This window comes from Oncorhynchus masou, chromosome 29 (genome assembly GCF_036934945.1).
Source record: "Oncorhynchus masou masou isolate Uvic2021 chromosome 29, UVic_Omas_1.1, whole genome shotgun sequence".
Taxonomy (NCBI): Eukaryota; Metazoa; Chordata; class Actinopteri; order Salmoniformes; family Salmonidae; genus Oncorhynchus; species Oncorhynchus masou.
Genome location: NC_088240.1, coordinates 89,828,737 through 89,900,155, shown reverse-complemented (window position 1 = coordinate 89,900,155; position 71,419 = coordinate 89,828,737). Strand labels below are relative to the sequence as shown.

The 71,419-nt window shown below is 43.7% G+C and overlaps 3 protein-coding genes, 1 long non-coding RNA gene and 1 pseudogene across 7 annotated transcripts; 4 read left to right on the top strand and 1 right to left on the bottom strand.

Moving 5' to 3' along the window:
• Positions 1-2,407: 2,407 nt before the first annotated feature.
• On the top strand, positions 2,408-4,086 carry LOC135520961 (uncharacterized). The gene is made up of 2 exons (XR_010452468.1): positions 2,408-2,942; positions 3,255-4,086. It is a non-coding gene; the product is annotated as an uncharacterized LOC135520961 (long non-coding RNA).
• Positions 4,087-13,673: 9,587 nt separating this feature from the next.
• On the bottom strand, positions 13,674-19,582 carry LOC135520955 (lipid scramblase CLPTM1L-like). Of its 4 annotated transcripts, none has more exons than XM_064946832.1 (17): positions 19,188-19,582; positions 18,884-18,975; positions 18,485-18,665; positions 18,218-18,357; positions 17,959-18,058; positions 17,721-17,838; positions 17,527-17,621; positions 17,348-17,432; positions 16,849-16,952; positions 16,635-16,700; positions 16,397-16,447; positions 16,218-16,300; positions 16,080-16,114; positions 15,572-15,627; positions 15,418-15,462; positions 15,044-15,159; positions 13,674-14,751 (listed from the first exon to the last, which is right to left on the bottom strand). In XM_064946832.1, the coding sequence occupies exons 1-17, from the start codon at positions 19,389-19,391 to the stop codon at positions 14,673-14,675; spliced, it is 1,650 nt and encodes a 549-aa protein (XP_064802904.1). In that variant the 5' UTR covers positions 19,392-19,582; the 3' UTR covers positions 13,674-14,672. The 4 variants fall into 4 exon arrangements, with proteins under 4 accessions (XP_064802904.1, XP_064802906.1, XP_064802907.1 ...); XM_064946834.1 differs by having other exon boundaries at positions 17,959-18,037; XM_064946835.1 differs by lacking the exon at positions 15,044-15,159.
• Positions 19,583-19,877: 295 nt separating this feature from the next.
• On the top strand, positions 19,878-42,405 carry LOC135519833 (magnesium transporter MRS2 homolog, mitochondrial-like). Its single transcript, XM_064945041.1, has 12 exons — positions 19,878-20,810; positions 21,942-22,006; positions 22,299-22,335; positions 22,520-22,632; positions 22,858-23,034; positions 23,638-23,768; positions 24,222-24,338; positions 24,693-24,845; positions 25,801-25,918; positions 26,160-26,272; positions 34,684-34,702; positions 42,307-42,405. The coding sequence occupies exons 1-12, from the start codon at positions 20,621-20,623 to the stop codon at positions 42,403-42,405; spliced, it is 1,332 nt and encodes a 443-aa protein (XP_064801113.1). The 5' UTR covers positions 19,878-20,620.
• LOC135519832 (syndecan-2-like) lies at positions 31,629-44,578 on the top strand. The gene is made up of 5 exons (XM_064945040.1): positions 31,629-32,156; positions 42,307-42,410; positions 43,118-43,272; positions 43,439-43,586; positions 44,460-44,578. The coding sequence occupies exons 2-5, from the start codon at positions 42,407-42,409 to the stop codon at positions 44,576-44,578; spliced, it is 426 nt and encodes a 141-aa protein (XP_064801112.1). The 5' UTR covers positions 31,629-32,156; positions 42,307-42,406.
• A 3,619-nt stretch (positions 44,579-48,197) lies between these two features.
• Positions 48,198-49,971, top strand: LOC135519831 (carboxypeptidase Q-like; annotated as a pseudogene).
• The last annotated feature ends 21,448 nt before the right edge of the window (positions 49,972-71,419 follow it).

The following is a 71,419-nucleotide window of genomic DNA, read 5'->3' as shown; positions in this document are numbered from 1 at the left end:
CCTTTTGCTGTCTGCCCAGATGGTGTGTTGTTGCACTCCCACATACACAAGCAAGAACTTTCTGGAATGCAAGAAGCTATACAGCCTTAAAGAGATCTTGCATTATATGAGCATTAAAGTGGTTTAACTGACATTCTCTTTTCCATAACACAAGGTAGAGCTGTGTAAACTCTTCAAACATATATTTTTGACACTCAGATTCTGATGAAATGTGGGATGATTATGTTTTCAGTGGGTGTTCACTTGTCACACAGTATATCCTTAGCCAGCTAACTAAGATCGAGGGGCCAGACCACCATATTTTAGCTAGCTAACATTAGCATTGCTAGCTATTTTAGACAAACTTTGCCATCTCTCTAAAGTCAATTTTAAGACATCATATGGCAAAGTTGTTTCCTATTAATGATTTGCCTACTTTAGCAATGCATTTCCATGCCACTCTTAAGTTAGTGTAATTTAGACAAAACAGTCACATTAGCCTCTGAGGCGTAACCCATTTCTTGGGAACAAATAAATATAGGATGTTTTACTGTTATGTTAATTTAATGAAGCAAGTCAGTTAAGAACAAATTCTTATTCCCAATGATGGCCTACCAGAGTGACAGATTTGTACCTTGTCAGCTCGGGGATTTGATCCAGCAACCTTTCGGTTACTGGCCCAATGCTCTAACCACTAGGCTACCTGCCGCCCCAGAATGCAGCTATGGTGGTACTAGCTAGCTCATGTCTGACTACAGCAGTGTACTAACTAGCAGCAACAAACTCAAACCAACCCAGGGCCATAGCAATACATGTCACAGTTGGTTGCATAGTGTAACGTGTCACCAGCCTGAATCTAATCCAATCTGGAGCCAGTCAGTCTACATCTGTAAAGCATAGAATTACCTTCCGAACAGGATTAGGTTATTTCTCCATCTGTGTTTATAATTGAGGGATGATGACAAATGTTGACCCTGTTTTTCTCTTAGACAAAGTACCCAGTTGGGTGCCAGACGTATCCCCTGGTCAGGAACAGATGCCAGGGCTTACCTCCTCCCAGCTGCCCATTGCACTGAGGCAAGGTAACACTGTCACCACGATAAATCCACGATAATTGAGAATTTCAGGAAGCATTTTTCTATGGCTGGCCATGGTTTCCTCCTGGCTACCTCAAAACAACTTTTTTATAATATGTGCAAAAATGAAGCGATCAATAACCACACAGTGCATCGTTAGGAAAGCCCATGAACAGAAGTGTTACTCTCCTCTTGTAGAAAAAGTATCACCTATTTTGTCAACGTGGCAGTTTAGCAGATTAGCGGAACATGGTGTGTAAAAGCTGATTTAGCTTGTCTGTGCAGATTAAGATAACTGACGTTGCCACCATTGTCCGTTCCCTCCTGCATGTTTCCACACATCTAAGTTCTTGAAGATTGTTGAAACAGGATGTCACATACTGCAGTCGCACCCAAACGGATGTTATCTGTACACCCAGACCCATGACTAAGTCACACAAAATACTAAGTCCAAGTATACAGCATAGTATGTCCAATATAACAATATAACAACATTAAATAATTTCCTCCAGCAACCTTCATTTGTCAACAGCAACCTTCATTTGTCAACAGCAACCTTCATTTGTCAACAGCAACATCTTTGTACAAATACAGAACGTAACCTTATTATTTTTACCCCCTTTTCTCCCCAATTTCGTGGGGAACCAAACTGCTTCTTAACACAGCGCACATCCAACCCGGAAGCCAGCCGCACCAATGTGTCAGAGGAAACACGGTGCACCTGGTGACCTGGTTAGCGCACACTGCACCCAGCCCGCCACAGGAGTCGCTGGTGCGCGATGAGACAAGGATTTCCCTACCGGCCAAGCCCTCCCGAACCCAGATGACGCTAGGCCAATTGTGTCGCCCCATAGACCTCACGGTCACGGCCGGCTGCGACAGAGCCTGGGCGCGAACCCAGATGACGCTAGGCCAATTGTGTCGCCCCATAGACCTCACGGTCACGGCCGGCTGCGACAGAGCCTGGGCGCGAACCCAGATGACGCTAGGCCAATTGTGTCGCCCCATAGACCTCACGGTCACGGCCGGCTGCGACAGAGCCTGGGCGCGAACCCAGATGACGCTAGGCCAATTGTGTCGCCCCATAGACCTCACGGTCACGGCCGGCTGCGACAGAGCCTGGGCGCGAACCCAGATGACGCTAGGCCAATTGTGTCGCCCCATAGACCTCTGACATTATTTGTTGTCACGCATATAATGTCCGGCTGCGACAGAGTTCACCATTCTATTTCACTTCACATTTTATAATATCTGAAGTGGGCGATCAGGTTGGTTCACCAGGCTAATCACAACCACCATTGATCATGTAATATGTGTGTGTGTGTGTGTGTGTGAGTGACTAGTATCTTTGATGAAGGGCCAGAAGCTGATCCATAGACCTCACGGTCACGGCCGGCTGCGACAGAGCTTGGGCGCGAACCCAGAGTCTCACAGCTAGCACTGCGATGTGGTGCCCTAGACCACTGCACCACCCGGGAGGCCCCACCTCATTATGTTTATATATTTGAACAACTATTTGTGAAACGTAATTTATGGAAACTGACATTATTTGTTGCTTATTTTCTACTTCTTAGACATATAATGTCCAGAGTATTACCTAGCCTGGTGGAACCAGCCTGATCGCTGTGTTCACCATTCTATTTCACTTCACATTTTATAATATCTGAAGTGAAATAGGAAAGGTGAATTCAGCGATCAGGTTGGTTCACCAGGCTAATCACAACCACCATTGATCATGTAATATGTGTGTGTGTGTGTGTGTGTGTGAGTGACTAGTATCTTTGATGAAGGGCCAGAAGCTGATCTACACCGCTATGGGGCTCTGGCACAGAACCTCACCTCCAGCCTCACCACTTGCCTGCACGTCGATGGGGAGAAAACAATTAGGTAGGTTTAGTCTGACCTGTTCAAACTTCAACATAGTACAGTCTATAGTATGTGTGTCAGATACCCCCAGATATCCCCTATCCCTAACAGCCATTGGTAATAGACCAGCGACTGTGTGTATGTGTTCACAGATGCATTAGATCACATCCACAATGAGGTTGATTACTGATAATACCGTACAGCAGAAATGTCCAGTAATAGCAATACCCTTTTCATTCCATGTGTTACTGATGAACTGTTTGTGTGTCAGATATTACCTATCCTAACGGCCATTGGTAATAGAACAGTGACTATGTGTGTATGTGTTCACAGAAACATGTATGGAGCCAGCACATGGAGACTTGCAAGATGATGTGATGAAGTCCAGACTGGCAGACGGGCTTGATACTGATGTCTCTGAATGAAGATAGACCTGGCACTCTGCATAAAAAATGTATTAGACACAACTTTTACTTGTATTGTCTTTTTATTATTGAATTGAATGGTATCAGTCAATATGGGGAAGGAGAATCCCTGTGTATTCTGCAACAGGATCAGGGAACTCCTGTTGTATACGGAACACCGCACAGGAAGGTATGAATACTCTCCTGCAACCCGCCTCACCCAATGTGGTGTGGATTTGTTTTTTTTCTAAAGTATTTCTATTTACCTCCAAACTGGAATAACTCAATTGAAGCTAGCTAGCTATCCAGCTATCAGCTATCAGTCAGCTAACCACTGCTAGTGGTCATCAGCTAACCTTTAGCTCAGAAAGCACTCGCCAGTTCGTACAACGCGTTTCAAATGAGCATACCGGACCTATTTTTCTCTCCATATCTCCGGATTCCTATGTCACGCCCTGGCCATAGAGAGGCTTTTTATTCTCTATTTTGATTAGGCCAGGGTGTGACTGGGGTGGGCGTTCTATGTTCTTCATTCTATGTTTTGTATTTCTGGTTTTGGCCTGGTATGGTTCCCAATCAGAGACAGCTGTCAATCGTCTCTGATTGAGAACCATAGTTAGGCAGCCTGTTTTCCCACTATGGGTTGTGGGTAGTTATTTTCTGTTTAGTGTGTTTTGCACCTGACGGAGCTGTTTCGGTTGTTTCTTTTGGGCCTTGTTGTAGTTAGTGTTCAGTTTATTAAAAATAATGATGAACACTTACCATGCTGCATCTTGGTCCTCACATTCTTCCACCAATGGTTGTTACATCCTAATTCAAACTCTGAACCTTTTCATCTGGATCATCGCAGCTAGCTAACCGCAACCCAGGTTGACTATTCCTGGCTAACGTTTCCTTCCCGGAGCTAGCACCAACTAGCCTGGAGCTAGGCTCCTGGGCTACTCCTGAAGCCCACTCCTCGGCTACAATATCCGGACCCTTTCTACTGCCGGTACGGGGCACGGAACCCCGCCGATTCTTCACGACTGGAATAAAGACATAATCTGCGCAAGGATCCCAACAGGCCCCTCAGGTGCGACGTCCCCTGAAGGCCCATTCTGCTAACTGTGGCCTGCTGATCCATTGACCAGTTTCTTGGACCACTATACCCATTTTGCCAATTGGACTTGGACCCCTATGCTGCATGGAACCCTACTAATTCCACGACTGGTCTATCGACGTCACCGCACGAGGAGGCAAAAACAGACTTTTTCACCATCGCGACGTCCATCTAAGACCCTTATGCTAGCTTGCTAGCCCCGGCCTGCTAACTGTCTGAATCGCCGTGTCCCCAGCCAGCCCAACCACTCACTGGACCCATACGATCTACGCATGCCTCTCCCTAATATCAATATGCCTTGTCCATTACTGTCCTGGTTAGTGATTACTGTCTTATTTTACTGGAGAGCCTCTAAGTCTGCTCAATATGCCTTAACCAACCATGTTGTTCCAACTCCCACATATGTGATGACATCACCTGGTTTAAACGTCTCTAGAGACTATATCTCTCTCATCATTACTCAATGCCTAGGTTTACCTCCAATGTACTCTCTTCCTACCATACCTTTGTCTGTACATTATGCCATGAATCTATGCTATTGTGCCCAGAAACCTGCTCCCTTTACTCTCAGTTTCGAACGTGTAGGCGGCCAGTTCTTATAGCCTTTAGCCGTACCCTTATCCTACTTGTCCTCTGTTCCTCTGGTGATGTAGAGGTTAATCCAGGACCTGCAGTGCCAAGCTCCAATCCTACACCCCAGGTGCTCTCATTTGTTGACTTCTGTAACCGTAAAAGCCTTGGTTTCATGCATGTTAACATTAAAGGCCTACTCTCTAAGTTTGCTTTAGTCACTGCTTTAACACATTCTGCCAACCCAGATGTCTTAGCCGTGTCCTGGCTTAGGCAAACCACCAAAAACCCTGAAATTTCCACCCCTAACTATAGCAATTTCTGCCAAGATAGAACTGCCAAATGGGGTGGTTTTGCAATCTACTGCAGAGATGGAACTCTGCAGGCTAACTTACTATCCAGGTCTGTACCAAAACAATTTGAGCTTCTACTTCTAAAAATTCATCTTTCCAGAAACAAGTCTCTCACCGTTGCCGCTTGCTATAGACCACCCTCTGCCCCCAGCTGTGCCCTGGAAACTATATGGGAATTGATTGCCCCCCATCTATCATCTGAGCTCATGCTGCTAGGTGACCTAAACTGGGACATGCTTAACACCTCGGCCATCCTACAATCTAAGCTTGATGGCCTCAATCTCACACAAATTATCAATGAATCTACCAGGTACAACCCCAAATACCGTAAACACTGGCAAGTGTTTGAAAGCCACTGTCTTTGAAAGCCAAGTTAACAAACAGATTATCGACCATTTCTAATCTCCCCGTACCTTCTCCGCTATGCAATCTGGTTTCAGAGCTGGTCATGGGTACATCTCAGCCATGCTCAAGGTCCTAAATGATTTCATAACCGCCATCGATAAGAGACATTACTGTGCAGCCGTATTCATCGACCTGGCTAAGGCTTTCGACTCTGTCAATCACAACATTCTTATTGGCAGACTCAACAGCCTTGGTTTCTCAAATGATTGCCTCGCTTGGTTCACCAACTACTTCTCCGATAGAGTTCAGTATGTCAAATCGGAGGGCGTGTTGTCCGGACCTCTGGCAGTCTCCATGGGAGAGCCACAGGGTTCAATTCTCGGGCCGACTCTCTTCTCTGTATACATCAATGATGTCGTTCTCGCTGCTGGGGATTCTTTGAACCACCTGTATGCAGACGACACCCTTCTGTATACCTCTGGCCCTTTGTTGGACACTGTGTTAACAAACCTCCAGATGAGCTTCAATGCCATACAACTCTCCTTCCGTGGCCTCCAACTGCTCTTAAATGCAAGTAAAACTAAATGCATGCTCTTCAACTGATCGTTGCCTGCACCTGCCCGCCCGTCCAGCATCACCACTCTGGACAATTCTGACTTAGATTATGTGGATAACTACAAATACCTAGGTGTCTGGTTAGACTGTAAACTCTCCTTCCAGACTCACATTAAACATCTCCAATCCTAAATTAAATCTAGAATCGGCTTCCCATTTCGCAAGAAAGCATCCTTCACTCACACTGCCAAACATGCCCTCGTAAAACTGACCATCCTACCGATCCTCGACTTCGGCGATGTCATTTACAAAATAGCAACCAACACTCTACTCAACAAATTGGATGCAGTCTATCACAGTGCCATCCATTTTGTCACCAAAGCACCATATACTGTACTACCCACCACTGTGACCTGTATGCTCTCATTTGCTGGACCTCACTTCATACTCTTCGCCAAACCCACTGGCTCCAGGTCATCTACAAGTCTCTGAAAGGTAAAGCCCCGCCTTATCTCAGCTCACTGGTCACCATAGTAGCACCCACCCGTAGCACACGCTCCAGCAGGTATATCTCACTGGTCACCCCCAAAGCCAATTCTTCCTTTGGCCGCCTCTCCTTCCAGTTCTCTGCTGCCAATGACTGGAATGAACTGCAAAAATCTTTGAAGCTGGAGACTCTTACCTCCCTCACTAGCTTTAAGCACCAGCTGTCAGAGCAGCTCACAGATCACTGCACCTGTACGTAGCTCATCTGTAAATAGCCCATCCAACCACCTACCTCATCCCCATATTGTTTTATTTACTTTTTTTGCTCTTTTGCACACCAGTATTTCTACTTGCACATCATCATCTGCAAATCTATCACTCCAGTGTTAATTTGCTACCTCATCTCCATACTATATTTATTTATCTTGCTCCTTTGCACCCCAGTATCTCAACTTGCACATTCATCCTTTGCACATCATACCATTCCAGTGTTTAATTGCTATATTATAATTACTTTGCTACCATGGCCACAGTTGTAGGTAAACAGAGTACAGGAGGGGGCTAATCACACACCCCTGAGGGGCCCCTGTATTGAGGGTCAGCATGGCGGAGGTGTTGTTGTCTTCTCTCACCACCTGGGTTTGGCCCATTAGGAGGTCCAGGATCCATTTGCAGAGGGAGGTGTTCAGTCCTAGGGTCCCAAACTTGGTGATGAGCTTGGAAGGGACTATGGTGAGCTGTAGTCAATGAATAGCATTCTCACATAGGTGTTCCTTTTGTCCAGGTGGGAATGGGAAGTGTTTCCGGGATGATGGTGTTGATGTGAGTCATGACCAGCCTTTCAAAGCACTTCATGGCTTGTGTATTATTATTATTAAAAATAATGTTGTAAGGAGAAAAATGTATTTAATCCATTTTAGAATAAAACTGTAAAGTAACAAAAGGCACTGCCTTCGGAAAGTATTCAGATCCACATTTTGTTACATTCAGACTTATTCTAAAATGGATTAAATAAAAAAATGCCCTCAGCAATCTACACACAACATCCCATGACGACCATAAACGTTTTTTTGAATTTTTGCAAATGTATTAAATATTAAAAACAGTAATACCTTATTTATAGAAGTATTCAGACCCTTTGCTATGAGACTTGAAATTGAGCTCAGGTGCATCCTGTTTCCATTGATTGGAGTCCACCTGTGGTAAATTCAATTGATTGGACATGATTTGGAAAGGCACACACCTGTATATTAGTGTAGTGTCAACATCGCAGCCACTGCCAGCTAGCCTACAAAGTCAACAACGCAGCCACTGCCAGCTAGCCTACTCCAGCAGTACTGTATCATTTCAATCATTTTAGTCAATAAGATTCTTGCTACGTAAGCTTAACTTTCTGAACATTCGAGACGTGTAGTCCACTTGTCATTCCAATCTCCTTTGCATTAGCGTAGCCTCTTCTGTAGCCTGTCAACTATGTGACTATCTATCCCTGTTCTCTCCTCTCTGCACAGACCATACAAACGCTCCACACCGCGTGGCCGCGGCCACCCTAATCTGGTGGTCCCAGCGCGCACGACCCACGTGGAGTTCCAGGTCTCCGGTAGCCTCTGGAACTGCCGATCTGCGGCCAACAAGGCAGAGTTCATCTCAGCCTTTGCCTCCCTCCAGTCCCTCGACTTCTTGGCACTGACGGAAACATGGATCACCACAGATAACACTGCTACTCCTACTGCTCTCTCTTCGTCCGCCCACGTGTTCTCACACACCCCGAGAGCTTCTGGTCAGCGGGTGGTGGCACCGGGATCCTCATCTCTCCCAAGTGGTCATTCTCTCTTTCTCCCCTTACCCATCTGTCTATCGCCTCCTTTGAATTCCATGCTGTCACAGTTACCAGCCCTTTCAAGCTTAACATCCTTATCATTTATCGCCCTCCAGGTTCCCTCGGAGAGTTCATCAATGAGCTTGATGCCTTGATAAGCTCCTTTCCTGAGGACGGCTCACCTCTCACAGTCCTGGGCGACTTTAACCTCCCCACGTCTACCTTTGACTCATTCCTCTCTGCCTCCTTCTTTCCACTCCTCTCCTCTTTTGACCTCACCCTCTCACCTTCCCCCTACTCACAAGGCAGGCAATACGCTCGACCTCATCTTTACTAGATGCTGTTCTTCCACTAACCTCATTGCAACTCCCCTCCAAGTCTCCGACCACTACCTTGTATCCTTTTCCCTCTCGCTCTCATCCAACACTTCCCACACTGCCCCTACTCGGATGGTATCGCGCCGTCCCAACCTTCGCTCTCTCTCCCCCGCTACTCTCTCCTCTTCCATCCTATCATCTCTTCCCTCTGCTCATACCTTCTCCAACCTATCTCCTGATTCTGCCTCCTCAACCCTCCTCTCTTCCCTTTCTGCATCCTTTGACTCTCTATGTCCCCTATCCTCCAGGCCGGCTCGGTCCTCCCCTCCTACTCCGTGGCTCGACGACTCATTGCGAGCTCACAGAACAGAGCTCCGGGCAGCCGAGCGGAAATGGAGGAAAACTCGCCTCCCTGCGGACCTGGCATCCTTTCACTCCCTCCTCTCTACATTTTCCTCCTCTGTCTCTGCTGCTAAAGCCACTTTCTACCACTCTAAATTCCAAGCATCTGCCTCTAACCCTAGGAAGCTCTTTGCCACCTTCTCCTCCCTCCTGAATCCTCCTCCCCCTCCCCCCCCCTCCTCCCTCTCTGCAGATGACTTCGTCAACCATTTTGAAAAGAAAGGTCGACGACATCCGATCCTCATTTGCTAAGTCAAACGACACCGCTGGTTCTGCTCACACTGCCCTACCCTGTGCTCTGACCTCTTTCTCCCCTCTCTCTCCAGATGAAATCTCGCTTCTTGTGACGGCCGGCCGCCCAACAACCTGCCCGCTTGACCCTATCCCCTCCTCTCTTCTCCAGACCATTTCCGGAGACCTTCTCCCTTACCTCACCTCGCTCATCAACTCATCCCTGACCGCTGGCTACGTCCCTTCCGTCTTCAAGAGAGCGAGAGTTGCACCCCTTCTGAAAAAACCTACACTCGATCCCTCCGATGTCAACAACTACAGACCAGTATCCCTTCTTTCTTTTCTCTCCAAAACTCTTGAACGTGCCGTCCTTGGCCAGCTCTCCCGCTATCTCTCTCAGAATGACCTTCTTGATCCAAATCAGTCAGGTTTCAAGACTAGTCATTCAACTGAGACTGCTCTTCTCTGTATCACGGAGGCGCTCCGCACTGCTAAAGCTAACTCTCTCTCCTCTGCTCTCATCCTTCTAGACCTATCGGCTGCCTTCGATACTGTGAACCATCAGATCCTCCTCTCCACCCTCTCCGAGTTGGGCATCTCCGGCGCGGCGCACGCTTGGGTTGCGTCCTACCTGACAGGTCGCTCCTACCAGGTGGCGTGGCGAGAATCTGTCTCCTCACCACGCGCTCTCACCACTGGTGTCCCCCAGGGCTCTGTTCTAGGCCCTCTCCTATTCTCGCTATACACCAAGTCACTTGGCTCTGTCATAACCTCACATGGTCTCTCCTATCATTGCTATGCAGACGACACACAATTAATCTTCTCCTTTCCCCCTTCTGATGACCAGGTGGCGAATCGCATCTCTGCATGTCTGGCAGACATATCAGTGTGGATGACGGATCACCACCTCAAGCTGAACCTCGGCAAGACGGAGCTGCTCTTCCTCCCGGGGAAGGACTGCCCATTCCATGATCTCGCCATCACGGTTGACAACTCCATTGTGTCCTCCTCCCAGAGCGCTAAGAACCTTGGCGTGATCCTGGACAACACCCTGTCGTTCTCAACCAACATCATGGCGGTGGCCCGTTCCTGTAGGTTCATGCTCTACAACATCCGCAGAGTACGACCCTGCCTCACACAGGAAGCGGCGCAGGTCCTAATCCAGGCACTTGTCATCTCCCGTCTGGATTACTGCAATTCGCTGTTGGCTCAGCTCCCTGCCTGTGCCATTAAACCCCTACAACTCATCCAGAACGCCGCAGCCCGTCTGGTGTTCAACCTTCCCAAGTTCTCTCACGTCACCCCGCTCCTCCGCTCTCTCCACTGGCTTCCAGTTGAAGCTCGCATCCGCTACAAGACCATGGTGCTTGCCTACGGAGCTGTGAGGGGAACGGCACCGCAGTACCTCCAGGCTCTGATCAGGCCCTACACCCAAACAAGGGCACTGCGTTCATCCACCTCTGGCCTGCTCGCCTCCCTACCACTGAGGAAATACAGTTCCCGCTCAGCCCAGTCAAAACTGTTCGCTGCTCTGGCCCCCCAATGGTGGAACAAACTCCCTCACGATGCCAGAACAGCAGAGTCAATCACCACCTTCCGGAGACACCTGAAACCCCACCTCTTCAAGGAATACCTAGGATAGGATAAGTAATCCTTCTCACCCCCCCCTCCCCTTAAATGATTTAGATGCACTATTGTAAAGTGGCTGTTCCACTGGATGTCAGAAGGTGAATTCACCAATTTGTAAGTTGCTCTGGATAAGAGCGTCTGCTAAATGACTTAAATGTAATGTAATGTATATATACGGTCCCACATTTGACAGTGCATGTCAGAGCAAAAACCAAGCCATGAGGTTGAAGGAATTGTCCATAGATCTCCGAGACAGGATTAAATCAAGGCACAGATCCTGGGAAGGGTACCAAAACATTCCTGCAGCATTGAAGGTCCCCAAGAACACAGTGGCTAACATAATTCTTAAATAGAAGAAGTTTGGAACCCCCAAGATTCTTCCTAGAGCTGGCCACCCAGCCAAACTGAGCAATCAGGGGAAAAGGGCCTTGGTCAAGCAGGTGACCAAGAAACCAATGGTCACTCTGACAGCTCGAGAGTTCCTCTGTGGAGATGGGATAATCTTGCAGAAGGACAAGCATCTCTGCAGCACTCCACCAATCAGGCCTTTATGGTAGCCACTCCTCAGGAAAAGGCACACGACAGCCCGCTTCGAGTTTGCCAAATGGTACCTAAAGGACTTTCAGACCATGAGAAACAAGTTTCTCTGGTCTGATGAATACAAGATTGAACTCTTTGGCCTGATGCCAAGAAACCTGGCACCATCCCTTTGGTGAAGCATGGTGGGGCGGCAGTGTAGCCTAGTGGTTAGAGCATTGGACTAGTAACCGAAAGGTTGCAAGTTCAAATCCCCGAGCTGAAAAGGTACAAAATCTGTCGTTCTGCCCCTGAACAGGCAGTTAACCCACTGTTCCTAGGCCGTCATTGAAAATAAGAATTTGTTCTTAACTGACTTGCCTAGTAAAATAAAGGTTAAATAAAAAATAAAAAATAGTGGTGGCAGCATCATGCTGTGATGATATTTTTCAGCAGCAGGGACTGGGAGACTAGTCAGGATGGAGGCAAAGATTAACGGAGCAAATTACAGCGAGATCCTTGATGAAATCCTACTCCAGAGCACTCAGGACCTCAGACTCTAAGCACACAGCCAAGACAACGCAGGGGTGGCTTCGGGACAAGTCTCTGAATGTCCTTGAGTGGCCCAGCCAGAGCCCGGACAACCTGACAGAGCTTGAGGATATGCAGAGAAGAATGGGAGAAACTCCCCAAATACAGGTGTGCCATGCTTGTAGCATCATACCCAAGAAGACTTGAGGCTGTAATCGCTGCCAAAGGGGCTTCAACAAAGTACTGAGTAAACGATCTGAATGCTTGTGTAAATGCAATATATATATATTTTTTCTTCCAGCAAAAATGTATAAAAACTATTTTTGCTTTGTCACTATGTGGTATTGTGTGTAGATTGATGAGCAAAAATAACAATTTCATCAATTTTAGAACGAAGCTGTAACCTAACAGCATTTTGAAGAAGCCAAGGGGCACGGTAAACACAAAGCCCACAGACCGCAATACCCTGCTACATGCTGTGGCATGGAGAGCGTTTGCTGCACTGAAAGTAAAGGGGCTGAATAATTTTGCACGCCCAATTTTTCAGTTTTTGATTTGTTAAAAAAGTTTGAAATATCCAATAAATGTCGTTCCACTTCATGATTGTGTCCCACTTGTTGTTGATTCTTCACAAAAAAATACAGTTTTATATATTTATGTTTGAAGCCTGAAATGTGGCAAAAGGTCGCAAAGTTCAAGAGGGCCGAATACTTTCGCAAGGCACTGTAGTATTCTCTCAGGTATGCAATCTGGTTTCCGCTCAGGTTATGGATGTGTCACTGCAAACGTAAAGGTCCTGAGTGATGTCACCATTGCCCTTGATTCTAAGCAATATTGAGCTGTTATTTTTATTGACTTGGCCAAACTTTTGATACAGACCATTCCATTCTTGTGGGCCGGCTAAGGAGTATTGGTGTCTCTCAGGGGTCTTTGGGCTGCTTTGCTAACTACCTCTCAAAGAGTCTCAGCCACTGCCTGTCACCAAGGGAGTACCCCAAGGCTCGATCCTAGGCCCCACACTCTTCTCAATTTACATCAACAACATAGCTCAGGCAGTAGGAAGCTCTCTCATCTATTTATATGCAAATGACACAGTCTTACACTCAGCTGGCCCCTCCCCGGAGTTGATGCTAATATTATGTACAATATATAATTATGTGTCCATATGATAACAATAGCCTAATATATTCCATATGCTGTAAACTATTGTCTTTTAACAGTTTCACTCAATTCATTCTAATCAACCTAATAATTATGACACACCCCTCACTACTGTCATTGTTTGCACTAATTGCACTGTTTGTCTAAAAAACCTGGTTCAAGCATTCATGGCATTAGTGTTTTACCGAGTAGATTGTATGGACTGTGCAACTGTTTGGTTTTATAGCTTACACTTCATTCGCTGTTGGTCAGCACCTCTATACCAAATAATTGTCTTTGTGTGTACGCCAGCTAATGCTTTTCATTAGTCATGACAATGCAACAGAGATACAGATAAATCATTTAATTGTAATAATTTAATCAAAGAGGAAAGTCATTCCATAAACCCTGGTAGAAGGATGTGATTCAAAAACATCAGGCTACGCTTCCTAATTCATTTTTAAAGACCTTACAGTATCTTCATTATTTAAAAGTACAGTTGATTCCTGATAAGTGCACATTGTATGCAAAGTGTAAAAAACCTCATTAGTGCATTGTAGCTCAATCGTCCCATTTCAAATACAGCCTGGATAGATACAGGTTATGTGCATGTTCCAGTTAGCTCTCACATATGACTGTCCAAAGACATTGGATTTATCAGGAGTTCACTGTACTTCACATTACTCCATCTTTTGTACATGTTTCTCATTCCTCCCCTTTAGCACCCATCTATACATGTACTATTCTCAAACAGGAAGTAGAGGACTGAAAGAACAAGCAGAAAACAGTACAGCAAGGGGCTGACAACACTGCCTCCTTGTGGACTATATGGAGCAGTACAGGCAAGGTGAGGGGCAGCTTTATGCTTCAGTAGGCTACATACTGGTTATATCTGGTAACATGGAGCCGTGCAGGCAGGGCGAGGGGCAGCTTTATGCTTCAGTAGGCTACATACTGGTTATATCTGGTAACATGGAGCCGTGCAGGCAGGGCGAGGGGCAGCCTCCTTTTTCAAGTATTAATGTCATGTCCACAAGTACAGTGAAATGCCTTTATTGCTAGCCTCAAACCTAACAATGCAGTAATCAATATGTATCACTAAAAAACGGTTCATGCTTCTGTTGGCTACATACGGGTTGGTCAAACTTCTAACACATGGAAATGTCAGTGGTTAACACAGGGTTGACTGAAAATCAGCTGTATTCTCTACTTACAAAACTAATTCTGAACTTTACTAAAGGCTTCTAATAAACCCTGATGCACCCTCAGAGAGCCTCCCATGCTGTTTACAACCCCACCATGTGCAGGTATGTTTCCTTCATTCAACCATGTTTTCCCTTGATGACCTCAGCCATCATTGGGCTTTGAGTTTCCTGTGGTTGTGGTGGCATGATCCATACTCACGACATCTGGTCTTGTTTGTAGAGTAAAGCCTACAGGGGGTGGGGGGCAGATAGAGAAGTAAATGAATGAGATCACATGTTTTGTTAACTGTCAGAAACCAAACCCTTGCTCATCCAGGTCAATAGATAACACAAGGGCTCAGAATGATGAAAAGTTAAATAATCTAATAACGAGTGACTATAGGGCTATATCCCAAATGGTGCCCTAATTCTCTAAAGTGCACTACTTTGGACCAGAGCCATATGGGAATAGGGTACCATTTGGGACGTAGTCTAGAGTATTTCAGGGTCACTGACGATAGCTGAACTGTGTCCCACCCACCTCCTCTGGTAAAGGTAGAGGAGAAACAGAATCTCATCCCTGAAGCAGCCCAGCTGGTGGGATGGGTGTGTGCTGAAGACACAGGCAAAGGCATCGTTGACGAATGTATTGACTGCCTAAAGAGAAGGCACAAGAGTGCTTAATTCTCACTCTGAATGCACCCCCAATGAAACCCTATTCCCTACATAGTGCACTACCTTTGACCAGGGCCCATAGGATGCACTATGGAATAGAGGGCCATTTGGGATGCATACACAGTGTCAATGTGAAGAAGAACAGACAACTTGATGACACTTTAGATGGACTTTAGGTAAGCAGCTGCTTATCGCTCCAACAACAACAATGAATTATACTATGAAACAGTTAGTACTCACTTTATACATCAATACGTTCCATTGCAAATGGCCCACGGACTTCAACTGAAGAAGAACAAGAACAAAAAAAGAAAGTGGAGTGAAGATTTGTGTCAAAATAGAACATTTTACTCAGGGCTCATTATGCTCAAAATTAGGACAAAGTAAGACTAACCTTGAAGTTAATGAACAGCTGAGGAGCCATAGAGAGGAATCCAAAAGCATAAATCCCTGCAGGGGGAAGCCCAGTTTCAGTTGGAATTATTGATATTACCCACTAATACAAGATGTAGGATCTTAATTTGACCTTTATTGTCAAAGCAAAATAATGTTGCAGCAACATGATTTGAATGTTTAGTCCATGTTGCTTGATTGGTGGTGAAGCTATTAGCTGGCCAAAAGTAGGCTATATGTAATGTGCAATAACGTTGCACATATCACCGTGTGTTAGTGTGGGTATTCAGCGAATTTATGTAAATGTGAACCTTGTGAACCAGCCTGATCTCTCGGTAGGTCACATTCTGTTTCACTTCACAGTACAACAAATAGTGAGTGCATCGTTCAGTCTGCTTGACCAGGCCAGTGTTAAAGATCTATATAAAATATTGTATTTGTGTGATCAATTGATATTAAATTCAAAATATAACCCCCAAGGAGGGTTGATAGAGTATGTGGAAACTTACCACTGACAAGACTGTTGATTAACCATGAATAGTAGCTGTCAAAATAAAATGTGAATATTAGATACGTTGATGATCAATGTCCTCATCAAACCTATTTAGTTATATTTTAAATGCAATTAAACTCCAGACTTGTCTTACTTTTTATACCTCAGGTATACCAGAGAGAAGATGGCTCCACTAATAGACAGAGGGTACACTAAATAAGACAGGCATTTCATTGCCTAGAAAATGGAGAACTGCATTAGAAAATACTTGTCTGCTTGATTTATGGTATTAGTGTTAAGAGGAACCAAACACACCACTAATTCAGCACTTACCTGTGTGTCATGTTGTATAGTCTTTCTCTCTGACTCATCAAATTTACCAACCTGAAGACAACCAGTTTCAAGGAATAATCCTGAATTTATACTACTGTTTGTTTGTAAACACTAAAAGATACATTTATTTCAATCAGTTTTTTCAATAACAAATTCTTAATTAAATCAACATATGCTCATTGGCCCTCCATGCACACAACGTGAATAAACTATTTATATATTTGTTTGTAATACTTACATGAACTATAGACCTAGAGGTTCTCCACTGTAGCTGTATTTTGGAAACCTTTTTGACCTTCCATACCTACAGGTAGAGGGAGAAGAAGGAATTCACGAGACCTGGTATGGTAACACGGAACCTTCTGCCATCCCCAGCTATGGTTGGCAAAAAGCATTGATTATTTATATTGATGTTCTAAATCCTTTCCAAACTGCTGATTCATGGAAGATACCTCAATTGTGGTTCCTATTCCAACAGGAATGAGACCTAGCAAGCTGCTTCGTTCCTCCAGCATTTTCAGGAGAATCACTATGGTGCTAAAGCATCTCCACAGCACTGGAACAGCATAGAGAAACAGATAGAGCTGGGTTAGTTCTGAGGTAGATGGGAGTAGATCGGTAGATTAGTGTGCTGCTGGAGGTAGTGTTGGTGGGCGGATGGTGGGTTTATCCAGAGGCCTGCCTTGGATAACTATCTGTAGTACTGATACCCAAATCTACAAAAACACCATATATCTGTCCCAAATGGTACCCTATTCCCTATGTAGTGCACTACCATGGTCAAAAGTAGTGTACTATAGAGGGAATAGAGTGCAATTTGGAACGTATTTCAAGCCTGACACCTCATCTTCCCTAACTCAGTTAGGAAATTGGCTTGAAAAGTTGGATGCAGAAATAAGAACATGAAATGCATTATAATAATAAGATATTTTACTCCTCCCTCACTCTCACCTGTTGTGTGAGACATGCCCACCATGTTTTTCTTCTTCCTCCAAAAGCTTATGTCATTTTTAAAGGCCAGGAATTCAAATATGAACTGAAAATTAGACAAAGAAAACTGTAGATGGCTGACATGATTTGAAATGATCTTTGTGATAGAATTCATGAACTCTCAAAGAAAAATCACTTACATGGAATGCGGTCACCAAGGTAGTCAATGCTAACAGGTACAAGTTGTTGTCCACAAGAACACCTTTGATTTCATCTATATTCACCTCAGTGAACCCTGTAATAAATTAAGCAAAAAAAGTCATTTTACAAGAAGTTGACAAATGTATGTTGTTATCTCAGTAGTTTAAAAGGAGGACTAAAGTAATAAACTAACCAAAACGTTTCAGTGAAAACATTACATCCTGCATGTGGATCCAGAGACGGAATTGCCTCAGCGATAGGCCTTCGTAGGATATTGTAAGAGGTAGTTTGGTTGTGGAGCCGTTAATCTCCTACAAACACATGTTGTAAAAACAAGTATCCTCCAAGCCCTCTTTGTGAGGCATGTTTTAATGTTCTTGAAATGAGTATTTATAACTGTAATATAATTTACAAGAAGAGTAACATCTCACCATCATGTCCTTTACTCTGACGCTGAGTTCATCAATATGTAAAAGTGGGAGATATACCATCCTGTTCTCATCCTGAAATCTAAAACACGAGACAAAATATCTGAAATACAAAACATCAATATTTCTCACCATCTCTGTAGCTAGCTCTGCATAATGTGAGTGATGCTGTGCTATATAAGTGTACTGTAGGCCTTCTAGTGCACACCCACTCCCCAAATAAACACACTCACACAATACAAACATTTTATATGAGACTTACACTCTCATGTAGCGCCGGACATCACTTGGCAAGGTCCCTCTGTTGAAGGTGAAGTCCTCTGACATCATGTTTAGGGTTAGACGGGACCTCCAGTGAGAGATGGGTCTGTCTACTACTCGAGGAGCAGTGGCAGCATGTTTCTGAGAAAATGCAAGACCAGGAGAAGCCATGAAGGAGATGACCAAATGGGTCAACCAAACAGAGCAGTTACAGCTGATCTTTTGCCAGTCCAGACTGAAACATAGAGGAATTGTTTTGTTGTCTTACTTTGAGGACCTGTTTAGCAGAGCTGAGATTTTTTCGGGACATCATGTAGGTGCTGAGCTGGGCAACATGATGGACCTGCCGGTTATCCTGCAAGGGAGACACTCCAAACTTGTGTACATAAACCAATGTGTGCAGAGTCCCGTTGTTACGTGTTGCCAACGGCAGGGATACATTCACCACCCTTTCAATCAAGAAAAGCAATGGAGACAGGTGAGAGATATAGGCTTCTGTTCCAAATGCCACCATAGTGTCTATATAGTGCACTACTTTAGACCAGGGACCATAGGGAATACAGTGCCATTAGGGATGCAGCCCATAACCTTATCTTTATACTCGACTAAAAGTGACATGCTAGTTTTACGCCACATGACTGCAGATTTAAATGGGACTTCGGCCTACCTTTCAAATTTAGAATGTATGTCAAAGTCATCTATCTTGATGATGAGGTTGAGTTCACTGTGGTCAGGCCTCAAACTGGAGAAAATGCTGAGCTGTTAAAATAAATGAGACTTCGCATTGATACAATTCAATTGATCTTTATGGGCTCTGAAAGACACTTCTTGTGCACCATGGTCACTAATTAAATTGTGATGCATGAATTCTCTGACCAAATACAATAGCTAAAAATGATTAATTGCACTAAAAACCTACCCTAAATCTAGGGTTTCACTGCAGTATGTGTAAGATCAAGGCCACTATTTACCTGGAGACGGGGGCTTTCTGCAAGATAGGAAGAAATGCAGTCTCCTTTACCTCTCTCACAAGGCTTGGTGTATACAAAGCCATAAATCACCCAGCAGGTGTGTGACATATACACGACGAACACTCCGAGTAATATCTTTGTCAGATAAGTCCTTTTGAATAGGTCCTTTGAACTCGTCGGCTTTGAATAGCACGAAGGGAACATACTGGTATGAAATGTAAAAATAAAAAACGACCAGAACGAATGGTGGACATTGACAGCTAAAGCTAGGAGTATAGGACCACAAAAGTGGGTCAATGATATCAGAAAATATACAATTTGTCAAATCAGGCGCATCATGCCGCTCGGCATCTTCTAACCCAGAACTGTATCCAGGCAGCACGCGGAGACGCCTATTCGGTGGTGGTGACGCTGCGCTTCCTCGGTCTATGTCACGTCAAATACTGGGTGACGAATGGGTGCCCACAGTGGTACCCACAATGTGAAAACACAGCCCTCAATGTGATGTATATTTTCAGCATAGGGAAATTACATTTCGTGGATAAATTAGAAAATGTGTAGGGTATTTTGTTTCTTCCCAAACATTTACGGAAATCTCAAGTAAGGTTTTCTTTCGTTGAACAACTTCATTGGTTGAAATGGATTCATCCTCTCGAGTTGAGGGTCATGCACGAGCACGTGTTACTGTAACACCAAAACACCCTGATGCCTGCTGGTTGTAGTTGCTCAGAGCCAGCTGTCCCTGTATTTAGGAGGAATAACGTATCTTGGATTTAGCAATACCAGCTGCAAGCCTATTGTTATTTGTTATTTTACTCGCATATGGCACTTTTCTTTGAGACTGTGATTGGTTGAGAAGTTCGTTCGGGAAGCACGAGCTAGTCTCCTGCTAGCAGCATAGAAGTTTGTTCGCTAACGTTAGCAGTAGCTAACGTTAGCAGTAGCTAACTTACTAGCTAGCGCCTTGTTTGCGTGCTAACTAGCTAAATAAATGGGATACCTAGTTAGTTTTACAACTGCATGCATTCAACTGAAATGTGTCTTCTGAATTTAACCCAACCCCTCTGAATCAAAGAGGTGTGGAGGGCTGCCTTAATCGACATCTACGTCTTCGGCGCCCGGGAAACAGTGGGTTAACTGCCTTGCTCAGGGGCAGAACGACAGCTTTTTACCTTGTCAGCTCGGGGATTTGATCCAGCATTTTACCCGACTTTGGACTGAAACGATTGTATGATTTTGCAGAACAAACCACTGTCTTTGTCCAGTGCTACGTAGCCAGCTGATAAGTTTAATAGCTACCTAGCCTACGTTAGTGATTCTGCTCCGGATGCAAGTGGAATAACCAGTAATGCAACTGATCAGCTGGCTCGACCAACAAAGTAGCTAAATAACTAAGGACACTTTGCTAAAATGCAGTGGTGGTGAACAAAGCAATGGAAGCTTGTTTCAAGTCGTTCACCATGGGTGGTCTTCGGAGATCTCTGGACATTAAATTCAGGGTCCTCGCCGGCTGTTTGACCTGCAGAACAGTGAGTTGTTCCAAATCACCTATAAAATGCCAACTCTCCAAGCATCAGCCGGTGACGAGGGGGAAAGCAACACTGTTGGGATCATGTCCGTCTGGTAAGCAATGTAACATTTTCACTGTTATGGCTAGACCTAGCTGCACAAGGCTACTCCAGCCTCCAGTGGTTTATTTAGAGGTGTTGGGAGACTACATACATGTATTTGTTTAAGAGACATCTGGATACTGTGTATCAGGATTGTGTGGCCATTTACACAGGTGGTTCAAAAGATCCAAGGACAGGATGTACTGGGTCAGCATTTGTAGTGCAGGGATGTGGGGTGGAAGTCAGGAAACGTATTACAGATCATCTGGCTATGGAGCTGATGGCCATACTGTTGGCCTTCCAGTGGCTGGAGGAAGTCAGGCCAGACAGAGTAGTTCTTTGCTCTGATTCATGTGCAGTGTTAATGAGTCTCCAGTCCTTTAGCTCATGTTGCAGACAATACCTGCTTTACAAAGTGCTACAAACCCATGGCAGGAATAGACAGATTAGTATACAGATACGATTGACTTGGGTCCCAGCCCATGTAGGGATGGAGGGGAATGAGGCAGTTGATGTACTGGTGAAACCAGCACTTCGTAGTGTTGATGTTGTCGTTTCAATGAGCCATGCAGTGGCAAAAAGCCTGATGTGGACAGTGAAGGTGCAGAGATGGCAGGAGCAGTGGAATAGAGATACTATGAGCCGGAATTTATTTCAAGTACAGAGGAAAGTTGGGGAGGGCGCCAGGAAAGAACAGAAAGAGAGGAGGCTATTTTTACAAGATTAAGGGTGGGACACAATCAGTTGAATATGTCCTTAAATGTAACAGGAAAGCATCCAACAGGAAAGTGTGGTTATTGCCAGGAAACAGAGACTGTGGAGCATGTATTGGTACACTGTGGGCAGTATCAGAGGGAAAGAGAGAGGCTGAGATCTAATATGAAGGGGAAACGGGAAGTTAGTTTAGAGTATATTGAGTAGAACGTCATTAGATATAGTCTCAAATATTTCATATTTTTAAGAGCAACAGGGCTGGCAGGTAGGATTTAGTTTCTCCCCGTCTCTGGCCCACACTCCAGTACAGTAGGTCATGCACCATAACATTGGATGCCAACTGCTGATATACCCCACTGAAAAAGAAGACCTGGCTGCAACACAAATGTTGTTGTTGGCTAATGGATTATTAATGTTGTTTAATTGGCAGCATATTTCATTCGCCATAGAGGAACTGAGGCATCCCTCTCCAGTGTGGCTCCTGCTTTTGTTGTGGTAAGTGGCAAGTTTTAGTTGTGTCAATCATATCCAATTTGAAATTGTTATTCTAGTCTCTCCTAAATGTTATGTCTGTCAGCAGTATATCGGACATGATCAAATGTTTATCAACATTGACAATGCCAACATTCTATAAAAAGGTTGCTTCTGCAAAATGCAAGAAGAGAGAACCAATGTGTCAGTTCATTGTGACTACCTATATTGATCACCTGAGGGAGTGTGTGGAATGCATCTAGAAGTTCTACAGAAATATACTGGCAGTAGCTACAACTGTGCTCTTCTATCATAGATGAAATTTGACAACGATGGAAATGTAACCTCATTTGGTAAGTATTGGAACATCTATTGTCCTCATTAGCTTGCCCATTATTAGCTTTTCTTTAGTTTTCTGTTCTCACAAGGACTACATCGAAATGCAATTGTTTATTGTACTTTGTTACTGACAAGGTATTTGCTCTTCCTATAAATGTTGAGTGTGACTTCTGACCCCTGGTCTGATTCCTATCTCAGAGAAGAAGAAGATGGAGCTGTATCATGAGCTGAGTCTGCAGGCCAGAGACCTCAGGTTCCAACACCTCACCAGCATCACCGCTAGGAACAACAACATCATCATTCGCATGGAGGTAGCTACATATTGTTTTGCTTCATGTTACAGAGTTATGCTGAAGGTACTGTTAGCTAAACTGCTGCATTTGTCACCTGTCATGACAGCGAGCCTCAAATTATCCTCTAACTTTTAGAGAATCCCATGATTTAAAAAAAAAGTAGAAAATTGCACACTAGAAATGACAGGTGACTGAACTTGACTCGTTTTTGCACCTGAACCGAGTGTGTTGTTGTGTCTTCAGGCCTTGAAGGCAGTAGTGACCCCCAATAGCTTGCTGGTGTTGGATTTCCGAGGTCTGGGATTAGAGAGATGGCTGGTCCTGGAGTTGGCTCCACAGTTGAATGGGGATCATGGAGCTCTGGCCACTCATTCACTGCCATTTGAGTTCAGAGCCCTTGAAGCTATTCTGCAGCACAGGGTAAGACACACGCTACGCAATCACTCATTTACTATTCATTTAACACAACAATTGTTCACACTTTATTTGGATAGTCCCATATTGATGATCTACTCATGGTCATACTATCTGTTGATAAGCAACTGTTGCTAGTGTAAGGGTTGAGTTCAGGGTTCGGATCAATCAATTACATTTATTCACAAAGCTCTTTTTACATCAGCAGATGTCACAAAGTGCTATACAGAAACCCAGCCTAAAACCACAAACAGCAAGCAATGCAGACGTAGAAGCACTGTGGCTAGGAACAACTCCCTAGAAAGGCAGGAACCTAGGAAGAAACCTAGAGGAACCAGCCTCTGAGGGGTGGCCAGTCCTCTTTTCTTTAAGGCCAGATTGTTCTTCAAGATGTTCAAGTGTTCATAGATGACCAGCAGGGTCAAATAATGATCAGTAGTTGAAGAAGGTGCAACAGGTCAGTACCTCAGGATAAGGGTTAGTGGATAGTTAGTTGATATGTTGTTGACAGTTATTGAACATCTACAAACCATCTACTTGGGACTATCCAAATAAAGTGTCACCTGGTATTTGTTTACGCATGTATGTGTCTGTTTGTTTTGTGTATAGGTAAACACCCTTCAGGCTCGACTGAATGAGGTTCACCCTGTCATCCTGGACATTCTAGAGTCTCTTGTGGATCCTAAACTACTCTCTGCAGATCGCAGCAAACTGCATATACTTCTTCAGAACAGCAAGAAGTGAGTGGAAAAGCAATGCCAGTCACATCATGATAAGGAGCGTTGCTGCTTTTGCATGAAACGTTTGGTTCATCTTATCAAGGCAGATCCTCTATTATGGGCATTGGGCCAGTAACTGAAAGGTTTCTGGTTCGAATCCGAGCCGACTGTGAAATATCTGTCAATGTGCCCTTGAGCGAGGCACTTAACCCTAATTGCTCCTGTAAGTCACTCTGGATATGAGCATCAGCTAAATGACTTAAATGTATTGTAGGTGTAGAACAGATTAACACCTATGGTTATAGTTGGGCCAGGGCTATTGTATGGATCTAGAAATCCTGTACTAGACGGCGTGGCTGGTTTAGCTCTGTGTAGTCAATCTCATTCCCTTTCTCCATCCTGATTCGGAGACTTCCAACCGGGATTTTGGGGAAAGTTACCAGAATTTTTCAATCCTAACTGTTTTCTGCCCAGCCTGTCAGAGCTGGAGACAGACATCAAGGTCTTCAAGGACAGTCTGCTGAAGATCCTAGACGAAGAGGAGATGATCGAGGAGCTTTGTGTCACCAAGTGGACGGATCCACGTGTGTTGTAAGTGAAATTTCAATATGCCGATTTTGTAGGCACATGGTACTTCATGAGATTATTTGTGTTCATTGTACACGTTTTTCATTATGGTGGGAGTGAGCGGACAACGGGAGGGTTGCTGGTGTCAATACGTCAGGGGTCACCTTGGTATAAACCTCCTGAACTGCTCATTGGGCACGGCACTGTGGCTGCTCTGTGGTCCAGCCTTTTAAACCTAGTCTGTGAGTGTGTCTGAGGGGTTGGTACAGCAGAAGACACATTTCTCTTGTATGGATGAATGTCTTTTTTTTTTCTTAAGAGTTGTTGGATGAAGGCTTTATTGGTCTCTCCTGTTGTTGTGTGTGTCTCTGGAGGCAGTGAGGAGAGCAGTCTGGGCATTGATCATGCTGAGGAGATGGAGCTTCTCCTGGAGAACTACTTCATGCAGGCTGAGGAGCTGGGCAACACGACCAGGGAGCTCAAGGGCCTGATAGACGACTCCGAGAGTGTTATCTTCATCAACCTGGACAGGTACTGACGACGAAACCCTGTCTGCGTCCTTGTTTCCTAATATAATGCAGTACGTTTGACCAGGGCCCATAGGCCTCAAAAGTAGTCCACTATGTAGGGAATAGGGCAGGGGTTCTCCAACCTTTTGGGCCCGGGGACCCCTTTTGTGATAGAAAATTCATCAGGGACCCCCTCATCAGAACACAACTCGAGTGAGATAAAAACAAATAGCATACCAAAGGTTTTTCTATGACTTCGGCAGTGCAGGGCCGGATGAACCAAGTCTGGGGCTCTGAGAAGGAACATTTTAAAGGCCGTCTCTTGACATCAGAGAGAACATTTTGAGGTTTCAAGCTAATATCCTGTAATTCTGCACATCTTGTCACGTGGCAGAGATTATTTTGTTGTTGCAGCTTTAAGAGACAAAACGTTGTAGTTTTAAAGCTTCAATGAGTTCCAAATGTATAGTTGGTGGAGTACTGTGTATATCAATATCCCTGTGAGCCTCCCAGGCCCATGTTGCCCAGGGTTAAAAACATACATTGTAGATTAATAATATTATATTTGATTGTATTACACACTAAACTTATTTCACAGATCCCTTGGCCAAAATGTGTTTAACCTGTTGTTAGTAATATTTAAGGGGGGCCGCCTGTTATGCATCTCTGGTATAGTGTAATAGTCATGCTGCGTCCATACAAAATATGCTGGCAGAATTATCTAGCTAGACAAAAATAAATCAGTTTAAGTGTATTGCTGATTTAACTGGTTTTGATAGACTTCATTTGTCCTGATGTTGTTTTCTGTTCTAAGCTGCATTTAATGCTATCAGGGGAACTAGCCTGTTTTTCCAAATGCTGAACATGGCATTTTTCTTTTCTCCTGTTGTTAATTGGCTTAACCAGCTCTCTGTTAGTCAGGCCTAGTTTGTCACCATCCCATTTCCGTCTGTCCCCATGGGCCATGGCCCACCCAGTCACCGGAACGTGATGATGCGTCTGAACCTGCAGCTCACCATGGGGACCTTCTCACTCTCCCTATTTGGCCTGATGGGCGTCGCCTTCGGGATGAACTTGGAATCCACGTTTGAGGAGGTTAATGATATGTGTTGATGATAAAGCTTTAATCTTATAAATGACACGTGAGACACTTTAACAATGAGTTTGTTAACCTGGCAACACATGCTCGTTGTAAACTAGCCAGCTGCAGCAATGTAATTTTGCTAAATGGCAGATGAACCTGAGGTGAAGGATGACTGGCTCAGTGTGTGGTCCATAGAGATATAACGCTAGATCGAACAGAGTTTTATCTATGGTGTCGTGTTTGTTCCCCCAGGACCCCAAGGTGTTCTGGCTGGTGACAGGCTTCATGTTCCTGGGTAGTGGACTAATCTGGAGGAGACTGCTCTCGTTCCTGGGTCGACACCTTGAGCCTACCGTCCCCCACAGGTAATTTAATAGTTCATTATTATTTATTTGGATATAAAAGTGTATCATCTAATATGTAACGTGTATAACTCACTAATGGTCAATACCAGCCCCTGTCTGACATCTTGACCATGCTTAAGCTCAGTGTTTCGTCTTGAGATCATTTCCATGACTTGTGTTGTTATAAAAGCCTCTTTGTCCTCCCTAGATCCCAACAGTTTGGAAGAGAAACCAAATCAACTCAAAAGGAGGAGAGGTGAAGAGTGGACTAAGATGATAGTTCCTTGTTGCACCACCTCTCTGCTGAGGAATCTGGACTGTTTTCATACTACAGTGAGATTTTCCACTCGTTTATTGCAGAGGAATGTTTTTTTCTCTTCATAATCTCAATATCAGTTTTTTTGCAATTGGTTTAAGACTGTTGTAAGCAGTGTTTATGTATTTATTAACATCCTGGATATATTGTTATAATGAAGAACACTGTATACCTCCATCTGTATTCAAGGATACTGCACCAATTCTTACTGTCCAAACACATGGTCCCACTGTTCACCAAAACCACTGTTCAAATAGTTTTGACTGACTATACAGCTAATAAATAAAGACATTGAGTAGTGAGCAGTCTCACACTTTGAAAGAACTAAAAACCCAAGGACCTTTCCTGTTTCCGCATGACAATGCAGCTATTCACAAAGCGAGGTCCATATAGAAATGGTTTGTCGAGAACGATGTGGAAGAACTTGACTGGCCTGCACAGAGCCCTGACCTCAACTCCCATCGAACATCTTTGGAATGAATTGGAACTCCGACTGCAAGCCAGGACTAATTGCCCAACATCAGTGCCCGGCCTCACTAATGGAAGCACGTTCCCGCAGCAATGTTCTAACATCTAAACTCAGCAGAAAATGACACGTCCTCTCACTGTCAACTGAGTTTCTTTTCAGCAAACTTAACGTGTAAATATTTGTATGAACATGAAATTCCACAACTGAGACATAAAATTAACAAGTTCCACAGACATGTGACTAACAGAAATGGAATGTGTCCCTGAATAAAGTGGGGGGTCAAAATCAAAAGTAAGTCAATATCTGGTGTGGCCACCAGCTGCATTAAGTACTGCAGGCCATCCCCTCGTGGACTGCACCAGATTTGCTGTGAGATGTTACCCCGCTCTTCCACCAAGGCACCTGCAATTCCTGGACATTTCTGGGGGGAATGGCCCTGGCCCTCACCCTCCGATCCAACAGGTCCCAGACGTGCTCAATGGGATTGAGATCCGGGCTCTTCGCTGGCCAAGGCAGAACACTGACAGTCCTGTCTTGCAGGAAATCACGCACAGAATGAGCAGTATGGTTGGTGGCATTGTTATGCTGGAGGGTCATGTCAGGATGAGCCTGCAGGAAGGGTACCACATGAGGGAAGAGGATGTCTTCCCTGTAACTCACAGTGTTGAGATTGCCTGCAATGACAACAAGCTCAGTTCGATGATGCTGTGACACACCGCCCCAGACCAAGACGGGCCCTCCACCTCCAAATCGATCCAGCTCCAGAGTACAGGCCTCTGTGTAACGCTCATTCCTTTGATGATAAATGCAAATCCGACCATCATCCCTGGTGAGACAAAACAGCGACTCGTCAGTGAAGAGCACTTTTTCACAGTCTTGTCTGGTCCAGCGACGGTGGGTTTGTGCCCATAGGTGACGTTGCCGGTAATGTCTGGTGAGGACCTCCCTTACAACAGGCCTACAAGCCATCAGTTCAGCCTATTGTGGACAGTCTGAGCACTGATGGAGGAATTTTGCGTTCCTGGTGTAATTCGGACAGTTGTTGTTGCCATCCTGTACCTGCCCCGCAGGTGTGATGTTCGGATGTACCGATAATGTACAGGTGTTGTTACACGTGGTCTGCCACTGCAAGGACGATCAGCTGTCCTTCCTGTCTCCCTGTAGCTCTGTCTTAGGCGTCTCAGTACAGACATGGCAATTTATTGCCCTGGCCACATCTGCAGTCCTCATGCCTCCTTGCAGCATGAGCAGGGACCCTGGGCATCTTTCTTTTGGTGTTTTTCAGAGTCAGTAGAAAGGCTTCTTTAGTGTCCTAAATTTTCTTAACTGTGACCTTAATTGCATAACGTCTGTAAACTGTTAGTGTCTTAACAACCATTTCACAGGTGCATGTTCCTTAATTGTTCATTGAACAAGCATGGGAAGCAGTGTTTTGTACCCTTTACAATAAAGATCTGTGAAGTTATTTGGATTTTACGAATTATCTTTGAAAGATGGGGTCCTGACAAAGGGATGTTTTCTTTCTCAGTTTAGTAGAAAGCCGTCTCAGAAGAGTGGAGGTTGTTATAGAAGCAAAGGAGGGACCAACTCCATATTAATGTTCATAATTTTGGAATGAGATGTTTGAAGAGCTTTACTTTTGGTCATGTAGTGTAACTCAAGTTTCCATCCTCAGGTCCAACATAACTATTGTGCCATTCACATACAGTAATGTAGTATTCAGTAGTTGTATCATTCACAAAATGGTCACTGCCATGCTGTTTGTCATTACAAATTAAATAAAAATATAGGATAAAACAATTCACTACAAGAGAGACCTAAGACGACAACATAGCATTGCAGCAACACATATAAATAAGGAACATCTCTCTAATGTGATATCATAACCCTTCATCATTAACAGTCGAATGGAGGGTAAAATAGCCAATATGTCCATATGTGAAATATTTAATAATTCATAAAATAAAGTATTACATGTGGGGTATTTGTAGGCCTTTTGTGTCTACACTAGTGGTGCGCGGGTCAACTGTTTGTTCACCCGCAAGCAATTGCAAATAACCCATCTGCAACCGCCGGATTATATGTTATAAAGTGAGAATCTGGGGTCCACACCCAACTCGCATATATAGAGAATGCGCTAGGCTGCATAGCAATATTTTGACAGGGGGTGAAGGATTTATTTTTGCCTGATTTCGGTATTTATGCTTATAATTTCCAACATTTTGGTTGGCTTCTGTCATTATATGTTACTTTAGAAGACTAAATAAACCCTTGCTCAACGGAATGTAATAGATCGATAGAATGAATGCTTCAATCTAGTTGACATCGGTAAAGTTCTCACATCTTTCACGGAGCAAAAAGTTTAGGGACTGGGAGAAAATACAATAAAGCAACAAAAAAAAAACGGGAAAGTTTTTCTGTGCAAAATGTCCAAAAGATATTAGTTTGACCGGTTGTAAGCCAAAGGTAAACTGTGAAAACGACCCAACATGTTTCTGATAAGATTTGAGTTCGGCTTCGAAGCATATTTTATGTGTTTTAAATTGAAATACTATCAGTTTTTATTATGAAGACAGCACCCATATGTTATCTACAGTAACTGAGCATGGCATTCTCTCAAAATGCAGAACGAAATAAATATTTCTCCACTCCTGTACCCAAATCCACATTTGACCTACATTTGGTATATCATTTTACAGCAAGAAATGCTTAGTTCTGCATGAGTTATGCTATTATTAAGGATATAGCCGTATTCGCACGGGACTAGAATTACTAGAGAATGTTGGTTAAGAATGTATTATCCCAGAATGTCCGTTATTCCACAAAACAATTAGGACAGGATAGTTTTTTTCCAAACTGCCCCCTGTAATTCTCTATTTTTATCTATAAAATGACAGTTATGACGGAATCGTGGAAGTTTTTTCAAGGCGTGAAGAAATAAAATAAAAAATACCAGAACCTCAATGTAGCCTATAAAAATGTCACAATAGTTAAACATTTCTGGATTTTTTTAAATGTATTGTTTCTCTTTATTTAATCCGCCCGCCACCCACGTGCCCTTCAGCCAGACGATATGTAATGACCCTAAACCCGTCCGCCCCGCAGATATAACCGCGGGACTGCCGGTTATGAGTCAACCCGCTGGTGGTTTTTTATGAATGTTGATAATGTGTTATGTAGATGTGTATAAATCGTGAAATGTTTGTCTTATCATAATGCGGCATACTTATCAACTACAGCACGTAATATAGTAATGTCCACATAATTGACATGAACCGGTGGGGATGACTACTTTGACTCAACATCAGCCCTCAGAAGAATCAAGAAAATATCTCCTGTCAGATTACCTACTGAATGTATTAGCTTGGCTGTATTTTAAATTGTCATTATGCAATTCACACATCCTCTCTCCTAGCCTCGCTTCCTTCTCAACCATATTGAAGGAGAATGTCCAAGTTCCCCCTCATAGACCTTCTCCTTCAACCATATTGAAAGATAATGTCCAAGTTCCCCCTCATAGACCTTCTCCTTCAACCATATTGAAAGATAATGTCCAAGTTCCCCCTCCCAGACCTTCTCCTTCAAATATATTGAAAGATAATGTCCAAGATCCCCCCAGACCCTCTCCAATGCATTTTGAGATTAATCCAGAAAGAGCCCTAATCATGCAATTCTTCATTCTATGATTTACTACTCATCAGTATAGCTTTGCATACATTATACAATTTACCTTCCATAGTACACAATTGGACCTTCATTTGCCAGTCTAAACCAGGGTTTTGCCCTAGTACTACACAGCTGATTCAAATAACCAACTCATCATCCAGCTGTGATGATTTGAATCAGCTATGTAGTGCTAGGGCAAAAACAAAATGTGTACCCAAATGGGGACCCCAGGACCCAGTTTGGGAAACCTTGGTCTAAACAGATAATGTTAGGACAGCAGTCATGTTATTCTGTGTCTTCAAACAACATGAATCTTTTTGATGCATGATAAAACGTGCCTTTGAGCTGTTTTGTATTATTTAATAAAATCTCAATTGTATGGACTTTGATAATAACATTGTCATTCAGGCACAAACTTGAGTGTATGTACGAATCAACTTTCCCCAACAGGGGGAAGCAAAACTGAACTAATCAGACTAAATATTACATCAAATTTGCCACACTGTGAGCAAGGTATAATCAAAGTATTATTTACATGATAAGCTTTATTTTGTTCTATGATCCAGTCACATTATTACATTTGTATTCATATATTGATGTTTTATTTAAGTAAAGTCAATATCCAAGTCTATAGACAACGCACATCTAAACCACTTGTCTAACTCATTCCATGGAGGGCCAAGTAACTGCGGGTTTTCGCTCCTCCAATGTACTTGATTGATTGATGAATTAATTCATGAATTATTTTACCAACCAGCTCGTTATTAGAATCAGTTGAGCTAGATTAGGGTTGGAGCGAAAACCTACAGGACGATAGCTCTCCAGGAACAGTATTGGAGAGTCCTGGTTGAGACCTTTCAATGTATTGTGAGGTGTTATGCTACCCCGGATTCGTGCCTTGGTGTCAGAAGTGAGATGGGGCTATCATATCCGGATGGTTCATAACCTGTGTCGGCATACTCTACTAGCCTATCATAACTCATTCACTTGTGGCTGTCAAATTGTCAATTTAAATTATCACTGCACACTCAAGTGAATGACGCTTCTTTATGTTCCAAGTATCTATCAACCAATTATAGAAGACTCTTTCCCAACTACCTTGTTTCCGCAATGAATCTTGCGTTCCAAGCTGGCGCATTAGTACATGTAATAGCGCGTGCTTCCGCTTTTCCCTTTCAGTAGAAAAGTACTAGGAAAACGGGAAATAAACTATTTTATTCGAAGAGAAACATCGAGTGGGGAGGATCTAGTTGTGCTCGTTTTGGAATAATTCGATTGGGAGAGTATAATCTGGGAGAGAGAGTGTCTACAACTGTGAAGATAATTACATATGTTTTGTATGAGCGCTAGCCAATATCTATTTTTCGCCACGGTTTGTTCTTTCCAAAGGAATAATGACGAACACTTGGATACTATTGACTCTCGCGGTGGCTACCTGTTTTATGAGTGAAACGGTGAGTAAAGTTGTCAGGACAAAGAAAGTCATAAAATGTGTTTTGTTATACCTCGCGCGCTAAGGAGCGGCTGAAATGTTTTTTTTTTAACGGGCTTTGGTTTCGATGTACGCTATTTTGCATGCTTGTCTCACTCGAGGTCTTCATAACATCAGCGAGTAATTTATCTGGCTACTTTTACAAGTAAAGAAGTCAATAACTATTCCCCTATTTATGTCCTTCCCATATGACTGAAGTCTTATCACACTGTGGGCCAAATTTATCAAGATACCTTTTTACAGTTGCCAGAAAGGCACGTGTCTGATTTAATATTTGTGTAAAACCAAATAGTTTATTTACCGTTTGATTCCACTGGTCAAATATGATTTTCAAGAGGCGGTGTGGAACTATAGTCGTCTCTGTTCCTTGGTCAAAACAGATTGAAATGGTTCCATTCAACCAGGCTGAGAACACAGGGGATCGCAGTGTTGCCTTTTAACACGTGTCCAATAACCTCATATTGAAAGACACGTTAAACAACTACTGAATTGTCCATCATCAGTGGAGTTAATGACACATTTTATAGGTTTGTATACTTTTCCTCTCCGTCTGCCACTACAGTAGACATGGCTCTATCATTGGTACGGTGATGCCGTTCCCTAACTAACATGGCCATTGCTATGAAACAGCAGTTTTGCAATTGGCTGTAAAGAGCATATGTGTTAATTGGCCCCAGCCTTCCAACCTGGATTATTTTAGAAACAAAACATAAAGGCAAGGGCCCTCATCTCTGATATAAAGTGAATGGGGGTGCAGGGTTCTATAGTTGTGATGGTATCAACCTATGGGCATTCTACTAAAGTGAAGGTGGGTGAATGAATGAAGTTATTTTAGGCTGATGTGTGTTTAACTGCGGTGAAGGCTGCATGCCTCACGCTCCCCTCTAACATTCAGTCAGATTCCTCATTTGGAGCATTTGACTGTATTTGGTCCATTCAGCATTTCAGACACCACCATTGCCCATCCCCTTCCATTTTTCAGCAGACAACATAAACACCAGCTCTGAGAGGCAGCCCTTTTCTCTAATTCATCACATCTTGGACAGGACTCTTCCCTCCATCACTATCCATCTTTTTGTTAATGCGGAAACGGAGAAACTATTGCTCTAGTTTTATCTCGATATTAAACAGATGTAACACGTCATCACTGATTTGTCACTGAAAGTACTTCATGTACTATACCACTGAAACATGACATCTGACTTGATTGGTATTATAGTCAACAGTGAAGAAACATCTGTTTAGATGGAACTGAAATGACTTGTCATATCATCACCAACATGGTGTAATTGAAAGTGCTTCATACAGATGTCCCACATCAAATACTAAGGCAAGGTTGGGAATAACTTCAACAGTATAGAAACATCTAGAGTTGGATGTACTACTTAAGTCTGAGATCAAGGCTCTAGAAATATGCATGGAAATCCTGAATGAGAAAAGTAATGAAATACTAGCCTGACAAATAGGATTTCTTGAGAGGATGGAAAATGGTCACATACCGCAGCTTCAGTACTGACTGCTACTCTCATTCCTCCCCTGCCTCAATTAGCTTAGCAAATGTAAAGTTCTCAGTGAAAACCTGGGGGTGGCTAGGCAGCAAGGCACTAGACGGCTGGGTTGTGAGATGGGAAAACCTTGTGATGTACACACCGTCTGCTCTGTATCTATGAAGCCCTGAAGTTGTCAACTGGATAATGAAACTGTGTAGGTTGTTTGGCTCAGATCTGAAGGTCAATAATGAGATGTTCATTTTGAACTTTTTTGACAAATGTTGCTTATGTCTGAAGATTTAGTAAATGTTTGGACTTCTCTTTGTTTGTGTGGATTTGATTGTACATGGAATTGTGATCATTGCTACTCTGATCATACATCCTAGAGTGAAAGTTAACCTTAATGTAACGTTTTTCTAGAATGGCGTGGACCGTGGTCAAATGCAAGATGTTCCATGATGGTGTATGCTGACAGCTTGCTGTGGTGTTATGCCAGCCAACATTGTTTACCCAGTTGAAAAGCATCCCGAGAGAATACCCTGTCTGCTCTTTGCTAATAGATGTGACTGGTACTAAATGTTCTTTGCCTTGCGTTACTTCCATATATGGCCATACCGGTTTCCTGAAAACAAACACCCACTCCAGATGTTTTTGTAATGTATCTAACTGGCAGACGTGCACTCAATAAACATTAGTGTTCTTTTTAGAGACCACTGAAGCTGTATGTGAGTCAGAGGTGACTGTCTGGATGTGAAAGACGGTGTGACCTGGACTCTGAATCCACATGTACTATGTCCTCCTGACCCTCTTGGGTTAATTGATGCACAGAAGGACAGACTGACAACCTGTGATAACGATATCAATGCAAAACGGGAACTAATCCATTTTATTTCCTTTGGAACTACAATCTCGCACAAGATCCTAAGTGGTGGTATTTTCTGCCTGACCTTAATTTGAGAGTATTTTAAATACTTATTTTAAAATGTTTCCTGTCATCAGGAGTGAGGCCCTCCCCAGTGTTAGTCATGCATGCAGTACACAGGTTAGAGTAGTACATACTCTACCCTATCAGCGCTGACTGGATAGGGCTGGTCTGGGAGTCATGCAGCTTCACATGTAAGCTCCATTGGTATTTCTACTCATTTTCCCCAGCTCCCTTTCTGCCTCCTCCTCTCTCAACAGCTCTGTAAGAGGCTTGCCTTTTATCTGTCCACCAAAGCTTGTCTGGAATTTTAAACATTTTCTGGGTTGAGCTTGTTGCTGGGTCAAATACACAAGCATTTCAGTACACCTGCGATACACATTTTTAGCAGATGTTATTTATGTGATAAATCAGAACTGATTTGAATACTTGTGGGGTTGAGCTTGTTGCTGGGTCAAACTAGTAGGGTTGTGGTTTGACAGCTTTGTTGTCTTATTTGAAAGGTCTGAGATTCTCCACTTAAGTCACTACCTCCCATCTGAAGAATCTGAGTTCCGTCACTTGGATTAAATCAATTATTTATATTTAGCGATGATTTAAGGGAGGGAAGTTTCTCACAGAGCCTGTGTTGCTCTTTCAACACTGGGGATTTTCTTTCTCTGCTGAGGATTTTCTGTGTTTTTGTAGAACACTGCTAAGCATGTCACAGACTTTCTTTCAAAGAATTTCAACAGTACATTTGGGATCCTTTTCTAGATCCAGAGGGAGCCTGACTTGGCCCACAGCTTTCAAAACTGAATAGAAAACACAATTCGAGATTGATATTTTAGTCATTTAGCAGACGCTTTTATCCAGAGTGACTTACAGGAACAATTGGAGTTAAGGGCCTTGCTCAAGGGCACACCAACACATTTTCACTTAGTCTGCTCAGGGATTTAAACCAACAACCTTTCGGTTAATGGCCCAATGCTCTTAAACGCTAGGCTAGCTGTCGTCCTGAACCGCTGAGTGTATGGACCATTCTTGATACACACGGGAAACTGTTCAGAGTGGAAAAACCCAGCAGTGTTGCAGTTCTTGACATGATCAAACCAGTACGCCTGGCAACTACTACCATACCCCGTTCAAAGGCACTTCAATATTTTGTCTAGCCCATTCAACCTCTGAATGGCACACATACACAAACCATTTCTCAAGGCTTAAAAATATATTTTTTAACCTGTATCCTCCCCTTCATCTACACTGATTGAAGTGGATTTAACATGCAGAATCAATAAGGGATCATAGATTTCACCTGGTCAGTCTGTGTCATTGAAAGTGCAGGTGTTCTTACTGTTTTGTCCACTCAGTGTGTCTGCTGTTTTATAGTAATCTGTGATGTCTGCTCTCATTTGGTACTGTTGCCAGTTGTTCATGATCTAGTTGATGATTGTTCTGACCCAGGTGTGGCGTATGGGCCAGCGGTCCGTCTCATGCTTCAGGACTAATTCTTCTGGCTCTGGAGTGACTGTAGTTGTATGTCATCTTGGCATCATCAAGGCCTGAATAACCTTTGCATAAAGAAGCATGTCATTAGTGTTGAACAGGATCATGAAGGCTATCAGATGTGTACTGTAACAACTGTAATTTATACTTGGGACATAGGCCCCATCCTCCTACTGGGATGCCAGAGCACTTTTATGTGAGGCATGTCATTACTTCTATTCACATTGGTATAATTCTCACATGGTAATATTACAAGTCATATAGATTTACAGAATTTGACCTGGATAAGGTCGCATCATGTTGCCCTTCAGCGGGAATATGGGCTCAGTGTTTGGGTCATCGGCAAGGACTCTGGCCTTGGTGTCGGCAACTGGCCTGCATCTCCCTCCCGACCAAATGTGCCCACATCGACCATGGTGAAGTGGTACTTTGCATTGCGGCCTGTCATCCGGACTATTGTGAAACATCCCTTGTAGTTGTAGTACTCATTACCAGACTTTGCTGGAGCTCGGATCTGAATATGTTTCCCGTCGACTGCTCCTACACAACTGATAATTCCAACGATCCCAAAACTCTCAGGCGATTTGGCTCATTTTGCTACTGAGGGATAAGCAACTAAATCTGCCTTCGAGACATGCCAGGTAGCCTGCCAAGCTTCGCTGGCGATGGGGAAAAACGGTTGTTTCCTAGCTTATAACTAGCATCAATGCTTTTGCTGTGTGCCTGTAATTGCCAAAAACATCCAAAAGTACTGAACATGCCTTCCCTTGTCAATGCTTTGCATAGGTCAGACGAGAGACATATTCTCAATTGTCCCCTCTTGTAGGGATCAGTGGACCAACATGCCATTTTCTCCCTCGTCAGAAATAAACTAAGGACTAGTAAGAGCAGTTCAATCTCTTGTAATTTTGAGGCAGACATGTTTGCTTTTGTAGCTAGTTAAATCCTGAAAGTAAATGTGTATCTGGAGTGTTAAGATGTATATTTTAAACAAATTATATTTTTAATCCTTAAAGTAGTTACAAGCATAACACCAGACATGTAGCAAGCTAGTATTTGTAAACGGGCAAATACATGGGATCAAGACGTTTTTAAATGTCGTCGCTAGAGTGAGTGTCTGGGCCCCTCATGACTCCAACTATGAACATGCACGTGATATTCGCACGTAAACAGTGTAGAGGTCTTAAAGCTGTGTGTGTGGTGGCATCAAGTCAACGAATACCACAAACTGAGACAGAGCCATAGCTTCTGTCTGACCAAGCCTGGGGTATAGTTTAAGAACATGTGAAAAGCTATAATTATAATTGAGCCTGAATGTAGACACTAATTGCTTAGTAATCCTCTCTTTTGAAGTGATTTCATGTGCAGACTCATTTGCTGTCAGCTGTTTTACTCTGGCAATAACACAAAGATATTGAGATTCATTGCATATCTGCTTTACATTAGCTATATTTTGCACAACTGAACTTTGCTTTTCCTTGGCTACTCCTGAAACTCCCACTCATGTCCCCTGTTCATGTCTTGGCTCTGGTAATCCCTGGCATATGACAGTCTCAAACCGTGATTACCTGGATGGAAAACGGAGCTAGAAAATAATGGATTTTGTTATAAATGATTGTTAGATTTTCTGTTCCCAACTCTTTCATGAACTCTTACCTCCGAAAGCTTCCTAGAATTATAAGATATATTTTTAATATGAGCAGGTCATTCCAGAGAGCTGCTGCTGAAATTCTGCAATGCAGCTTTGATTGAATGTAGTCCTTAACATTAAGGTAAGAGTTGGAGTGTGGATTAGCCAGCCCTCACACAGGGTCCCACATCACACTAAACTACTTCATACTCACACTACTGTAGTGTTCAGTTATGTCCAAGGACCAAAGTTAATGTTTTTATTTAATCTTAATTTATATAGGTAAGTATAACTTAACACATTTCCTGTTTACAATGATGACCTGTCCCAAGGCATAGACAGCAGTGAGAGAGGATTGGAGTATAAGAAGCTCTGACAAGTAGTGGTAACGTCTCTCTCTTTGAAAGACCATGCTTGACAAAATCATATTTTGTGCACTCTGAAACTAGCACATGTAATCTCACCGTTGTCACTCTCTGATATAATTTCACAACATACACAACATCTAGTTCTGCCATTCAGATATAGTCAATGAAACAAATATCCCCAGAATGTCTGACTCAGTATTCTGCTCTCCGCCCCCTCCAAGAAGACGTAGAATATCCCAGCCTCATAGCCCCAGTACAACACCTGTGTTTATTGAATCATATGAAGAACACCAGACATGCCTCTGGTCTGAATGGGCTGTATTCATCCTGCTAGTCTCTGCAGCAGTTCTGGTGGAGCGCTGGCACCGTCTAGTAGTTGGTTAATGCTCTTCCTGTGTACTCCTGAGGGGCTGGTTGGACACCTACTACATCGGCAAGGTCTCTATCCCAAATGGCACCCTGTTCCCTATTTCGTGCACTACTTTTGACTAGGGCCCATCATAAGTAGTGCAAATGGGGAATAGAGCCCGTAACCTAGAGCTGCTGAGCCCTGTATGAAGCTGAGCCCTCGGCAGATGTGGGTTAATATTGTAACCCACACCTGTAACATCTGTGCTGCTTCCCAGCACTGTGGAAGGAAGCTGGTTACTAGAGAGCTCATGTGCTGTTGGTCCACATGCTGGTTAATGTCTTGGTAGACCTGTTTGGTTGCATTCATGGTGTTGCTGTCATTGGGTGATGCTGACGGACGGTATATATATTTATGGGCAGTGTTGCCGGTAGCGTTGGATGTTATTTAATGTGTGAAGGTAAGCAGCTCAGAACGTCCTGTTTTCCTCTGGCTGTCCGACAGGGGTATGCTGAGAAACAACACAGCCAGGCCTTCAGGGCATGGAGGAGAACTTTCAAAGGAAATCCAATGTTTTTCATGTTGAGATTACATTCATATCAGGTAGTCATCCTAGATCTGCCTGGAATGCGTTAAAAAAGCCCCATAAGTCCAGTGTTGGCCATATCTTGGCAGGTTCTCTCTTACCCTCCTCCTCCACGGGTATAGTTGTCAGCTGTAATGATGGGGACATGATTAGCTGACATGTCCCCAGCATTTGTTGCTGTGCTAGCCGCTAACAACAATACCTTAATGATTCAACCATTTAGTAGGGTCTGGCTGACTGGGCTGTTTGGAAGGAGCTAGTGAGCAGAGGAGAGAAGAGGGAGTATTTCCTTTTCAGTTGTAGACTTGGCACAGCCTGAAAGCCCAGTCCTGAGCTCTTCAGCTCCCTGCACAATACCTCACTTGTGCTGCTACTTTGGCCCAGGAATGTGAGGCTCACCTTCATATGTCTGACAGCAGTTTGTTTTGGAATGAGAGATATTATTCACCACCACATCGTACTGCTGCAAACATGGTTCTCTCATCGCCTCTTCGCTCTACCTCTCTCTGAAGAGTTGAGGCAGCCCCATATGATGCTGTTGAAACCCCCATAAACCACTGCTTTAGTCTGTTCTATTCATAAGATGTGAACGTAATTGATCCTCACATCTTGAACAGTGTATTTTGTCAAGGCATGTATGCTACATGTGGGCTAGGTGCAAAAATGTTGTTCAGAGTCTCATCATATAGCATACTTTTGTGTGTCAGGCTCTGTTTTCCCAGAGGCTGATGTGAACACAATCTTAGGTTCGGATTTATCTAACAGGCTAACACTACTATCTAATAAGAAAATGGAATGCCGGGAGCATGAAAATGGGGCCTTTCAGTAGCCAGTTGTCCTCTACCGGGGCCTGATCTGAGGCTTTGACTAATCCTGATCAACAAAGGACATTGGAGGAAATGATTAGGCTGTTTAACGTCAGTCTGTATTGATGTTGTACTTCATGATTCAGTGGCTGGGCATTCACACTGACGAGACTACTACTGTATGGTCACCGGCTGTCCCTGAGAGTCTCCATCGTTCTCACAATGTTATCTCGATTGGATGTTTGGGGTCAACTTGACATTTGTCACTTAACACTTGACTGCTTCAGAGGCTAAATCGGCTGAGTAGACCTGGGTCAAATACTTTTAAATACTGGGAAGTGTTTTCAGGGCTGGCAAACGGAAGTAGTGTACAGTAGGTTTCAGTCATTCATGACTCCAGTCCTACTCTTCATAGTGTACATGTGGTCTTCTAGGCTAAGATTGTGTCAGGCTCTGTTTTCCAGAGGCCGACGTGAACACACAAAAGTATGCTATATGATTAGACTCTGAACAACATTTTTGCACCTAGCTCAAACGTAGTATACATGCCTTGAGCGTTGACACATCACAATAGAACATAGTGTCAGAGGGGGCCGTTTGCTATCTTTTCTCAAATACTATTGGTCCATTACCATGTCAATCAACGCTTGAATAGAAACGTAGCTTACACTCTGGATTTTGATGCCAATGCAGTCGCTACAGTCCCATTAGTTTTCATTGCAGCCTCGTTTGAATACCACGGTTATGTATGTATAATGTGTACTAACACCGTTAAGTAGCACTGTGGTCTTCTAGCATTAGTTGACATGGGAGCACTTTTATACATTGCTTTCCTGGATTACTTTGCTCATCACTTACTCTTTCATGTTCTGCCTGCTGCGTTCTCTATAGTATGTTGCATAGCAAACAAAAGACGATTCACTGTGTGTGACAGTTTGAAAGACAACTGGAGCACAAACACAATGGCATACCAAAGATGTGTTTTTGTACAGATTACAATTATTTCAAAAAGAAAATGTCACCCCAGAGGCCAAAAGGGAAGGTCTTTATCTAGCTGGGTATTCCCTCTTTTCAGCCAGAGCCATTGTTGTGCTCTTTGAAGCATCTCTCCTTCAGTGAGTCTGAAATGACTTGTCCTCTTATTGTGTACTAGGCTTTGCTTCCTTTGAAGCAAGAGTCCTTCCTTTTTCTTACATCATCCTTGTATGTCACTTTCCCCCCTCCTTCATGAACAAAGACCTGAACATTGAACCAGGCTCCTTAGTGTCAACATTCATCAGAGGAGCAAAAGGCAGACCTCGTGTGTGTGTGTGTGCTCGCGCACACACACAGAGGGTGTGCATCCATAGTACCTTTGTCAGACGTATTGCTTTTGTGGGGATTTTGGGAAGCACAACTGTGTGGAAACATCACACGTCTTGGTGAGCATCAGTGGCTGTGAATGAGTGATTTCCATGAGCCCTGACAGGCTAGTTGAAGAGGTGGCCACCAGACTACTGTGGTGGGCCAGAGATCTAAAGGAATGCAGGGGTTGGGAGGGATGACCTAGAAGGGTTCAGAGAGTCAGACTACATGGTTCCATCTGCTCTGAGAGCAGCCTCCTGCGCTAAAAAGTGTCTGTTTATTCATTCTTCTGTTCACAATAACACTTTGCCTTGGGATTGGATGAGCCAGTCAGACAATGACACCTTCCTGTTTTAATCTGCTCTCCACATGCAGAGGAATTACAGGAAGACTGATACATTGTCTTTGGTTTCTGCTTCAGAAAATGGGAAGATTTGATCCAGGCATTCATAGCTTCTAAGTGGTATTTCAGGTAATGGGGAGGCTCATGAGACTTCTGCTTCTGTTCATTTGATTGTTTCCCAGGGGAACTGAGATTTAAAAATACATTTAAAATTCTCCCAAAATATTTGTCTTGATTTTCTTAGCATGGTTCTTTCAAATTTGTTTTTGCTCTTGCTGCTTCTAATGCCTGTATAAAATAAACAGCATAGATATCCTCCACAGTGAAGTGTTTGTATAATCTTAAGGGCATGAAATCTACACTGGTAGTAGTTTGTCATGTGATCAGTTATTGAGTATTATTATGGGTCCTGGATGCTGATCAAGGAAGGGGGATACCTAGTCAGATGTACAACTGAAATGTGTCTTCTGCAATTAACCCAACCCCTCTGAATCAGCGGTAAGCTGTGGTATTTCAGACAATATACCATGGATATGATGCAAATGCTCTTGTTCTATTTATGTGGAAGTATTTTATAATGGCAATAAGGCATCTTGGGTTTGGTATATGGCCAACATGCTAAGGGCTGTATCCAGGCTGTACTCTGCATTGCAGCGTTCATAGACGTGGTATGTTGGACATATACCACACCCCTCAGGCCTGATTGCCTAAATAGCATGTAGGTACCTGTAGAATTCAATTTATAGGGTGGAGACACTTTTCAGTTCATCTCTTGTTCTCCATTCACAGATATTGATCTCGGCCCAGTCGGATTACCTGTACCTGGATGACCAATCAGGAGACTCCGTAGACGACACACGGTTACAACTCTGGCTCCGGGTCCGGTGATATGAGTAAGCAATGGTTACTTCCTTCTAAAATATTTCACCCTTGTATCTAATGTCATTTACACAGCAACCCGAATGCCATGTTAAGAGTTATAGCTGTATGTAAATCTATAATTGTACTGGCTCTACGAAGGTCCTAGACGGTGCACGGAAACCTTTTGACTTTGGTTAACCTGCTAGGGCACACTGGTACTGCAGGATCACAATGGACCTACGGAGGCGGTGAATGATGTTTCACATGCAGTCAATCAAGACTATGTTAATTACCCAGCATATGTCATGTAGAGAGACGTTCAATAAGGAATGAGTCATTATTTCATATACCTAACCTGAAGTAATACTGAACCATAGACTGTATAATGTACTGTACAAGAACACCCAAACAGATCTGGCTTGCAGTCTATTTCTGTTTTTTTTACCTTTATTTTTCAGTACGGCCTGGAACAGTGGGTTTGTGTTCAGGGAGGGCGACGTTACCTTGTCAGCTCGGGGGTTTTGAACTCGCAGCCTTCCAATTACTAGTCCAATGCTCTCACCACTAAGCTACCTGCCGCCCCAATATGGCCGTTATTGGTCGACTCATTATGAAAAGTGTCTCCATCATTAGTAGTGAATCCATTAGCATTGTTGTGATTTGTTGTTTATCATGTTAGCCCTGCCTGCAAACCATTTCTCTTTGGGGTCAATACATTTGAGATGATTTTTCTCCTCAGTTATCGGTGAGGTCACTGAGCCAGTCAAAGTGAAAAGGGTGTTCGCCGCTCCTGAAGCAGAGCCAACCCAGGACTCTCTACCAGACCTTTCAACCACAATGGAGATGTTGACATTCACTGACCTGGGCACAGAAATGGCTGAGACAGAAACAGAGGTATGCCTCTCCTTTTAACTGACTTTAGTGTGGGCCTTTGAGCCAGTAGTGTGGTTTCATTTCTCCTTGCACTGCTGGCATGGCAAGGACTTAATAGTATCCCTGTGGTTTTATAGTTGCTGTGAAAATCTAAATGTATCTTTCTCCCTCTGTCTGTGTGTGTCAGACCCAGGTCCCTGAGCAGTCTCTGGACGTGACAGAGGAGACTGTTATCAGTAGTGAAGCTCCTCCCAGCACCACTGGGGCTTCCGGGTTGCTGTACGAGGCAGACGTACCCTACGATGTACACTCCAAAACCTATTCCAGAGAACGGAGTGCTAGCAGGTATGTTCTGGTTTTTTGTTTATTTATTCAGGAGATGGTATTGCCATTAACGTCTCTCTTTTCCAATGAGACCTGAACATAATGAAAGCAATAAAATATCATGAGACAACATATGTTAAACATCACACAAAAAAGCGATACACAATACGATAATGATTCATCAAAACAGTCATCTGAAATCTATCAGTTCCAATTGAAGAGATCATTTTTCAAAACAGCCCACTATCAGAGATTGGATCTGAAACTTGGCCTCTTTTAAATTGGGTAACTCTAGACTTTGCTTTCAGAATCAATAAAAACAGACTTTGTTTTGTCGTTTGATAGCAGAGGGAAGAGACTGAGTCAAGCAACTAACACTTCGGGATCGTTTTACAATGAAAGCATGTTATGAATGAAGAGTATAATTGTGACTCCTCCTGAGTCGGCTCCGTCTCATATTTGATTAGTCCATTGATCTTAACTTTGATGCACTGGACTGCAGCTATCAGGTGCTTTTCCACATTCATTTCTCAGTGTGAGTTGTTGCCAATCATAGTTCCCTCTTAATTGTTCATCCACGTTAAGAGAAGGTAATGGGGTTACATTTACTTTGCATTTTAGTCATTTAGCAGATGGTCTTTATCCAGCGACTTACAATTAGTGCATTCATCTTTAATATAGCTAGGTGAGACAACACATGGTATAATTAATCGGGTTGGGGTAATCACCTTGCCCCACACAGTCTGGTAGAGGGCTGTCATATCTGATTGGACTATTATTAACACTTTATCTTCTAGCAAGGTTCCACTGTTGTGTTGTCAACACCAATCACTTGTATTGAATTATTGATCAATAATCATCTTCTGACGTTGTTGTCCCCCTAGCGGTGATAGCTGGCGGGGTTATAGGTTTGCTGTTCGCCATCTTCCTCATCCTCCTCCTGGTCTACAGGATGAGGAAGAAGAAGAGGGGAGCTACGTCCTCGGGAACGCAAGGCCCCTAGCTCAGCCTATCAGAAAGCCCCCACCAAGGAGTTCTATGCCTGAAACACAACCACATCACTATGAGGAGAAACCTCTGGAGCAACATAAAGACGAAGTCTGTGTCCCAAATGGCACCTATGCCCTCTATAGTGTACTTACTACTTTTAACCAGTATCTCTGCACCATATAGGGTGTCATTTGGGATGCATACAAAACATCTCATACAGCAGGGTCCTCCTCGCATGCTGTTGGTTGAAATGGTATTGAATGAAGTGTTTCAAGGAGCTTTTTCATATAGCAAATATATACTTTTCCTTAATGAGGCCAAACAGGGCTATTGTAAATGTTTCATATTTTGGATCATTAGAACGGTTGGAGAATTTCCTTGTCATGTGAGGACGTGAAACATATTCATAGATGGTCTGGACCACTTTCTAACTGTAGAGGTACATATTTGTAAGGAAGGAAAAGCAACTTTTTAAAGGTCACTGAAATAAAAATGACAGAATATAATTGTCCTTATAGCTATTCTATTTTGATTTTTTTCATAGCATGTCCAAAGTTGTTTTTTTTCATTAACTTATGTTTTTCATGTTGAGGTGATGTAATGTTTCTAGTCTCAAAGCAATCTGGTCTCCAATTTAACTTGGATTAAACATTTTTTTTTTTGCTTTGTTATTATGGTATTTTTTCTTGTCATTGTGTGAAATGAATTACAGGATTCCATAACTACCCAGTTTCATCTCACCAAAGCAAAGGACATTCCCTTCTAGTAAAACATTACTGATATAAAGCAGTGTTTACCAACTCCAGTCCCCAACAGAACACATTTGTTGTAGTCCCTGACAAACTTGCCTGATTCAATTTGAATTAAATCAGGTGAGTTTGTCTGGGGCTAACAACAACGTGTACTGTCGGAGGTACTCGAGGCCTGGAGTTAAACACTGATTTAAATGGTACTTTTAATGGCAGGGGTGTAAACTCATTCCATGGCAGGCCTAGTGTCTGGGTTTTGTTTTTTCTTCTCAAGACCTAGACAACCTGGTGAGGTGTTTACTAATTAGGGACCTTAATCAATCAAGTACAAGGGATGAGTGAACCTGCAGACACTCAGCCCTCCGGGAATAGAGTTTGACACGTGCATTATATCACAAGAGGTTGGTGGCACCTTTAATTAAGGAGACCGGCTCATGGTAATGTATCAAAAACATGATTTCCAGGTGTTTGATGCCATTTCCATTTACTCCGTTCTGGCCATTCTTATGAGCCGTTCTCCCTCAGCAGCCTCCGCTGCTATATGTACTCGGTGTACCAGTTTCTGTTACCCAAAATATAGTGAAACCTTTTCAGTAGGTTTCACTATTAGGTCCATGAATTTTCTCCTATGATCACAATGGTATTTTAAGACTTGGGTGTTTTTATAAACAAACCTAAAACTTTTCTCACCAATTTATGATATAAAAGCTGATTTTTTTTTTTTCATTTATCTGCAGCTTTTAAATGATGACTTGCTAGATATGGGGAACTAATGCTAATGAACAGTCCTATGCGCTCAACTCTTTTCAGTTGACTTTGTCATTTCTTTAGTACAGTGATTTTCTCTAGCCACAGATGGGACACCGGATGTCTCTGTAATATCTGTTTCAACTTTGACTGAAAATCTGTCATTCGAAAGTCCAGGGCGCTTTCCCAAATGGCACCCTAGAGCCATATGAACACTGGTCAAAAGCAGTGCACTAAATAGGGACTAGGGTGCTATTTGTGATGTAGTCCCAGTGAACAGGACATGGTGTACCTTATTACTTATCTGTTCCCCCTCTAGCATCTGTAAAGAATTATGAATGTCTACTATAGAACAGACGGTTCCTCTTCCCTAAAATAAATAACTTCTATGATCACTGGGCTGATGTGTTTCTCATGGTACGTAATTATTGAATAAAGGTACTTCACAGTAAGACTTTCCTTGGACTTGGAACAGTGTTTTTGCCATTTATCACATGCAGCACAATGTCCCCCAGTTATTTAGTGACCTTCAGTCCTGACTATTCTAAAGGTAGACTCAGCGAGAAATGATGTCGATGCATAAAGTAAAACTGCATAGTGGGTCAATTTCCACAACTAAGAGCGAGGCTAAACTTCTCCGCTGTTTTGGTCCAGTGGCTGCCATATTGTAAGAGCGGGCTGTGACGGGAACCCGTGTGCAAATGCTGTATGTGTGACAGAGTGAAATCTTGCTCATTGAAATCTTGGCAGTGCTGCTTATGCAACACAATTTCGCTAACTACCTTTAGGTCAGTGGTGCATCTGTATAATGTCTGTAATATAATTTATATATTAATTTATATTACATATTTGAAATATGTTCCAAGTATATTCTGAAATGTTTTAAGCCTTTTAAAGTGCCTACCATTCTGAAAGTTTTTTTTTTTTTTTTTTTACTGTTTGGGACAAAAGATATCTTCTCAGTGGCATGAAGTAGTAGTCACGAATATAGCACAGGATACTGATGGCAACTTAGTGTTACAAAAGCAGTGTTGTATGTTATGATGGGAGACACTACTGAATAATCAGTAACGGCAATATTCTAAATCATCAAATGTGGTTTCTTCTCTCTTGATGGTTCCATTTCTGATAAGACAACATATGTCTGTGTTCTTTGGAATTTTGACACTGTTACAAAGCAAATGTAAGAATATAACTTGCAGCACAAATACCATGTGGTATCTCAGATTTCATGTGCAAGCTGAAATAAAATGTAAAAAATATAAATAGCTTTTTTAGTTTGCGATCTCTGATCAAAACACTAAACATGCAGGCTGCTGTGAGCTAAATGTTTGCTCATGCCAAGTCATGCAGAAAGAAAAAGCAAAATGTCCGTAGTAAACATCAAGGGTAGTAATTAGAGCAGACTTTTTTTTATTACAATTTGGTAAAGAAACAAAAAAAACAAAACTAAATGAAATTTTCAACGAACGTGAAAACGCATGGCTGTCCCTACTGATTTGCCGTAGTCATTCATATCACGGAAGTTATTTTGAAATTGATAAGAAATAGCTAGTTGGCTCAAGAATAACATTTATTGTGAATTATTCCACCTGTCAAGACGGTAAGCAATTTACCAACTAACTGTAGAAGAAGGTTTGTTCTTTTTATTGTGTCCTAATTTAAAAGTCCTTTCATGTTTCGCTAGTTAGGAATCACAACGACTGACAACGTCAGCTATACGGATCCTTGTGGCTTGCTTCCTTGTTTTGCTATGCATTTCACTGCGTCAATTAGCCGACTAAACTCTATGACTGGTCTGGACCGACGTCACATTTGTTTAAAAAAAAAAGTGATTTGAGCACCCAAAGAATAGCCTGCAATTACACGGAACAATGTCTCTGAAATCTGTAGTTATTAAAAATGAGTTACGTCGGAGCTCCAGTCCGCCCATACTAGTTGCCGCTGTACCTCAATACGTTTCTGTTCCCAGTAATGAAGTAAACACTGGCACGTGTAGCGTGCTGTCATATTTTAAGCAAATTAGGAAATGTAGTGTGGTCGGTGCATTAGCGTAAATAGACTGTTGTCACGAGGAAAGTATTTGTAAATAACCTTCATATGTTCTTGTCTGCCTCAGATGGCAGGGCCGGCAGATAAAACAATGTGGCCTTTCCTCACTGACTCTTTGGCCACATTTCTCCATTGTAACTGTTTGCCACACAGTACTGGTGGAAAGCCATTTCCAGAGACCGCTAAAGAAATTGCCAGCTATGCAAAAGTAGCCAAGAGCATCATAGACTTGGCTGTGTATGGCAAAGCCAGAACCGCTCCTATGAGAGACTGGCAGACTTCACAGATACAATAGGGAACCGTGTCAGTGGCTCTAAGAACCTGGACCTGGCTATCAAGTATATGTTCAGTGCCCTGAGGAAGGATGGGCTGGAGAACGTACATCTAGAACCAGTGAAGATCCCACACTGGGTCAGGGGAGGAGAGCGCCGTGATGCTACAGCCCTGGAATCACACCATGGCCATCCTTGGACTGGGCAGCAGTGTGGCTACACCCCAAGAAGGTAGGTCTATGGGCAATTCCACATAAATGAAATTACTCTCAATATTTTTCACTTAAAAATGTATACCAAACAGAAACCATTGATTTCAAAGTTTAACAAACCATATAACTCTATACACAAGACTACAATTTCCACTGAACATTTTACAAAAATACATTTATAGGAAGAACTGCAGGTGCAAAGTTTGGTAACAGAATAAAACTGAGGGAGATTTTACTGTAATTCAGTTACCAAACTTTGCATCTGTTTTCCAGTAAGTGTTATTTATTTTATTTTTTTCCTTTGTGAATTATTCATTGTAGTCCATGTGCATAGAGTTGTATGGTTTGTTAAATGTTTAAATCAATGGTTTTTGAGTCTCAGCATAATTCCGTTATTGTGGAACTGCCCTGTGTTCTATAGCGAGAGTTCTATCACTCAAGCCTAGACAATGCTGATGGTGTTGCCACTATTTGCTAGGCCCCAACTCAAGCCAAGGTGTAGATATTTAGATGAATCTTCGACTGGTGCACTGATGTATTTTTATATAACCATTATTTCACCAGACAAGTCAGTTAAGAACAAATTCTTATTTACAATGACGGCCTACCCCTGGCCAAACCCCGGATGACGCTGGCCCAGTTGTGCGCTGCCCCTATGGGACTCCCAATCATGGCGGTTGTGATACAGCCTGGATTCGAACCAGGGTGTTCAGTGACGCCTCAAGCACTGAAATGCAGTACCGTAGACCGTTGTGCCAAGCATGTCACTTTTTTGTGGCTTTCGGTCTCCTCTCGGTTCAGGCATTGAAGCAGAGGTGCTGGTGGTGGAGTCTTTTGAGGAGCTGAAAAAAATGCAGAAGGAAGCCATTGGGAAGATCGTGGTGTATAACCAGCCCTTTGTCAGCTATGGGGAGACAGTGCAGTACAGGGAGTTTGGGGCATCCAAGGCAGCGGAAGTAGGAGCTGTGGCTACTCTCATCCGGTCCATCACACCTTCTCCATCAACAGGTACTGGATGGGTCACAATGATCCAATGTATCCCTTCCCTTATAATACCAATTAGTTGAATGCTTGACTACTCTCCCGGTCCATAATCTCCATCAACAGGTACTGGATGGGTCACAATGATCCAATGTATCCCTTCCTTATAATACCAATTAGTTGAATGCTTGACTACTCTCATCCGGTCCATCACACCCTTCTCCATCAACAGGTACTGGATGGGTCACAATGATCCAATGTATCCTTCCCTTATAATACCAATTAGTTGAATGCTTGACTACTCTCATCCGGTCCATCACACCCTTCTCCATCAACAGGTACTGGATGGGTCACAATGATCCAATGTATCCCTTCCCTTATAATACCAATTAGTTGAATGCTTGACTACTCTCATCCGGTCCATCACACCCTTCTCCATCAACAGGTACTGGATGGGTCACAATGATCCAATGTATCCCTTCCCTTATAATATAGTTGAATGCTTGACTACCTCATCCGGTCCATCACACCCTTCTCCATTACTGATGGGTCACAATGATCCAATGTATTCCCTTCCTTATAATACCATTAGTTGAATGCTTGACTAAGGCTGGGACTGCATGTTGCCATCTCTTCCTGTCAAGTCTGACTGTATGTAATTTTTGTCCCACATTTCTAGCTATTTGTGTATTCCATATACTTGTATTCCTCTAGTACACCTTTTATATTGTTTTAAATTGACTTTTTGAAAGTGTGTTATCATAAGTAATTTATGGAATCCAAAAGTAGTACAGTGCCCTATTTCTGCTGATAATTTCTAACATGGGTCTCTGTGTTGCAGTCCTCACACAGGCTGGCAGGACTACCAGGAGGGAGTGCAGAAGATCCCTACCGCCTGTATTACAGTGGAAGACGCCATGATGATGGCCAGGATGGCTAAGCGAGGCCAGAGGATTGTGGTCCGACTCACCATGAACGCCCAGACCTTCCCTGATGCTGACTCCTTCAACACTGTGGCTGAGATCATCGGCAGTGAGCACCCAGAACAGGTAATCTACAAGAAATGTCATTGGGTCTAAACCATTTGTATAAATTGCTACCCCCTTCCTAGGCTACCTGGGGCAGCAGGTAGGTTAGAGTGTTGGACTAGTAACCAAAAGGTAGGTAAAAAAATCTGCCGTTCTGCCCCTGAACAAGGCAGTTAACCCACTGTTCCTAGGCCGTCCCATAACTGACTTGCCTAGTCAAATAAAAATTATACAAATGTTTATTTGAAACTTTAAAGGGATCCCATATAGATTATTTGTGGGGGTGGGGGTCCTGTGTTGCTCAGTCGGTAGAGCATGGCGCTGCAACGCCAAGCGCCGTGGGTTCGATTTCCGCTGGGGCCACCCATATGCAAAAAGTAGTGGCCCCAGCCGGACTTGTAAGTCGTGCTTTTGGATAAAAGCGTCTGCTAAATGGGATATATTTTATTATTATTTGTTGAATAGGGAAACTATTTCTTTCTCCTCTCCAAAAATAAATGATAATAATATGCATTTCATACTAGCACTGAATTTGCTAGTAAGCTTTCTTAAGATGAATTAGAGCTGGGTGATGAGGACAGAAATCCATAATGCGTTAAATTGCCTGAATTGATTCAATAAGGATAAATATAATGATATAAGTTGATAACATTAATGTGCACCACAGTTTTATTCTTTTTTCTTTTAGACTTCTACTACTAGTTTGATGGTTGTACCCATCAATTGTCCCATTACTACTAGTTTGATGGTTGTACCCATCAATTGTCCCATTACTACTAGTTTGATGGTTGTACCCATCAATTGTCCCATTACTACTAGTTTGATGGTTGTCAACCCATCAATTGTCCCATTACTACTAGTTTGATGGTTGTACCCATCAATTGTCCATCAATTGTCCCATTACTACTAGTTTGATGGTTGTACCCATCAATTGTCCCATTACTACTAGTTTGATGGTTGTACCCATCAATTGTCCCATTACTACTAGTTTGATGGTTGTACCCATCAATTGTCCCATTACTACTAGTTTGATGGTTGTACCCATCTAGTTTGATGGTTGTACCATCAATTGTCCCATTACTACTAGTTTGATGGTTGTACCCATCAATTGTCCCATTACTAGTAGTTTGATGGTTGTACCATCAATTGTCCCATTACTACTAGTTTGATGGTTGTACCCATCAATTGTCCCATTACTACTAGTTTGATGGTTGTACCCATCAATTGTCCCATTACTACTAGTTTGATGGTTGCACCCATCAATTGTGCCATTACTACTAGTTTGATGGTTGTACCCATCAATTGTCCCATTACTACTAGTTTGATGGTTGTACCCATCAATTGTGCCATTACTACTAGTTTGATGGTTGTACCCATCAATTGTGCCATTACTACTAGTTTGATGGTTGTACCCATTAATTGTCCCATTACTACTAGTTTGATGGTTGTACCCATCAATTGTCCCATTACTACTAGTTTGATGGTTGTACCCATCAATTGTCCCATTACTACTAGTTTGATGGTTGTACCCATCAATTGTCCCATTACTACTAGTTTGATGGTTGTACCCATCAATTGTCCCATTAAGAATCACCCATATTAGCAATCTTATTTAATTTAGAACATTTTAAAATGTACTAAAAGGGCCTCCTGAATGGTGAGTGGTCTAAGGCGCTGCAGTGCTTGAGGCGTCACTACAGACCCGGGTTCAATCCCAGGCTGTGTCTCAACCGTCCGTGACTGGGAGGCCCATAGGGCGGCGCACAATTGGTCCAATGTCGTCTGTGTTAGGGGGAGGATTTGGCCCGGGGGGGGGCTTGACTTGGCCCATCGCGCTCTGGCAACTCTTGTGGTGGGCTGGGCTCCTGCAGGCTGACCTCGGTTGTCAGTTGAACGGTGTTTCCTCCAACACATTGGTGCAGCTGGCTTCTGGGTTAAGAGGCATGGTCTGGCGGGTCATGTTTCAGAGAACACATGACTCGACCTTCATCTCTCCTGAGCCCGTTGGGGATTTGAAGCGATGAGACAAGATCGAAAAAAGGAGTATTATATTATTGTTATTAAAACATGTACTAACAGCATGGGGCTGCTTTTTGCACTATGTGAAGCATTCCAATCCTCTCCCATTTTGCCATTTGTCACATCTGTTTCCTTTTACATCCAGTCCAACAAATCCATAGACTAGGCATCACTTTCCCCAACAGATGCACTGAGGTATGACCAGGACTAGGGTATTCTGTCAGAGGTAGGAGGGAGTGGATGACTAATTTCACATAGGTTTGACACATGCTCTGTGTGTGCTGTAATGGCAGCGTGAAGGCCTGAATCTCCTCTCCCCTGGGAGCCAATTAGAAGGCAGGGACGGCAATGGGTTGTCAGTCAGAGGAGGATCGTTCTGTAAGGTTCTGTCCAGTTCCACAGCATTTGTCCGAGCACACACTGTGAGCCGTGTCCATGGAGTTTCTCATTAGTCTTGACCGGACACAGCTTGTGTCGCTAATGTCACCTTATTCCCAATATAGTACACTACTGTTGACCAGGGTCCCAAGGTCTCTGATCAAAGAGGTGCACTATGTAGGGAATGGGTTGCCATTTGGGATGAGACTACTGCCTGGATGAGGGCTCTTTGCGGAGATTTGCCATTTCATCCTGTCTCTGCTATAGCTAACGCTCTTCTGTCTATCTAAGCTTCTGATCTGTTCGCAAGAGGGCTATGAATTTGTTCCGGTAAGATGTTTCTTTGTTTGATTTGACAAGGAGATTTGTCACATTCTGACAGTTTTGTCAGCATTAATCTATTCTGAAATGAGTACTAAACCTAAGGGGTCCCTCATTGTATCTCATGTTTCCATTATTCAATCCCCTCAGATCTACAGAAGTGACTAGGGAGTAGGGTATGTACTAGATATTGATTTAGGAGTTTAGCACTAGCATCCCTCAACACTTCTATAGCAGATCCAGTCCTCTGAGACTATTCTGTAGCCACTAGCATCCCTCAACACTTCTATAGCAGATCCAGTCCTCTGAGACTATTCTGTAGCCACTAGCATCCCTCAACACTTCTATAGCAGATCCAGTCCTCTGAGACTATTCTGTCAGCCACTAGCATCCCTCAACACTTCTATAGCAGATCCAGTCCTCTGAGATTATTCTGTAGTCAGCATCCCTCAACACTTCTATAGCAGATCCAGTTCTCTGAGACTATTCTGTAGCCACTAGCATCCCTCAACACTTCTAGCAGATTCAGTCCTCTGAGACTATTCTGTAACCATAGCATCCTCAACACTTCTATAGCAGATCCAGTCCTCTGAGACTATTCTGTAGCCACTAGCATCCCTCAACACTTCTATAGCAGATCCAGTCCTCTGAGACTATTCTGTAGTCACTAGCATCCCTCAACACTTCTATAGCAGATCCAGTCCTCTGAGACTATTCTGTAGCCACTAGCATCCCTCAACACTTCTATAGCAGATCCAGTCCTCAGACTATTCTTAGTCTAGCAGACACTTCTATAGCAGATCCAGCCTCTGAGACTATTCTGTAGTCACTAGCATCCCTTCTCTTTTAGCAGATCCAGTCCTCTGAGACTATTCTGTAGCCACTAGCATCCCTCAACACTTCTATAGCAGATCCAGTCCTCTGAGACAACTGTCATCACTAGCATCCCTCAACACTTTTCAGATCCTGTCTGGATTATTCTGTAGCGAGCATCGACCTCAACACTTCTATAGCAGATCCCAGTCCTCTGAAGATTCTTCTGTAACCACTAGCATCCCTCCCACTTCTGTCTTTAGTCTGAGACTATTCTGTAGCCACTAGCATCCCTCAACACTTCTATAGCAGATCCAGTCCTCTGAGACTATTCTGTAGTCACTAGCATCCCTCAACACTTCTATAGCAGATCCAGTCCTCTGAGACTATTCTGTAGTCACTAGCACCTCAACACTTCTATTATCCTCTGAACTTTGACTGTATCCTAGCATCCCTCAACACTTCTACATGCAGATCCAGTCCTCTGAGTATTCTGTAGCCACTAGCATCCCTCAACACTTCTATAGCAGATCCAGTCCTCTGAGACTATTCTGTAGTCACTAGCATCCCTCAACACTTCTATAGCAGATCCAGTCCTCTGAGACTCATTCTGTAGTCACTAGCATCCCTCAACACTTCTATAGCAGATCCAGTCCTCTGAGACTATTCTGTAGTCACTAGCATCCCTCAACACTTCTTAGCAGATCCAGTCCTCTGAGACTATTCTGGGCATCCCTCAACACTTCTATAGCAGATCCAGTCTCTGAGACTTCTGTAGTCAAAACATTCCATACCACGTTCTGATTGAAACATTGTGACATTGATACTATGAGTCACAGTGGCAGTACCCTGGAGTCAGTGAGTGTTTTTACTGTCTTCCTGTGTGTCAGATGTCAATGGATGCGTTAGCACAGCAGTGTGAGTGACTGGCTGTCCTGTCCTGACTCCGAGTCATCCTGTCTGGGTGAGGCAGGGAGGAAGCACTCCAATCATGTGCTGGTAATTGATGTCATCTATTGACGTAAGAGACCATTCTGTTCTCTTAAAACAATTCAGAGTTGTCATCTCAGCAGAGGAAAAACACAACTGGGATCCCTAGGAAACACTGACACTATGGAACGTCATTCTGAGTCATAACCTCACTCCTATTTATTCTGAACTTTGACTAGGCCAATAGAACACTTGGACAGGAAACGGTATTGTCTGTCTCTCTCTATTCTGCTTAGTGAGGTCATTCAGTTCTGATGACGATATCACCTCGGTATGGAAGGTGACTCATTTAGTGACCGCAAAAACAGCTTTTATGTTTCTCTGGAAAGTCCCTATGCCAAAACATTCCAGTACCACGTTAATTGATTGAAACATTGTGACATTAATCTTAGTATGAGTCACAGTGGCAGTACACTGAGTGTGAGTGTTTTTTTACTGTCTTTAGCTGCTGTGTGTCAGATGTCAATGATGCGGACAGTGTGAGTGACTGGCTGTGTCCTGTCCTGACTGAGTCATCCTGTCATGAGGCAGGGAGGAGCACTCCAATCATGTGCTACAGGACACTGATGTCTGTCTCCTGTTCTCTTATTCAGAGTTCTGCTTGATGTAATAAGTAAGCAGCCTTGAATCCTGGACTTTTGGACACTAGTCTGTCTCCTGTTTCTGTAGTGAGGCAGCTTGATGTACCAGTACACCTCCTGGACAGGACACTAGTCTGTCTCCTGTTTCTGTAGTGAGGCAGCTTGATGTACCAGTACACCTCCTGGACAGGACACTTGTCTGTCTCCTGTTTCTGTAGTGAGGCAGCTTGATGTACCAGTACACTTCCTGGACAGGACACTAGTCTGTCTCCTGTTTCTGTAGTGAGGCAGCTTGATGTACCAGTACACCTCCTGGACAGGACACTTGTCTGTCTCCCCTGTTTCTGTAGTGAGGCTGCTTGATGTACCCAGTACACCACCTGGACAGGACACTAGTCTGTCTCCTGTTTCTGTAGTGAGGCAGCTTGATGTACCAGTACACCTCCTGGACAGGACACTTGTCTGTCTCCTGTTTCTGTAGTGAGGCAGCAATGTACCAGTACACTTCCTGGACAGGACACTAGTCTGTCTCCTGTTTCTGTAGTGAGGCAGCTTGACGTACCAGTACACCTCCTGGACAGGACACTAGTCTGTCTCCTGTTTCTGTAGTGAGGCAGCTTGATGTACCAGTACACCTCCTGGACAGGACACTTGTCTGTCTCCTGTTTCTGTAGTGAGGCAGCTTGATGTACCAGTACACTTCCTGGACAGGACACTAGTCTGTCTCCTGTTTCTGTAGTGAGGCAGCTTGATGTACCAGTACACCTCCTGGACAGGACACTTGTCTATCTCCTGTTTCTGTAGTGAGGCAGCTTGATGTACTAGCACACCTCCTGGACAGGACACTAGTCTGTCTCCTGTTTCTGTAGTGAGGCAGCTTGATTTACCAGTACACTTCCTGGACAGGACACTAGTCTGTCTCCTGTTTCTGTAGTGAGGCAGCTTGATGTACCAGTACACCTCCTGGACAGGACACTAGTCAGTGTAGGCCGGACCACCAATCTATCTCCTTAATGCTGAGTACCAAGCAGAGATGCTTTGGGTCCCAGTCTTTGATATGACTCGGTGGGGGATGGAACTCCCAACCTTCTAATCTCAGGGCGGACACTCTAACCACTGACTGGGTAAAAAGAGGTCTTAACATTGACTTCTCAAGTCATCTTATGTAGTTTACATGGAAGCTGAGATGAGCGTTGTCCAGGTGGAGCCCTCAAAAGGTCTTATGTAGTTTACATGGAAGCTTAGATGAGTGTTGTCGAGGTGGAGCCCTCAAAGGTCTTATGTAGTTTACATGGAAGCTTAGATGAGTGTTGTCGAGGTGGAGCCCTCAAAAGGTCTTATGTAGTTTACATGGAAGCTTAGATGAAGCCCTCAAAAGGTCTTATGTAGCGTCTTCTCTCCCGATGAAGAGGAATAGAAACTGTCTATGGTAGGGGAGGAGAGACACTGTCCTCCAAAATATATTTGCTTTGGTTTTGAGAACGCGTTCCCATTCTGTCCTGTAGTGTAAGTTGCATAACCTGTGTGAACTTTGCTGTTGACTGTGATTTGGTCTGTTCCACCATCAACAGTCTGTTTGACAGTTCCCTATATGGATATAACCTAGAATATGCAGGAAGGGCTAGTCCAGATCTTGGGCTCAATGGTATTGCAGTGGAGGGATTTATAATGGAGACATATGTAAAGGGAATTGTAGGCTTTGACTTTATTCCAGGAAAAATCTGAGGCCTGTATAACATAACTTTTACCCATACCTAATGCATGTGCAGACCCTCACGCACTTCCCAACCACACTTGTCTGGTTCACTTGACTTATTTGAGCCCACATGGCAGTCAAATGTGTTATTGAGGTAGCTAGTCTACATAGGTCTTTACAAGGTTAAAGAAGGATTCAGTCTGACTTTTCTCTGTGTCACACAGCCAGGCCTGGTGCTGATGGTGATGGTGAGGACTGAGGGGATGTTCCTTCCTCATTGTTCCACTAGTCCACGTCCCACAGGCGTGTGATGTGACAGACGGGCCTTCATAGGTCTCTGTAATTACAGAGGGCAGGACGTTCTCCTCCTCCGCAGTCTCTGCCGACTCCACTGCCATGTTTCATCTGGCAGAGTTATCAACTCTAGCGAGCTAAACCCAGAGCAGAGCCAGAAGCCCTGTGGATATACCTTCCTTGGCTCGAGGGGAGAGCTAGGCAGTCAGCTGCAGGCACGGCTCGTCTACAAGTGTCCAGGCTATCACAGGTAAGTCTCAGGTATACCCTGAGAGTGCTACTGAATCCCCACACTACGCCTTTCATCTCCTTCTGCCAGAAGCACTTTTGCAGAAGGACAAGTAAAGCCAATGACAGTTTAAAGCAATCAAATTGTAACTCATAAAAGATACGTTCACCTTACTGAGTCTTATCAGTAATAGAAGTGCGTGACTTAACTTTTGTTCCTTTAGTTTGACTTTTCTCAGACAGGCTGCTGTTTTTGTTTTTGAGCTAGTTATCTGTTGTCCATTTTCTCTGGAGTCTTTGAAGCAAGGGTTTCTGGGTCAGAGGAGTGGCTGTGTAATGATCGTGATGCCCATTACAATGCCACACCACAGACTACCACTAAGCCTCTCCTCCTCCCTCCTTTCCTGCTTCCAGGCTCTCCCTTCCAGACCCCAGACCCCCCCGGTTCCTCAAATCTATTTCAGGTAGTAACTCCCTATTCCATACAAATGTCTCCCCACTGAACACTACTCTGATCCCGCAGCCCTGCTCTCTCTCTCAACCCTACACACCAAGAACCCTGTATTCTCTTTAGTGGTTCATGCGAAATGGGACTGGCTTAACTCCCCTCCTATAGACACTCAAGGGCAGTCAGATTCTGCATTATATCCAATGCTTTAGAGATGCTTTTACATTTAACAAATAAAGCAAATGCGGCTGTGTCAGAGGATTTCACAGAAGAAAGTTTAAAAGCAGAGAGAAAAGCCAGAGCTAAAACAATAACTAAATGGAGAGATTCTGTCAGACTGCAAAGCTCATTCTGTTTAAAAATAAAAACAATGTATGTGTTTTTTAAGGCTGTGTTATAAAATCCTTTTTCCCCGTGTTAGTTATTGTGGTCAATTTTGTTGAGGTTATGTCTAAGCATAATAGGTCACAGAATGAGCTTGGTCCTTTGTTCTGAAGACCTGCCACGTCTACTTAGGTTCAGTGACCACACCTGCACTTGCAGATGCTGCTTATAGTTGGCTCCTCGCCCCACAGACACACGCCATCCATAATGTGAATAGCTCCCTTTGCTAAAATGTTTTATGCAGTGTTGCTAACTGTAGGCTATAAACATGCCTCATTCATGTGTCCTGATGTGGAGGCTACAGTGCTGTATGCAGGGTATGGCTGGGACTAGAAGTTGTTGTCCTCTCTATTCCCAGTTTATGTAGCCTTTTTGGATTCAGGAAGTAAATTTGAATAACTATTAAACATGTGAAAAACTGCATTTTATTTCAATGACTTCTCAATAAACTGAGGAGTAGAAGCTATTTCCATTTTTTTCTCAATTTTTTGAATTTTAAATTAAAAATCACTTTCTGAATTGACTGCCTTCATTTTCAGTGATCCCAGCCCTGCTATTCACTGCTTAGTCATTTGTCTTCTGACAAAATGGCCTAAGAATGGTCTGTGTTGTGATGTCATCTGTCACTGGCGTTTCACTGACTCTTTTGTCCACGGCCAGAACAAATGGAGTCTCGACTGCATTCTTTACTCTCCTCAGAGGCAGCAGTAGTTTGACTGGCACCACATTGACTACAGTACAATTACAGGATATGTCAAGGCAATTATCTTCTCACTGACAGCTAAATTAAAACTTTACATTTAGACATTTAGCTGTTCTGTTTACTGAAATATATCATTATTCCATATACATGTTGGCCTAATCTAATTATGTAACAAGACATATCATATAGGCTATATTTTATTAAATCTAGATCCACTTTCCCTATATTTAAAGTGCTACATTAACAGAATACCAGGTATTATTTGTCATGTAATGATTTTCTCTATAAAAGTAGTTGGCTAGCACACTGTATAGGACCTGTGGTAAATAATAGTAGGGAGGGTCCTGCCGTTTGTTGGCTAGGCTACATAGAAATGGAATCACTAGAAAGGGAAGAGGTTCTATGTCCATTCTAATGATTCCATTTCTTTGGTAGGCTACTGTCCTCTGGGTTCCCCTGTCATAATCTGTCATTAACTCCACTGTGTTGAACAGACTCTGTCCTGTCATAACCTGTCATTAACTCCACTGTGTTGAACAGTCTCTGTCCTGTCATACAACCCTTGTTAACTCCACTGTGTTGAACAGACTCTGTCCTGTCATAACCTGTCATTAACTCCACTGTGTTGAACAGCCTCTGTCCTGTCATAACCCCTCGTTAACTCCACTGTGTTGAACAGCCTCTGTCCTGTCATAACCCTCGTTAACTCCACTGTGTTGAACAGCCTCTGTCCTGTCATAACCCCTCGTTAAACTCCACTGTGTTGAACAGCCTCTGTCCTGTCATAACCCCTCGTTAACTCCACTGTGTTGAACAGCCTCTGTCCTGTCATAACCCCTCGTTAACTCCACTGTGTTGAACAGCCTCTGTCCTGTCATAACCCTCGTTAACTCCATTGTGTTGAACAGACTCTGTCCTGTCATAACCCCTCGTTAACTCCACTGTGTTGAACAGCCTCTGTCCTGTCATAACCCCTCGTTAACTCCACTGTGTTGAACAGCCTCGTCCTGTCATAACCCCGTTAACTCCACTGTGTTGAACAGACTCTGTCCTGTCATAACCCCTCGTTAACTCCACTGTGTTGAACAGCCTCTGTCCTGTCATAACCCCTCGTTAACTCCATTGTGTTGAACAGCCTCTGTCCTGTCATAACCCCTCGTTAACTCCACTGTGTTGAACAGCCTCTGCCCTGTCATAACCTCTAACTCCACTGTGTTGAACAGACTCTGTCCTGTCATAACCTGTTAACTCCACTGTGTTGAACAGCCTCTGTCCTGTCATAACCCTCGTTAACTCCACTGTGTTGAACAGCCTCTGTCCTGTCATAACCTGTCATTAACTCCACTGTGTTGAACAGCCTCTGTCCTGTCATAACCCGTTAACTCCACTGTGTTGAACAGCCTCTGTCCTGTCATAACCCCTCGTTAACTCCACTGTGTTGAACAGCCTCTGTCCTGTCATAACCCTCATTAACTCCACTGTGTTGAACAGCCTCTGTCCTGTCATAACCCTTGTTAACGCCACTGTGTTGAACAGCCTCTGTCCTGTCATAACCCCTCGTTAACTCCACTGTGTTGAACAGCCTCTGTCCTGTCATAACCCTCGTTAACTCCACTGTGTTGAACAGCCTCTGTCCTGTCATAACCCCTCATTAACTCCACTGTGTTGAACAGCCTCTGTCCTGTCATAACCCCTCGTTAACTCCACTGTGTTGAACAGCCTCTGTCCTGTCATAACCCCCTCGTTAACTCCACTGTGTTGAACAGCCTCTGTCCTGTCATAACCCCTAAACGCCATTGTGTTGAACAGCCTCTGTCCTGTCATAACCCCTCGTTAACTCCACTGTGTTGAACAGCCTCTGTCCTGTCATAACCTCGTTAACTCCACTGTGTTGAACAGCCTCTGTCCTGTCATAACCCCCTCGTTAACTCCACTGTGTTGAACAGCCTCTGTCCTGTCATAACCCCGTTAACTCCACTGTGTTGAACAGCCTCTGTCCTGTCATAACCTCGTTAACTCCACTGTGTTGAACAGCCTCTGTCCTGTCATAACCCCTGCGTTAACTCCACTGTGTTGAACAGCCTCTGTCCTGTCATAACCCCTCGTTAACTCCACTGTGTTGAACAGCCTCTGTCCTGTCATAACCCTCGTTAACTCCATTGTGTTGAAAGTCTCTGTCCACCTGTCATTAACTCCACTGTTGAACAGACTCTGTCCTGTCATAACCGTCATTAACTCCACTGTGTTGAACAGCCTCTGTCCTGTCATAACCCCTCGTTAACTCCACTGTGTTGAACAGCCTCTGTCCTGTCATAACCCCTGTTAACTCCACTGTGTTGAACAGCCTCTGTCCTGTCATAACCCCTCGTTAACTCCACTGTGTTGACAGCCTCTGTCCTGTCATAACCCTCATTAACGCCACTGTGTTGAACAGCCTCTGTCCTGTCATAACCCTCGTTAACTCCACTGTGTTGAACAGCCCTCTGTCCTGTCATAACCCGTCATTAACTCCACTGTGTTGAACAGCCTCTGTCCTGTCATAACCCCTCGTTAACTCCACTGTGTTGAACAGCCTCTGTCCTGTCATAACCCCTCGTTAACTCCACTGTGTTGAACAGCCTCTGTCTGTAACCCTCATTAACTCCACTGTGTTGAACAGTCTCTGTCCTGTCCTCGTTAACTCCACTGTGTTGAACAGCCTCTGTCCTGTCATAACCCCTCGTTAACTCCACTGTGTTGAACAGCCTCTGTCCTGTCATAACCCCTCGTTAACTCCACTGTGTTGAACAGCCTCTGTCCTGTCACCCCTCGTTAACTCCACCAGTCTCTGTCCTGTCATAACCCTCACTGTGTTGAACAGCCTCTGTCCTGTCATAACCCCTCGTTAACTCCACTGTGTTGAACAGACTCTGCCCTGTCATAACCCGTTAACTCCACTGTGTTGAACAGACTCTGTCCTGTCATAACCCCTCGTTAACTCCACTGTGTTGAACAGCCTCTGTCTATTAATAATAGCCTTGATACCTTACTAGAAACTGCACAGTATTAGCACAACTAGTGAGAATCGAGAGGCCACTTGTCTTTCAGAAAGGACAGACCATGCCTCCTTGGAGGGTGTTTATGGATTCTAGGGACTTGTCCCAAAAGGTCAAACCCTGCCCATCTGACACACTATTCATTGCATGCTCCATCAAATCCTCAAAGTATTTGAAAAGCACATTTTCTATTTTGACCCTGGGTGTGCTTTCTACCTGCCTGAATTATCCCTCTCCTAGACATCCTAGTAACTGTAGATCGTCCCTCGCTGCTGCCATCCGGGGTTTGTTCTGTTCTTGAGGGTGAGTCTCTCCTTAATGGCCTCATAATCCCTATGTAGTGTACTACCTATGTGCCCTGGTCTAAAGTAGTGCAATACATAGAGAAAATGGGGTGTAATTTGGGCCGGAGCCTGCGTGTCCCAGCCACACGGCAGAGGTGCGCCACTCGCTCATCTTGATCAATGAGACGCAGCCAGCCCCTCAGCATCACCATCCTCTCTTGTCCTTCAAGCCTATTTAGGTGCATCATGTGTTGGACGACTGGGTCTTGAACTGAGGCCAGGTTCTCTGGTTTTTAAACATTGATGTCTTTCTTACAGTAGAAAGTGGTTGTAAACCCCATGGGTGGGTTTAGCTGAGGTTGTAAACCCCATGAGTGGGTTTAGCTGAGGTTGTAAACCCCATGGGTGGGTTTAACTGGGGTTGTAAACCCCATGGGTGGGTTTTAGCTGAGGTTGTAAACCCCATGGGTGGGTTTAGCTGAGGTTGTAAACCCCATGGGTGGGTTTAGCTGAGGTTGTAAACCCCATGGTGGGTTTAGCTGAGGTTGTTGCTGGGTGCTGATTTGCTGGGTCAGAGCCAGCTGGGGGAAACCATAGTTTATACTCTCTTCTCTGCATATTCATCAGTCACGTGATGGTTAGATTCTGCATGAACCTATACAACTAGCAGTTCAGAGGAGGAATGGACTTAGATGGATGTACAATGTGTATGTGTCTATAGGGTATGCCAAAACATTCAAGAGTTGCTCAAAGTTGACCTATATTGCAGACCCCACCATACCATGAGACCTCTGTGTCTTGTCATTGGTAAAGATAAACGGTTGAGATTTAAAAGCTTTGCAAACAAGGTTGTCAAACTATTTTGTCCACATTAGTTTGAGTGAGAAAGACACTGAGGAGAACCAATCAGTAGAAAAGCACATCCCCTTCATTTGTCACCTTAAGACCCTGGATTTGCCTGGAAACGTTGGTGGGGCTGTTATATACCAGCTAGCTATGTGCTTTAGCTGACATGGTCTCTTCCTGAGATGAGCAAATGTTCACTGTGTCGGCTCTGAGGTCGGCCTAGTCAGGTCCATGGAATGTGTTTTTGCGTAACTCCAGGAACATATTTTTTATGAGCAAACATAACCTTAGGGCTGCGTCTGTGTCACAAATGGCACCCTTCCCTTTTCTAGTGCACTACTTTTGTCCAGGACCTATGGGGATCTGGTCAAAAGTAGTGCACTATTTGGTGTATAGAGTGCTATTTGGGATTCAGCTGGCAATTTCCTGAATGGGGTCCAGAAGAGCCTCTTCACTTATCAGTCAGCCTATTGGCTACCATTCTCTGTAGACAATGACACAGTGGTCACATCTATCAACTGTTGCTGTAAAAAAGTGATAAAAGCAAGTGCTGCCTGTTTCCTTGTGGTATGATGAATTGGTGTATAAATTCCTGTCAAGGCATTTGGAGGTTCATAATAAATAGTAATATGTGCTAGACTCTTGGACTGAGCTGTGATTTAGATTCCTCTAGTATCGGACCGAATGCCTTTTTCAGAGCCAGTCGGTTTTCACTTAGTAATGGCACTGAATCATCCAGAAAACCAAGGGTGATGTACAGCACGTACATAACTTTAGAAACACGGTTCTGGGCAAAAAAGACATGTACTGTAGATGAAGTATGAGATATGCGCCTTGTATGCAAATGAATATCTTTATATTTTTATTTATATTTTTATGTCTTCCCTAATGTTTCCTCAGCTCCAACACTGAAGACCGGTGTGTTAAATTCACACCCCAAAACATCAACCTACAAAGAGTAGCAGCTGTGATGTGTTGAGTAGCCCACTACAGAAAGCCTAGCTCAGCATCCTCAACTCTGCTTTAAAATGTCAGATTTTATTATGACATCTCAATATTGTGAATTAAAGCAGTGCAATCACAAGGTTATAAAGGACAAGAGCCATACACATTACTGTGAAAACAATTGCTGCACTTATCTGTGGAGAAGTCACTCAGCATATTCACAGGAAATGAAACTGGTGGGATTGTTGACCTCATTTCCTGAATAATTTTGTCTCGAGGTCCAGGATCTGGTTTCAGACACAGATGACTAACATCAAAATGTCTCTTTATGGTTCCCTTCAGCTCAATTTCTTCTTGTGCCAATAATGCAGTCAGAGCTTGAATAAATAGGCCTCTGACCACTTAGTTGAGAGCCACGAGTCATGACACATCAAGGCTGTAGTAGAACTTATACATGATCATGGTTTGCATGTAGAACTTCTCTTTAGTCCCAGTGCTTTACATTGGATGGAAATTGCACACTACAACACTGCTGTAAAGTTGGGTACCACGTGGTATGAATGTGGGGAAATGGAAAAGCATTTGTTGTAGAATAAAAATGGAGCCCATGATGTGTGTCTCCATGATGTCTCTCCATTTGTCTCCATGATGTCTCTCCATTTGTCTCCATGATGTCTCTCCATTTGTCTCCATGATGTCTCTCCATTGTCTCCATGATGTCTCTCCATTGTCTCCATGATGTGTCTCTCCATTTGTCTCCATGATGTGTCTCTCCATGATGTCTCTCCATTGTCTCCATGATGTGTCTCTCCATTGTCTCCATGATGTGCCCTGCCTGTGTGTGTTGGGCTGTCACCCATCAGCAGGCTGCAGATGCCCAACGTCAAACCGACACACTGTGCAGCTGCATCACTACTGTGGGGGGGAATCGTATTCACTGGCTGTCAGTTCCTGGGGGCCACAACAAATAAAATGCTTACCAAACATAATGTAAATCACATTGCTACAAATAGATAAGGATGGAGATGGAAACCTAGATCTAACCTCAGTATTTTATTTCAGAGCCTAAAGCTAATACTGGAAAGAGAATGTATCTGTAATGAATTGTAGTAATCTGTTCAAGGTCTGTCAACTTTTAATCTCCATGTTTTCTTATTTTTATTTTTTATTATCAGAGGGCAAAGAGAAGGAGACTGTGAAATCTCCTGATTTACTGTGTAGATACTATCTATTTTTAACCTATTTATTTAAACTGAAACATTCTTATCTAGCTCTGTTTGTAGTTGTTTATTTAACCTTAAACGTTATTCTCTGTTTGTAGTTGTCACACACTCTCCACATACGCTACTGTTTCTTATCTATCCTGATTGCCTAGTCACTTTTACCCCTGCCTACATGTACATATTACCTGTACTACGTGGTACCCCTGCACATTGACTCAGTACTGGTACTACTTGTATACAGCCTCCTTATAGTTATTTATTGCATTACTGTTTTCTATTTTTATTCACACATCTTCTTACTTTGTACCTCTGCATTTTGGGGAAAAAGCTTGTAAGTAAGCATTTGATGGGCGGATCTACACATGTTGTATCCGGAGCATGTCACAAATACACATGTATTTGATTTGGCCAAAAGGGCAGGATGTGATTTATTGATTTTTGGAAGCGTGGAATGTTGTACAGTGCTGTAGTTCCATGTGGTGTACAATACATACTGCTAGTTTATAATTGGCAAAACTCCTGCTCTGTTCCAGGAAATGACAGGGCTTATCATAAGTGAGCCTGTGTCTCTGTCTGGGGGAGTATTTATGTACCCTTCCAGTCACATGACACGCCAACGTCTTGTCAATAGACCAGTATAGTTGCAAACAATATTAGAAAGCAATCGTTCTCTAGAGTTACCAACATTAAAGAGGCCTCTATGGAACTTTTTCCTTTTATCTTATTGGACAAAGGGGCACTCCTGTCAACATCATGACTAAAAGCATAGCGTTTGCAACTGGCAACTACATTTCCATTGTGCCTCTTTAACCAAGCTGTGTTCAACTTTAAATAGACTGATGTTTTGGTTGCAGCAGCAGTCCTCAAGCACTGTAATGACTTGGTTTGCACGTCTGTTTTACACTAGCAACTAATAGAACCTCATTTATGGCTCAACTGAGATGATCAAGCCATGTTGTTGTGCTGAACAAGAGGTGGGCTGTCTGTCCAAATCATTTGAATCTATTAGGAATAGTTAGGCCAATAGCCCTCACTGATCGTACTACCTGAACCATGCACCATCTGGAGTACTGGATGTTGAACCATGGCAGAGACCTTATAGTAGTGATTAAAACCCCTGCCTTCTTCTCATTAGTGCTATTGAAGTATTAAACTGGAAGTGAAGTACTAGTGTGACCCCATAATGTACTTCACAGGCTCAACTCCCACTCACTTATTCCTTGTGAACCTCTGGTTTGTTCTCATCAAAGCATTGAGAAATGTGTTACAGAAAGTCTGATTTGACTTTATATTCAGTGTGGCTGTTTATGACCTGAGAATATCTTTGGCTATATATGCAAAAATGGTTGTACCAATCACAAATTGTCCCTGTTATTTAATCCCATGATTCTGTACCGCTCTACTGTGCCAGTGATGCAGTTATATACAGTGACTTCGGAAAGTATTCAGACCCCTTGACTTGTTCCACATTTTGTTAAGTTACAGCCTTATTCTTAAATGGATTAAATAGTTTTTTCCCTCTCATCAATCTACACACAATACCCCATAATGACAAGTCTCTCCAGAGATGTTCAATCAGGTTCAAGTCCGGGCACTGGCTGGGTCACTCAAGGACATTGAAGCCATTCCTGCGTTGTCTTGGCTGTTTGCTTAGGGTCGTTGTCCTGTTGGAAGGTGAACCTTTGGCTCAGTCTGAGGTCCTGAGCACTCTGGAGCAGGTTTTCATCAAGGATCTCTGTACTTTGCTCCATTAATCTTTCCCTCGATCCTGACTAGTCTCCCAGTCCCTGTAGTTCTGTCCTTGAGCTGTTCTTGTCTATTGATGATCTGTATTATGTTTTGTGTGGACCCCAGGAAGAGTAGCTGCTGCTTTTGCAACAGCAAATGGTGATCCTAATAAAAAAAACTTTAAAAAACTAAAACTGCCGCTGAAAAACATCCCCACAGCATGATGCTGCCACCACCATGCTTCACAGTAGGGACGGTGCCAGGTTTCTTCCAGACATGATGTTGCCACCACCATGCTTCACCGTAGGGACGGTGCCAGGTTTCTTCCAGACATGATGCTTGGCATTCAGTCCAAAGCTCTCAATCTTGGTTTCATCAGACCAGATCATCTTGTTTCTCATGGTCTGAGAGTCCTTTAGGTGCCTTTTGGCAAACTGCAAGCGGGCTGTCATACCTTTTTACTGGAGTGGCTTCCGTCTGACCACGCTACCATAAAGGCCTGATTGGTGAAGTGCTGTAGAGATTGTTCCAGAAGGACAACCATCTCCACAGAGGAACTCTAGAGCTCTGTCAGAGGGACCATTGGGTTCTTGGTCACCTCCCTGGCCAAGGCCATTCTCCCCCTTATTGCTCAGTTTTGGCCGGGTGGCCAGCCCTAGTGGTTCCAAACCACTGTGTTCTTGGGGACCATCAATGCTGCAGAAATGTTTTGGTACCCTTCCCCAGATCTGTGCCCCGACACAATTCTGTCTTGAAGCTCTAGAGACAATTCCTTCAACCTCATAGCTTAGTTTTTGCTCTGACATAAACTGTCAACTGTATAACCTTATATAGACAGGTTTGTGTGATTTATTTTTTTAATATATTTTTTTATTTTTCTCCAAATAATGTCCAATCAATTGAATTTACCACAGGTGGACTCCAAGTTGTGGAAACATATCAAGGATGATCAATGAAACAGGATGCACACATTTCAAAAACACTTTTTTTGCGTTATCATTATGGGGTGTTGTGTGTAAATTAATGAAGACATTTTTTTAATTTAATCCATTTTAGAATAAGGCTGTAATGTAACGTGGAAAAAGTCAAGGGGTCTGAATACTTTCCGGATGCACTGTATCTATGAAGTGTAACATACCTAAAGTAGATTGTGTGAGAAAGGTCTTGTGAAGGGCCAGAACAATTTAACAAGGTGTATGTGAATCCCATTATTTACACTGCTAACCCCATCAGACACCTCTACTCTGACTGCAACTGTTGGCGGGCTCTGCCTGCCAAAAATACCAGAGAAGCTGCAATTAAAATGTGATTCATATGCTACACCTTTGTGCATGAAAGTTTGTTTAGCTAAAGTTGAATCTCTCCCCCACTTTAAAGTGCTTGCAGCCAGGAAGTCCACCAGTCAAGCAAATTAGTCTCTGTTTCAGTCTGGCAAGATGGGAGTCTGATAGGGACTAGGGGAGGTACACTGGGAATCAAGTTGAGGACTTTAGTTTGTCAAACACTTAAGATTTTCACTTTAGTTTGGCTACACAATATAGGCCTAAAGAACCACACACACAACGCACCGAATGATGATCTGTCATTCATCTGCTGTTCGGTGCGGTGTGTTTTAGGGACCACCTGCTGCTGTCGGTGTGTTTTGTCTGCTGTTCGGGGCGGTGTGTTTTAGGGACCACCCCTGCTGTCTGTCTGCTGTTCCGGGCGGTGTGTTTAGGGACCACCTGCTGCTGTCTGTCTGCTGTTGGGCGGTGTGTTTTAGGGACCACCCCTGCTGTCTGTCTGCTGTTCGGGCGGTGTGTTTTAGGGACCACCCCTGCTGTCTGTCTGCTGTTCGGCGCGGTGTTTTAGGGACCACCCCTGCTGGATGTCTGTTGCGGTGTGTTTTGGGGACCACCTGCTGGATGTCGGCTGTTCGGGCGGTGTGTTTGAGGACCACCCCCTGCTGGATGTCGGCTGTTCGGGCGGTGTTTTAGGGACCACCCCTGCTGGATGTCTGCTGTTCGGGGCGGTGTGTTTTAGGGACCACCCCTGCTGGATGTCTGCTGTTCGGGGCCCTGTTTTTAGGGACCACCCCTGCTGGATGTCGGCTGTTCGGGCGGTGTTTTAGGGACCACCCCTGCAGGATGTCTGCTGTTCGGCGCGGTGTGTTTTAGGGACCCCCTGCTGGATGTCTGCTGTTCTGCGCGGTGTGTTTTAGGGACCCCCTGCTGGATGTCTGCTGTTCTGCAGCGGTGTGTTTTAGGACCACCCCTGCTGGATGGCTGTTTGAGCGCAGTGTAGTAGTGGTAGCAGCAGTATAGTAGTAGTAGCAACAGTATAGTAGTGGTGGTAGCAGCAGTATAGTAGTGGTAGTAGCGGCAGTATAGTAGTGGTAGTAGCGGCAGTATAGTAGTGGTAGTAGCGGCAGTATAGTAGTGGTAGTAGCGGCAGTATAGTAGCGGCAGTAGCAACAGGATAGTAGCGGCAGTAGCAACAGTATAGTAGTGGTAGTAGCAGCAGTATAGTAGCGGCAGTAGCAACAGTATAGTAGCGGTAGTAGCAGCAGTATAGTAGCGGCAGTAGCAACAGTATAGTAGCGATAGTAGTGTCAGTAGCAGCAGTAGCAGCAGTATAGTAGTGGTAGTAGCAGCAGTATAGTAGTGGTAGTAGCAGCGGTATAGTAGCGGCAGTAGCAACAGTATAGTAGCGATAGTAGTGGCAGTAGCGGCAGTAGCAGCAGTATAGTAGCGGCAGTAGCAGCAGTATAGTAGCGGCAGTAGCAGCAGTATAGTAGTGGCAGTAGCAGCAGTATAGTAGTGGTAGTAGCAGCAGTATAGTAGCGGCAGTAGCAACAGTATAGTAGCGATAGTAGTGGCAGTAGCGGCAGTAGCAACAGTATAGTAGTGGTAGTAGCAGCAGTATAGTAGTGGTAGTAGCAGCAGTATAGTGGTGGTAGTAGCGGCAGTATAGTGGTGGTAGTAGCGGCAGTATAGTAGTGGTAGTAGCGGCAGTATAGTAGTGGTAGTAGCGGCAGTATAGTAGCGGCAGTAGCAACAGTATAGTAGCGATAGTAGTGGCAGTAGCGGCAGTAGCAACAGTATAGTAGTGGTAGTAGCAGCAGTATAGTAGCGGCAGTAGCAACAGTATAGTAGCGATAGTAGTGGCAGTAGCGGCAGTAGCAACAGTATAGTAGTGGTAGTACCAGAAGTATAGTAGCGGCAGTAGCAACAGTATAGTAGCGATAGTAGTGGCAGTAGCAGCAGTAGCAGCAGTATAGTAGTGGCAGTAGCAGCAGTATAGTAGTGGCAGTAGCAGCAGTATAGTAGCGGCAGTAGCAACAGTATAGTAGCGATAGTAGTGGCAGTAGCAGCGGTATAGTAGCGGTATAGTAGCAGCAGTATAGTAGCGGCAGTAGCAGCAGTATAGTAGCGGTAGTAGTGGCAGTATAGTAGTGGTAGTAGCAACAGTGTAGTAGCGGCAGTAGCGGCTGTAGCGGCAGTATAGTAGTGGTAGTAGCGGCTGTAGCGGCAGTATAGTAGTGGCTGTAGTGGCTGTAGCGGCAGTATAGTAGTGGCAGTAGCGGCTGTAGCGGCAGTATAGTAGTGGTAGTAGCGGCTGTAGCGGCAGTATAGTAGTGGTAGTAGCGGTAGTAGTGGCAGTATAGTAGTGGTAGTAGCAGCAGTGTAGTAGCGGCAGTAGCGGCAGTATAGTAGTGGTAGTAGCGGTAGTAGTGGCAGTATAGTAGTGGTAGGAGCAGCAGTGTAATAGTGGCAGTATAGTCGTGGTAGTAGCGGTAGTAGTGGCAGTGTAGTAGTAGTAGTAGTAGTAGCAGTGTTGTAGTAGTGGTATTAGTAGCAGTATAGTAACGGCAGTAGCAACAGTATAGTAGCGATAGTAGTGGCAGTAGCGGCAGTA

Excerpts from the sequence above, each read along its gene's own strand:
- LOC135519832 (XM_064945040.1), top strand. Across the intron at positions 43,273-43,438 it reads TGGCTGAGACAGAAACAGAG|ACCCAGGTCCCTGAGCAGTC; the intron begins GTATGCCTCTCC and ends TGTGTGTGTCAG. Across the intron at positions 43,587-44,459 it reads AACCTATTCCAGAGAACGGA|CGGTGATAGCTGGCGGGGTT; the intron begins GTGCTAGCAGGT and ends TTGTCCCCCTAG.
- LOC135519833 (XM_064945041.1), top strand. The coding sequence starts at position 20,621 with ATGGAAGCTTGTTTCAAGTCGTTCACCATGGGTGGTCTTCGGAGATCT. Across the intron at positions 24,339-24,692 it reads TGGACGGATCCACGTGTGTT|TGAGGAGAGCAGTCTGGGCA; the intron begins GTAAGTGAAATT and ends CTCTGGAGGCAG. Across the intron at positions 24,846-25,800 it reads ATCTTCATCAACCTGGACAG|TCACCGGAACGTGATGATGC; the intron begins GTACTGACGACG and ends TGGCCCACCCAG.
- LOC135520955 (XM_064946832.1), bottom strand. The coding sequence starts at position 19,391 with ATGTTCCCTTCGTGCTATTCAAAGCCGACGAGTTCAAAGGACCTATTC. Across the intron at positions 16,701-16,848 it reads GAATAGGAACCACAATTGAG|GTATGGAAGGTCAAAAAGGT; the intron begins GTATCTTCCATG and ends CTCTACCTGTAG. Across the intron at positions 16,115-16,217 it reads GTATACCTGAGGTATAAAAA|CTACTATTCATGGTTAATCA; the intron begins GTAAGACAAGTC and ends TTATTTTGACAG.